The 72,089-nt window shown below is 41.9% G+C and overlaps 1 protein-coding gene across 1 annotated transcript; it reads right to left on the reverse strand.

Annotated features, from left to right (window-relative positions):
- Nucleotides 1-11,537: 11,537 nt before the first annotated feature.
- Nucleotides 11,538-57,340, reverse strand: cabp7a (calcium binding protein 7a). Its single transcript, XM_072664643.1, has 5 exons — nucleotides 56,491-57,340; nucleotides 18,965-19,108; nucleotides 17,842-17,954; nucleotides 15,631-15,781; nucleotides 11,538-14,634 (listed from the first exon to the last, which is right to left on the reverse strand). Exons 1-5 carry the CDS (start codon nucleotides 56,597-56,599, stop codon nucleotides 14,504-14,506), a joined length of 648 nt encoding a protein of 215 aa, XP_072520744.1. The 5' UTR covers nucleotides 56,600-57,340; the 3' UTR covers nucleotides 11,538-14,503.
- Nucleotides 57,341-72,089: the final 14,749 nt, after the last annotated feature.

Below are 72,089 nucleotides of genomic sequence, written 5' to 3' on the forward strand. Positions count from 1 at the left end.
TTCTCCTACCTTTGCAGCCAAACTCAAACACAGTCCTGGTGTTTCACACACTTTTTCATGCATTTCTGCCCTTTCAATGTTTATTAATGACTCGCGAGGAGTTCACTGTGGTACGAGTCGCTGGTTTCGCTGCACAAGCTACAGCATGTGCTGTGGAGAATAATGGAGTGTGTGGTTCATTTGGACTTTTGATTATTATCAGCCCCCAAACTATTCTGGCTACTGATTTATGCTGCGGAGAGGAAAATGTGTGTTTTCTGTAGCCTCCAGGTGAGAGCGGGAGAGTGAGAAAGAGAGCGAGAGCGAGCGAGAGAGAGAGAGAAAGGAGGGGAAGGAAAGTGATTCATGAGCCGTGCCATCAATTTTACACACATTTTTCCCAGATCTCAATAGCCGATATCTTGCTCTCTGGAAGAGGCGATTTCTCAGCGGGCAGAATGGGCCAGACTGAGGGACAGCAGCATAGAGTTTCTATGGCCGTCAGTGGGAATTCTCTGCACAATAGGCTTACAGGTTTAATGTCACATGATAGGATGGTGTATAGCGGCTAACTATGACTGATTGTGACAATAAACGGCTCCTGGGTGTCACAACAGCGTTGGAGAGTGGGAAGAAATACCATTATTCAGCTTCATCAGACGAGCCATTTGCAAGCCATGCAAAAATGCCATATTGGAAAGTGTGTTATTGTAAATCTAATCAATGTAATTTAATTGGATTTCTCATTACGATGTTGTTGTAAGAATATTCGAAGATTAATCAGCTTCTGTCTAGACATTTATGCTTGTTTGTGGGCAGCTTTATCTACTGAAATGTCCTTATTTCTCAGGATAATTAAAAAAAAGATGAAGATCTCCCAAAAGAATGAGGTCATTTATTGCACTGGACAAACTTCTGTACAAAGGCAATATAATAAGTAAAATAATTAGTATCAATAAAATGCCTATTTATTTAATGAAGCCCTGTTTGAGGTTTGAGTGGGTTAAGAGGAGTGGTTGGGCCTGTATTTTTATGATATCAGATTTTAAGTGTGGGGTGACCGTTGACTTCTAGTGTGTGTTGATAACCTTGCAGCTCCAGCGCTTCAAACGATAGAAGCTAAATTTGGACACTAAACTTGCTTTGGCTGATTGAAGGCTGGGGGTTTTACTTCACTGGACATTGCAAAGTTTTTGGCTGGGTGGGTATCATCTCCTGTCTTTTAACCAACAGACAGTTAGACAGTTACTCCACTCTTGACATGTGGAGCCATCTACATTTTTGTGTTAAAAAAGAACAGAAAGGTGAAATGTATTTTCACAGCTCTAGACCGGCCCTACAGTCTAACCGCTGCTAATCAAGAGTGAGGAGATCATCAATTTAAATTCCAACAAGGGCTCAATGCTCTATTGTCAAAAGTCTTCCAGTCTGGGAACGTCATGTGATAGCTCTAACCTTCAGCTCTAACCAGCAGGCCCACTCCCACCACCACCCATGCCAGACCAGCGGCACAGCCTCCTACCACTGCTACCTACCTAATGACCATGTTAAAACCTAAATGGACTATCTACCACTATTAATATCACCACCATTAACTATCAATACTCTCATTACTCTGGCCATCACTGCCATGACTATATTAAGTTATACTACACCATGATTAATATATTATGATGAAATAATTCTAAATAGAGGAGTCTTGGTTCTCTTCCTCCAGCTCTAAGGGGGTTTTTCCTTGCCACTGTCGCCATTGGCTTACTCTCTGGGTGTCTTTTTCTGTCTTTTACTAATTACTAATTATGTAAAGCTGCTTTATGACAACAGCAGTTGTAAAAAGCCCTATACAAAAAAATTGATTTGATTTGATTTGATTTAATAAAAAACATATTTTAAGAGTAAGGAAGCACATGAACTGAGGCAGTAGAGTAATACTACAGGATTTTACACCAATATGACTTGGGTTATGCAGTTTTATATGTATATATGTAAAAAATCTAATTGATATTTGCCTGGTTAGACCAGGAGGATCAGCAGGAATTCAGAGCTCTGCTTTTACAGACGGCTGAACGCTAAAGAGTAGAGAAACTAATGGGTTGCTGCAATTCTAGAAACTGAAAAAAAGGCACTGAAACGTGTGGAAGCTCAGTGGTGAAGTCACACTCTGAAAACAGGTGGGGAAAAATCTAGCCCACTGTAGTTGCAAATTTAGTGACATGCTAAGTTCTCTTAAAAGGGAAAGCAAGCAAACCTGGATGAGCCAGTCTACTAAATGAGCCTGAAAACAGTGGAAAACACTCCTAAGACCATTCACTGGATGCTGGACTAGGTTTTATCCTCTAAACAGGTGTGATTTGAGCCTCAGTGAGGTGCATGTTCCTGGCTACACATGGCTTGTCAATGGACCGTTGGTTCTTTGGTAATTTGGATGAATTGCTGCCTTTAACTTGATCGTTTTCCTTAATCACCGTTGCAGACATGCTGCAGATTGCTTTGCCCCTCAGTCCGACCAAAGGGGGTGAGTCCCAGCGGGAATGTGAGGTCAATGCAGACCCTCTATTGCTGCAGTTCAGTACTGATACAAACCTATTTACAAAATGGGGATTTTCCACCAATGCAAAGAACCTTTTAACCAGACAAAGAGGCATTCAAGAACATTCAAGAACCCTGTTTTAAGACCATCTATGCTAATGTAGTATGTATGTATTTGTATGGCATAATAATAAATACACAATACCAGTAATGGACTGTTTTCAGAAAACAGTGTAAGTGAATGGAGCTTCACAGTGTATTACATAAAGCAGATGAACACTAAGTGGTTATACATTGATGCTGCTTCCTGTCCTCGCTGAAAAAGCATCATCATCATCATCATCATCATCATCAGTGAGGTTCTATTCTCAGCTCACAGCTGGCCCACGCTATCTACATATCTACACAAAGCTCAGCTCCAGTTAAAAGTAAAGCTCTGCTCCGTTGAGAGAGAGAGTGAGTGAGAGTGGGAGGCAAAAGCCAGTGATATGCAGAAGTAGAAGGTTGTAGAGCAGACTGTAGGGATTAAGAATACCCCGCTCTACCGCAGGGAAAGTGTATGATAGATCTGCCTGCTGTTTAGCTACTTTCCGATTTTGACCTACAGCGTAAAAGTGGAGCACTTACAACAATCACTGGACAATTTATTGGAAACACCTACCTTGTAAGCCCACTCACTGGCCACTTCATTAGAAACACCATCCTAGTATGTCCAACCATTATTCACTACTTTATTAATAAAGCAGGCAATGAGTGGACATGATAGGACAGTGTTTCCAATAAAGTGGCCAGTGAGTATAAGCACAAAGTTGTGTGTCAAATAAAGCAGTCAATGAGTGGACATGATAGGACAGTGTTTCCAATAAAGTGGCCAGTGAGTATAAGCACAACTTTGTGCTTATACTCACTGGCCACTTTATTGGAAACACTGTCCTATCATGTCCACTCATTGACTGCTTTATTTGACACACCTACTTTGAACATCCATTAACGGGCCTCTTTATTGGAAACACCTACCTTGTGCTTCCACTCACTGGCCACTTTATTGGAAACACTTACCTTGTACTTTCACTCACTGGCCACTTTTGGAAACACCTACTTTGATGAGCGTCTTTATTAGAAACACCTATCTTGTGCTTATACTTACTGGTCACCCTATTTGAAACACCTGACCCCAACTTTTACCCATTGGCCACTTTGTTAGAAACACAGTCCTAGTATGTCTACTCACTGACTACTTTATGAAGACACCTACTTTGAACATTTGTTAATTGGCCACATTATTGGAAACATCTGTCTTGGAAGTCCACATGGCTTTGTGGGCATAAACTGACCACTGATGAAGAACTAGAGGTTTATAGAGGTCTATTACAGACATGCTTTTTCATGGAACCAAAAGTGGTCCTTCTAGAGCATCATGCAAAGAACCATTTGTCATTTGTAACCCTTTATCAGGCATTGTAACCTCATGGTAGACCTTTTCTGGGTGACAATTGTCTGAAAGCTGAGAAAAAACAGAAGTGTATTGGTGTGACGTGACTCTTCAGACAATCACTTTAAGCTACACAGAAAGTTGAGGTTGCAGAAATGACCAAATGTTCCACAACAATTATATTTCCGTTGAATGGCAGAAATGTGTGACCCTAAAAAGCATGTGTGACCGAACGGTTGAGTTGCCCAATTAGGGTAATCAAAACTGAACTCTAACATTAGCTTAGCATAAAGAGTACACAAGATCATTTCGCCAGTTTCCTTGCTAGACTCAGATGTGTTTTACCTTCAAATTACAGCAATTCACTTTTTACTTAATAACATATAAGCTAGTAGTATTCGTTAGGTCTGCCATAGCCATCATAGCTGAACCTCACTGAGGAACGCTATGCATTGAATAGCTACAGTATAGCTATGGCTGCTGTCTAACACATCATATTTTACTCTAAAATGTTTATGAGGCTGTAATTGAAGAGGTAGCAATGCTAATGCCTTGATAGCAATGCCAATGCTTGGCAAGCCCAGTGGCTGGCGCGCTGCTAATACCACAGAAGCAATGCTGGGGGCGGCGAGCAGCTGGCGAACTGTTGAGTTCACATGCTATCTCTACGTACTTTGACACACTCAATGCCACAGTACATCTTTGCACTGCTTCCTTTTACAATAATATCTCAAACAAGGAGACCCAACCACAGCTTACAGCTCCTGTAGTCCTGTATGTAGTCCTGAGACCATCAGTACCAGAACTTCTGGGCAAACAAGAGGCAGTTCTTGCACATGCATGTTTCCATAAGGTTCTGATCATTCAGTCAGTAAGCAAAATTGCCTGTTCTAGGCTGGTCCACTAGGCGGTTGCTAAACAAAGACCCAGGAACTCAATTTTACCAATAGTTTTCATTGTTGAAGGATTAAGAGTGTAAGCATTTCTAATAAAGTGGCAAGCAGTGAGTGGACATCTCCTAATGTCACATCTGCTTTACAATACAGTGGCCAGTGTGTGTAATATGAATGAACTTTCTGATCTCATGGGATTCTAATACAATTGTATAACACTGCGTCAGGCCAGGCTAGCCTGACCTTCTTTTTATTCTGGTGAGATACAGTATTACAGGAAGACACTCTGTAAACACACTTCACAGGGTGGGCCCAAATGTATGTGTCACATTATATTTAGCCAAGCTCAGAAACAGAGCGTGTCAAGGTGCATCAATAGATATATTTATGGCACGTTGATTTGATTGATTGAAAACACTTAAAAAAAATAGATCATCCCGAACGAAGGTAAACAGAAATCGGATTCGCGCTTCGTTAAATAAAAATGTCAGTGTTAAGAACTGTAAAACTGTGACCTCTGAATAAGGCCAATAAAAAAAGAAGAAAATGCCAGAGAACAACATTCAACACGCCTTGAATCTCAAGTATTTAAAGATTTTACACCTCAGACAAACATTTAGGAGCCTATTTTTGCCAAACGTCCCACAGAACTACACAAAAATGACCCTTACATCCCTTACTTCTTAGGCCTGTTTTATATATTGCCATCTATTGAACAAAAATAATCATTATGGACATATATATATTTATATATCGCCTACAAACGTAAACATTTATATCATACAAAAGCCCATTTAGTGTATATATATATATCTACAGTAAATACTGATCCAGTGACAGTGCTTGTTTAAAAGAAATCAGAAGTTTTTTAAAGTGCTAGATAAAAAGAAACTTTTCCATCAATGAGAAACGATTAGAATCCTCCTTGCACCTTGAAATCTCAAACAGCTCACAGAAATGAAGGCGGTTGTCCACACATACCCTCTGAAAAATAAAGGTGCTATAAACTGCTCGTAGAAAAACACTTTCTAAGAGATCTAAGTGTGAAGAACCTTTAAAAAGGTCTAAAGAAGTTCATGTAAAGATTCTTCAAAATCGCGCCTCTCTTACAAAAATGGTTCTTCTGTGGCAACACTCAAAGAACCCTTTGTAGTACCTTTATTTTTAACGAGTGTATGTGCGCTCCTCGCCTCTGGAGACTCATTTTTGCTGTATTGCTTCAGTGCATATGGGAACACTGTTCCAATGGGACGTATAATGCAAACCATGAAACCTCCTCAGAGAACGCCCATGGGTGTGTTCAAGCAAGGCAGATGGCATTCCAACTAAACACATGTACTCTTCAAATATAAAGGTTCTTTGCCATAGAAGAACCACTTTTGGCTCCATAAAGAACCATGCTTGCGAGTTCGGACCGAACCGTCAGCATAAAGCCCCTTTCAGACCTGTATCTAGAGACGTTTTCTGGACGTCCAGGATGAGCTGTATGTGTGAACGCAAATGTCCACATCAGTTGTACTGGATGTTACCCAAAGATGTGAATAGAGCAGGTAGTTTTCCAAAGAATCCACAGTGGGTCATGCTGTACATCATATGCATGCTACACAGGCACCACCCCTTGGTTAATCCACACAGAAAATTTCCTGTGACACGGAAAATCTCCAGTTGTATGCTAGATGTGTAAAAGGGCAACTGTTGAAAATTGTCCAGACCTGATTCTCTGGACATTTTCTAAAGTTCATACATAAACATTGCTTATTATGATCTGGGAGGAGACTGTAGGAGATGGTGGAGAGCTCGGAGACCTTTCTGCTGGAGTTCTGCTTTGTGGTGGAAGGCCAGACCCCCCTGATAAGTGAAGCTAGGAATGAGAGATTTGGCAAAGCAAAGGGAGGTGATGGGGTGGTGATGGGAACAAAGATTTTGCCAAAGAGTATAAAGAACCCAAAAGTTTGAGAGTTTAGACCATGCCATCACTGTGTATGATAATGTGGGAGGAGACTGTAAGACAGGGGGAGAACTCTGAGAACTCTGAGAGTTTCTGATTTGTGCCAGAAGGCCAGACCCCCTCTAATCATGTGAACAAGAAAAAGATGGAATTTATAGAACATTAGATTGGTAGGAGGAGGAGAGGCCTCAGGCATGTTCCTCCTCCGGTAATTCAGTTATTATTTCAGAACTACATGGGAAGAACCTCCTACAGGTCTAAAGACCTTCACTTGATGTAAAGATTCTCTACAAAAAAGGTTCTCCACACTCACACATCTCTCCATGGTTCTTTAGGAGACCAACAGTGGTTCTTCTATGGTATTGCTTAATGAACCATTTGAAACACCTTCATATTTAGAGGTATAGTGAATGCTTGAACTGTAACAAATTCGGCATTAACTGAACACACCCCAAGCTCTCAATGTAAACACTCATCTTTCAAATCAGTAAAACACTTCTCAGTACATCGAGTCCTTATACAGAATCACATCAACATACAAACACTACTCGGACTGACACAAGAACATTTAGATCCGAACTCAGTTACGCTGCTGTTCCCTTACGTTTACATTACAGCAAAGTGGAGCATTACTCATTTGGCCTTCCACTGATTCCACTGATTTCTGTGGAGGCGGTAGGGGCTTCAGGCATGTTCAGGAACTGTGGGAATGGCCTCAGAGAAGGCAATGAGATGATTCCTGAACTTTATGGAAATGAGAAGTGAATTTTGCCCGCCAGCAGCCGACCAGGGTGTGAATATACACGGCCATATTGGAATATTATGACCACCTACCCAATAGTGGGAAATACCACCCTTGGTTTGGGTGACCCTAGTAAGTCGTTGTGGCATGGACTGTCGTATTAGGTGATGGAAGATGTTCATTATAGAGGTTAGCTGCTCCTCAGTGGCACGTTGATTGCTCTGTACCACTTGCCGGAGTCATTGTTCCCCTCTGGCATCAATGGCCCATGGGGCACCACTGTTATGCCATAGGGAGGCACTCAGTATGCGAGAAGACCATCCTTGGTATACCTTCACTACAGTGGCTCTAGAACATCCAACCAAACAGTTAGTGGTTTCCAAGATGCTACCACCCTACGCCCACTATCACAGTTATATTAGAATATTATGACTACTATACTGGATTGGAATGAACTTTGGGCATGATAAGGGTGGTAGCATCTCGGACAACGCTAACTTTGCAGGATGTTCTAGAGCTGCCGTAGAGAAGGTGTACCGAGAATGGGCTTCTCGCACAATAAGTGCCTCCCAATGGCAAAACAGTGGCGGCCCATGGAGCATTGATTCCAGAGAAGAACGACAACTCCAACTAATGGTACCAAACAATTGACACCACTGTAGACCAGTTAACCTTTATAATGAACACCTTCCATCACCTGATACAGTCCATGCCACAGCATCTCACTAGGGTCACCCGAGCTGAGGGTGGTTATTCCCACTATTAGGTAGTTGGTCATAATAATCTAAAATGACTCTGTATGGTGTGGTACACATTTCATAGTCAAGCTACACACTGAGGGCAGTGCTGAAATGATGGATGAGAAGGTAGCTAAAGATAATTGGTTTATCCGTGCTCCATTCATCGACTCAATTCTTTGTAGTTACTGCTGAGAGGCCGGACAAGCTCTGCAGAACGTTGACACAAATTCCATTCACCCAAATCAGACGCTGTAGCTCTCTATTTAGTCAGAAATATCGTCCCGGTCAAGCAAAAACTTCGTATTTCCATTAAATCTAATTTTATATATTTATTTTTTTTAGGAGCTGTCACTTATTTGTATTTTATCCAAATTCTATGATGAATGAACCAATAGAAATGTTTCTACATTGACTTCCATTGATTGTTCTGAAGATTGTTTTCCATCTCCTGTAAAGTTGCTGTATTGGAGATATGGGGTTTTTGCCTGACAACAACGTTATACAACCTCATGTTGTTTCTAGCATAATCTATTCATGTCTAATAGCTCAATAAATGTGTGTGATAAGGAAAAATGCCAAATAACTGGTTCTAGCTGGACTCAAGTAATGGGGTTGTGTACAGTTCTACACTTTTGGTGAACTTCAACAGTTTGTATTTAATATTTTTCAAGATTCAACTCATTTTCATACTTTTATTCTCCATCAAATTTGGATTTCCTATTGCTTGGATGAAAATAGTCATCTCTAGTAATCAAAATACTTCCCTGAAGAATTTAATATGATAGAGCTCACTTTTTAACTACAGAGTTTGAGGGAGACGAGCTCAGAAAGCATTTAGACCAAAGGGAAATTAAAATTGGATTGCTTAAAAATTGTGTAGTACCAAGCTAGAGTAGTTGTAGCTAATCAAAACTGGGCAGGTTGTAAACAACAGTGGCATAGAATTTGCCAACCTGCTTATGTTAGCTCAAGTCCCAGAGGAGAAAATGAACCTCAATTGTACTTCAGCATTAATGAATGATATTTAATCGAGCAAGCCCCCACAGAAAACGATTTGAGTGGCTGGGGTAGTTCTGACTAATAGTTGTCTAATAGTTCTGACTTTGAGATTATTGTATTAATATTAAAAGGTTAATTAACTGACATCATGTTTATGTTTTATCTGTTTAGATGTACTTAAGTTAATAAATAATATCCTAGACTATGTTAATATCATAATTAACATAGTCAAGAAACAATGCTTGAAACAAGTAAAATTATGTGCCAGTGGACTAAAATACATTCAGTAGATATAATTACCTAAAACCGGGTAGATATAAGTTACTAATATATGGAATTATCTTATAATATTCTTACAACAATGTATTTCACCTGTTTGACATTTTTGTAGTGTAGGCTAGTATTAAGCCTGTTGCCAAATGTGTTAGACCTCAGGACTAGCAACAAACTAAAGGATGCACTTCAGTGTAATGTAAAAGCAGCCTCACTGGACAAGGTTTGAAAATTGGTGATCCTGCCCTTAGGTAGAGCTGTACCTATCTATTGCATATTTCAGGTTTACCAGGCCGTCCAGATTCACAAGTATAATTGTGCCACAATGAGCTTGTAGCTGACTGTAGCTACCAGCTAATTCAGCTCATGACCCAGGTAGGCCTTGACGAACACGGTTTTCCCTAGACACTTAGATCATGCAAAACAGGGAGACAGAGCTACAGCTGTTACATATTTAAATGCCAGCAGGCTTACTTTTAAAACACGACAACAGTTTGGGACGTTTTTCATGTGTGATTTGGACTCCAGTGGTTTTGCACTCTTATATGCCATCAGTGGGTCTCACTGCACGTACAGTACATGTCTTTTACAGGATCATTCAGAACAAGTTCAACAATCAGCTGAACACTACCCTGGTTCATATATACAAAAAATAAAATAAAATTATTACTAAAAGTTATTTTTTTCCAATAAATAAATAAATAAATAGTATATAGCATATATAACTATAGTTATGCTTTCTGGGGATATTTGGTTCAACAGGTTTTGATCATATGTATGCCCATATATATATAAAAATTCAGGGTTCTGCAAATGCTGTTGCATGAGGTTGATCATAGTGAATGCCTCGTTCAATGTGAGGAAAATGGTTTGCAAAGCAGATGTTTATCATCAGCTAAAAGGAGTGATGGCATTTGGGTATGTTAAAGACCATAGTGTAAAGGAAGTAGTTAAATCTGCAGGTGTGTGGAAGCGCACGGGCATACGGGTCTACCAGCAGTGGCAGAAATCCTAGTCTACAGGAAACAGTCCTGTAAAAAGTCAACATATGGAGGCCTTTGCTAACTCAATAAAGCTCCAGAATGACAAGAATTCAGAGAACTGGCTGTAGGCTGGGATTTCTGCCACTGCTGGTAGACCCGTATGACCGTAAGCTTCCATACGCCTGCAGATTCAGCTGCTTCCTTCACACTATGGTCTTTGGCCAGGCCCAAATGCAGCCACTCCTTTTAGCCAATCATTAACTGTATCTGCTTCACGACCCATTTTCTACACATCCAACGAGACACTCATGTTTTATTATGACAATAATGATCCCATCCAATAAATGAGACTTGGACGTTTGAAATGAACTCTGCTTCACCATATAGGAGCACTGTGTAGTTCTATATTTCCAGACTGTATTCAGCTGCTTCTCTGCATGCTTTCTTAGTTAGTCTCCTTTCACCATGTTCTTCAATGTTCAAGACCCTCCAGGATTGACCACCACAGAGCAGGTAGTATTTGTGTGGTGGATCATTCTTGGCACTGTAGTGACACTGATTGACACAGTGGTGTAGGGGTAGTGTGTGTTGCGCTGGTACGAGTGGCTCAGACACAGCAGAGCTGCTGGGGTATTTAAACACAGCAGTTTCACTGCTGGACTGAGATGACCCATCAACCAGAAATATCCAACCAACAGCGTCATGTTGGCAGCAGCATCCCGTGAGCATTGATGAAGGACCAGAGGATGACCAACACAAGCAGTTCATCAACAGATACAGAGCCTCCGTCTCTGACTTTACCTTTATCTACAAGGTGGACCAACTTGGTAGGAGTGTCTAACAGAGTGGACAGTGAGTGGACAGACACACTGTTTAAGCACTCCAGCAGCACTGCTGTGCTCACCACTCGTACCACCAGGGCAACACACACTACTAACACACTCACGGTCACTGCAGTGCTGAGAATGAACCACCTCCCAAATGATACCTGCTTTGTGGTGGTCAGTCCTGTGGAATCCTGACCATTGAAGAACAGGGTGAAAGGAGGCTCATAATAGAACTACAAAGTGCTCCTATATGGGAAGTGGAGTTCATTCCAAACCAGGGGTGGTCTGGGACTGTGTATTTGTACATATAGTTTGAAAAATATGTCCAATCCTTATATAATATATGGCCATATATAAGATTTTTGTATGGGATATAATTATGACATAATATCAGAATATATATATATATATATATATATATATACACACACTATAATTACTGTGGTACTATATAAAATATTAATATAATATATTGCAATGCGTTCTCTGTATATTGCATTTTTTATATTGGGCAACTGTAATTAGTCATTTCCCGAAGTCACAGTATAAAATGTTGCCATGTTGTCTTAGAGCCATTCCTCCCACTGTTCTCCAAACACATACATCAGTGTGGTAACACATCAACAGTGCAAAGGTAAAAGTATGGATAACTATGGAAAAGAGTTACTGTACATTTGGACTGACCAACAGCATTGACCGCTTGAATTAAACCTTAAAATGCATAGTGTTCCAGATGTAAAATCCAATGCTGTTTGTATTCACATGGTTAACAGAGCGTCTCCTGAAGCAGACATGGTTCACTTGTTTTTCCAGAACCTGGGAACCCAAAGTTGACCCCTTGTTTTGTTTGTATCGGTCAGAGAGAGAGAGGGAGAGAGAGAGAGAGAGAGTTGTTGTTGTTCGTATGCTAAATAATAAAGATGTACAATATCTTACAGAAGTTAACATACCACAGCTGTTCAGTCTTGGTCAAAGGTATTGCTGTACATCTAGAATCAAGAAGTCCTGAGTTCAACCCCATTGTTCCTCTTTTCCTGAACCTTCCTTTTCCTTTGTGTTAATTTGACCCTATAAGCACACACCTTAGACACTGATGACCTTCTGTTCACGGCCATGTGAAGCCCTCACCCTACAGAAATGCTCTCCTAACGTGCTCAACCATACATATTGAGTTGAGCTGAAGGAGGCCTTCCTATTCCCCGACTTATTATTGACCATGAAGGACTGTGATGTTGAGGGGATTCAAACTCTAGACTGGCCCTACGGTCTAACTGCTGCTCATTGAGCATGAGGAGGTCATCAGTTCAAATCCCAGTAAGGGCTCTGCGCTCCACTGTCAAAAGCCTCCCAGTCTGGGGATCTCATGATGAGATGAACTGATGAGTTTAATCTGAAAATTAGATTAAACAAACTAAGGGGGAGGAGCCACAAGCTCAACATCCTACATAATATTTAATGAGGTTCAGCTGATGTTTTTGGGGCTCAGCTTGAAATATGAGTATTGTTGACCCACAAACCCACAATGATGCAGAAGAATGTGAGTTAGGAGAACCCTTGACTAAACTAAGTTGAGTTAACTCAAAAAACGCTGCTAATTTGGCGTGATTTTGCTAGAACAAGGAGTCCTGGAACATTTTTGTCTGTTAGAGAGACATCTCATAAGCCAGACTTCTGTCTAACTTCAGAAAGTCTGGTGGGTTCTCTCCTTGAACATGACCAAGAACCACCTACTTTTATAGCAAAGGGCTATTTGATATGCAACACAACCATTCACTCTTCAAAACTGAGAATCTACACCTTAGATAGACCACAAATTCTCCCATAAAGAATCATGTATGAAGAACGTTTTGAAGGTTTGAAGAACCCTCACTTGAGCTAAAGGTCCTTTATGGACCTTTAGGTCCATTCTTTATGGAGCTAAAGTTGTTCTTCCATGGCATCACTCCAAAAACCCTTTCTAGAACCTTTATTTTGAAGCATGTAGGGTATTTTTGTAGTGTGGTGTGTTGGGTCCACAACCAAGACTAACCAGTTGAAGCTATTAAAGGCTTCATAGATATGAAGAAGAGCTTCATGCATCTTCTAAGCCAGCTCCTACATTACTTTGAAAATGGTGCCCAGAGCCAGGATAGGTGCTATTGGATAGGTGGCTTCACTAACAGGTCATCCGCCAGCAGTCTAAGCCTTTAATACTTATATCTATGGCACAAACTCCTTAACTACCTCATACATGCAGGCTACGGATTACATGCATGGTCTTGACAAAGCTTGCAAGAAGGCTCAGGCCTAGGGTCAGACCACAAAGCACGCTAGGCCCATACATGCTCATCTACTCAACAGACCATCAGCTACTGTGTTAAAATTGATCTCGAAAAGGGTCAACTCCGAGTGCCCAGTTCCAGAGAAACAAGGACCTGGAAAAAGATCCCAAAAGTCTCTACTTCCTAATTTATTCCACTTAAACATTACTTTAGGGCTGTTTCGCCCCCCTTTGGCAGTGTGGAGTATTACTATAATCTGCTCAGTGCAACAGGTAAGAACCCACAGTAATCGATAAACAACACAGAACACACTTTTTTCACGACATGAGCATATCCTAAACAGCCCTTGGAGTCATGCAAATGGATCAAAGTACACTGTATGGATACACTTTCACGTCGAAACACCACCCTCGACTCCTCTGCCGGCCTACGGTCCCTTTCTGTAACACGTCGTGTTCGCATGTGGTATACTGATGGATGGATGCACAGCGGAGCTCTACAGGTGCTATTAGACTACTGTAAATCCATGCATCTCTTCATGCACTGAGGAGCAGGAGGATCCTTGAGGTTTCCATGCATCTCCAGAGTCCAAGCTGGACCATGACGGTCCAGCAAGAAGGTAGAGCAGTAGAGTCAATCATTTCAGAACCCACACGCCAAAAACACTGCGTGGATCCAATGAAACCTCTCGTTTCCTTTTGTTCTTTTTTTTTATTCCGGGTTCTTTCTTGCAGGCCTTCACTTGAGTTTAGCTGGTAGAATAAGCAGTCAGTCTGGGTCACAGCACTGCCAGTTGATGTAATTTGGACTCTTGTTTGTCACTTTTCGTGAATGTTTTTTTTTTTTTTTTGCCACTCATTGGTTCGCCATTCTCTGGTCTGTGATTGGACGACACCGTTATTTCATGCCGCTGCGGAGCACCTGATTGGCTGCGATGAGCATAACGCTGATGATAAAAGCGATGGCGAAGGCGCAGATAAGGCTCTTCCTCACGCATGTCTGCTTCACCTGCTGGGTCGGACTTGATGCTGTGGAGTGAGAGAAGGCAAAAGGAATGAAGACAAAGGGTAACGAGTGAAGGGCAGCTTTTATAGCCGTTCATAAAGCGGTCAGTGAGTGGACATACAGGGGCTAATAAAGAGGCCAGTGAGGGAAACTGGAGGCTAGGTGCTTCCAATAAAGGTGTCAGTAAGTAAAAGTATGACGCAGGTGTTTCTAATAAAATGGACAGTGAGTGAAAGTAGAGGGACAGTGTTTCTAGTAAAATGGACAGTAAATGGACATGCAGGGACAGTGTTTCTACTAAAATGGCCAGTGGGTGGAAGTACAAGATAGGAGTTTCTAATAAAATGGCCAGTAAGTGGAAGGACGATGCAGGTGTTTCTAATAAATTGACCAGTAAGTAAAAGTTGAGGCTAGGTGTTTCCACTAAAGTGGCCAGTGAGTGAAAGTAGAGGGACAGTGTTCCTACTAAAATAGCCAGTGAATGGAAGTACAGGGAATGGTGTTTATAATAAAGTGACCACTAAGTTGAAGGATGATGCAGGTGTTTCTATTAAATTGACCAGTAAGTAAAAGTTGAGGCTAGGTGTTTCCACTAAAGTGGCCAGTGAGTGAAAGTAGAGGGACAGTGTTTCTACTAAAATGGCCAGTGAGTGGACATACAGGGATGATGTTTCTACTCAAATGGCCAATGAGTAGAAGTACAGGGGCTGGTGTTTTTAATAAAGTGGTCAGTAAGTAAAAGTATGACACCGGTGTTTCCAGTGACTGGACATACTAGGATGGTGTTTCTAATAAACTGGTCTGTGAATAAAAGTTGAGATTTAGCTGTTTCCAAAAAATTGGCCAGTGGGTGGAAGCATAGGGTAGGTATTTCTCAGACCATGGTCTTACAAGGGTTCTCTAGCGGAGTGTCAATAACAATGATTGACAGTGGTGCTGAGCTAGTCGGGCTCGCTATCAGGAATTCAGTTTGATAATGCAGTCAGAACCACACAGCGACAGCTTTAGTGGAGCCTTACAGTCGATGTCCACTTGGCAGTCCTCGGGGTTCTCGATGTGGTTTTCCTCCGTCATGATGATGTTCTCGATGTCTTTCATGGACAGGTGGTCACAGAACGTGTCGTACAGGAGCCGCTTCAGTTCCTCCACTGTGAGCTTCTGCATGTCACACTGCAGAATGAGAAGGGTGTCATTTTCCATGATTGTGTTTCAGGTTGACGTGTGAAAAAATTAGGACACCCCATTTTTGAACATTTTTAAACACTTGGGACATTTTTTCATTTATTCAATACAGAACTAATACAATATAGAACTAAACACATCCAACTGAAGACATGCCTCGGACAAAGGATTTCTATGGTGTACTTATTTTGTCACATGACTTGTATAGTACAGCAGGCCGTATGTCCATGCTGTCCTATTTGTTTTTTTGGCTTTTATGTATGTATCATTCCTAGAGACTTATAATCACCATATTGGGTTACACATGCAAAACAAGATACATAAGGCCAGCGCACACAAATAACCCCACTAAAGCCACAATTATGAGGCAGGTAGAGGGTTAAGAGAGTAGGACTTGGATCTAGTGTTCAGCAGAAGGACACCACAACACAAGCTGTAATTCAGACATTAAGGGCGTTTTCACACCTGCACTTTTCAGTCCGGTTAAATAGGACTCAGATTATTTCGGGCAGGTGTGAATGCAGTAATTGCACTCTGATGCGGACCAAAACAACCGCACTGAGACCCTTGAGAAGAGGTGGTCTCGGTCCATTCTCAAACAAACTCTGGAGTGGTTTGTTTTGTGATGAGAATGTGATCTGCCCTTGATCCGACCCAACCATCAGGTGTACTTAACAAGGTTGAGCTAAATGGCTCTCATAGCCAGGTGTTAGCCTGGTATGCTGCCCAGATAATTACTACAGCTCTGAGTTGCTCAAGTGCCATCTCTGCTTTTGCTCCATGTTAAACAGCACAGAAATCTGCACTAGTACAGAACATAGGACCTTCTTCCTGCATTTACTTTCTTGCTCTCGCCCCAGATTGGTCTGACCAATTAGCAGAGAGAACATTCACATGCTTTGCTGTGATGCATTTTGGTGCACTTGCATTTGTTTTAGATTTCCTTGTGTGAAAACAAACCAAACCAAGAGGAAAACGCTCCAAGTTCACAAGCTTGATAACTGATTCAGACCAGAGCAAACCAACTGTAGCTGTGAAAACGCCTTAAGACTCCCTGCTTCAACTTATTAATAATAAATGCACTTTCTAAGGCCGGTTTCACTTCTGAACCAAAGCTGATGTATTTCTTGCACTGTTCACATTTAATTTGGTTAGTTTTGGATTCGCATTGCAGTTTGGTTACTAAGTATGCATGATATACCTATGTCCCATTATCACCACCTACGTGGGCTGACATCGATTGGTTTGTAGTGGGGCATGCGTCTTACGCTAGCATGCCGTCAGTTCGACTGGTCGCCTTTCCCAGAAAAAAATGACTGAACAGATTGATTTGAATATTACAGTATTACTAACAGCAGCACCAACCTAAAGCTCAGACTATGAGAAGAGTGCCAGTTCTCCAAATGAATGAACTCGTCCTGCAACAGTTACAGATCATCACCTACAGATATAATCGTCTCCATGTGCTTCGGTTTCACCTTCTGTTGTTTAATCTGAGACAATGGCCTGCCTTAATGTCCTAGAAAGTTTGAACTGAATCCTGAAGAACGTTTTTACACCGCAAATGAACCAAACCATGGTTCAGTTTGATCCAGAGCAGGGCTACTTAATTTAGTCAGACCAAATGTTGGTCATTTGGTTTACACCGTGGTCCAAGGCACCTTTCACACCTGCTATTATGATTCGTACCAAACAAGGTAGGTGTGAAAGCACCTTGAGGCAACACAGCAAAGATTTAAACCAGCTTCTATTAGACAGCTTCTACAGAAATACACCAGAACAAACCAGAACCTAGATCCCCATTTCCACATCAGCTTAAAATACACGACTGGCTGTGGATGCAATTTCCAACAATTTGCCAAGCACCTCTTTATTTGACTGCTTAATGAATGGTAAATTGCAGAGTGAGTGGGAGGGCGTTGAAGTTCCTGATTTGGCCTGTTTGTGTGTGAGAGAGTGTGTATTTGTGTGTGTACATATGAGTGACAGCAGAGGCGCTGCCTGTGCCCGTTGTCAGTTTTAATAAGAGTGAAGTGCCTAATAATCACCTTCCAGAAAACAGAGTCAAAATCTGTTCCATTGAACTTGTCAGGCATCCCAGCAGCAGAGAGCTTCGGCCCCAGCAGTGTTACGAACTCCTCAAAGTCCACCTGACCATCTCCTGATGGAGAGAGAGAGAGATTGAGAGCGAGAGTTATTAGCATAAGCATGGTGTTAATATTCTGCTGGAGGATGGTGCATATACTGCTTCTGACATCTGTTCTACAGCAATGAAGAAGACATTAAATGTGCATTCCATTTTAACATTATCATTATCATCATATGTACATGTGTTTTACGTTATTGTGTGCATTTTCCTAAGTAGATAAACACAAACAAGTTCATAAGAATCTTATTTATTCATTCTTTATTATTAATTTGTGAGAAAATTCATAAATTTAATGGTGCATTTTAAAGAGCAGAATTGTACGCTCTATTGATTTATGTCACGGTCCTCATAAATTGAACAAATCCCAAATAAGTCATAACAGTGAGTGTGAATACATGCATTTAAAAATCCTTCATAATCAGATTTCTGCAGTTATCTGATTTTTCAAGTGGTGATGTAAACGGCGTACTCAGATTTCCTGGATCAGAGTAAGGTCAACATATCTAAATAAAGAAATGTGATGAAGAGCTGGATTTTTGCTCTGTGTGTGCACCCTCTCGTTTTCTCAGTCTGATCATGCATGAAAACAGGCCGCGGTACTGAAAATAAGCAAGCAGAGTTTAACACAGCAGCCGCAAGACGACGTCCAAACACTCAATATTCTTTATCTTCTAGATGACATGTTTTATGTTGTAGCTTGATATGTTTTACATGACGTTTACGCCACGTCTTATTCTGTGAGATTTTTGGCTGGTTGAAAAGCAGAACGTGACTGCATCCAGATTTATTTCCACTGACTATTTCCATCTGATTACTCACACTGCACGTAAACATGCTGATTTCTGACAAAATTTGATTTTCTGCCGTTATCAGATTGTAAAGTGCATGTAAACACACTCATTGTTGAATATCAGAATCTTCTAAAGAAGCATTTCTAAATGTCTTATGTACGTTTCCCATTTTTCTCTGGGGAAAAGAGTAAAAGGTCACATTATACATGTTTTTTTCCTGTTCCTCCTCACCATCCATGTCCAGTCTCTGGATGATAACCTCCAACTCCACTTCGTTGGGCATGTAGCCCAGAGAACGCATGGCCATGCCTAGCTCCTGCTTCGAGATGAACCCATTCCCATCTCGATCAAACACCTTAAATGCCTCACGGATCTCTGAAGGGAGGGGGGGGGGGGTTACACACACACACACACACACACACACACACACACACGTTATTTGGACAACAATTTGGACATTTTGGACAACAGTTTGTTTTGAAACTAAATTATACTTTAACATTATACACAATTTAGTTTAACAAATATTCAAAATTACAATTACATTTCAAATATACTCAAATAATGTATCTACATATTATTATCAATAACATAAACAATGGTTTAACATGTATTAAAAAATATAAATATACATATTTTCAAAACTGAATAAAAGATTAACTATAACTATAATTAGATTTACAAACTACTCAGAACTAAACCTGGGTCCAAAATATACCTAAACTAAAATTTGGGTTGAACATATAAATCAATCAAAATTAACATTAAGTATATATTAAAAAATAAAGCCAAACATAAAAGAAGTGTCAAATATATTCAAAACAATTAAATAATGAAATTTACAAATATTCCAAAAATATTCAATACTTAATAGGGCATAAAATGTACATAAAGCCAAACTTGGATTTAAACAGATGTAACATTATATATATATATATATATATATATATATATATATATATATATATATATATATATATATATATATATTTGGGGGTGGAGGCTTCTATTGTTGAAATATTAACAATAACATGGACATATACTTTACTGAAAATTTAGATAATTATTTCATACATAATCAATTCGGTGCAGTTAAACTGCCGCCTTCAGATCAATGCTTTGTCGGACTGATGCCTCTACACACCTCTAGAAAATATAACTCCCTGAAACATAGAATGTTTAATATGCATGAATGTTAAACAGTGTACGAGTGACATTATCACCAGAGACAGATATTAGAAAGATCACACATTAGTGACTCTGAAAGAGGGATCATCATATTGTTCCAGCTTTTAAAGACCCCCTCTCATGCATCATGATGGCTGCCTGCGTTAAAGACAAAAAGGCGAGCGATGGGATTTCCATAACATCCGTACCGCTCTGTTAAAAGCCTCTAACGTAGCGGAGTGTGTGGTTGACTGAGCCATCTCATTTATATGCATTACCGATCATCATTCAGTCATATGCAATTTTCCACTTGTCAAGTCATAATGTCCAAATCATAATTATGAAATATGTGCCACTCATGGAGCGTGTGGCTGCTGCATTATGCTCTTAATGCATTGAGTTATATATTGGGTATATGAAGTGTGATATTGATGTACTGTAAAGGGCCATTGCTGGTGTAAGTCTGATAAATGACCTTAGGGCTGGGAGCCCAAACAAATCAGCAACACTAAATTTGTTGCACTTGAATAAGTAGACAGATATAATACACTTTATTTAGTGGAAGTTTCATTCTGTTGTATAATACAGGTTATTCTGGAGTGGTAGTATATGCAATCCAGGGCAAAGTTAGAGACTCTGCATTTAAAATGTGCTTTAAAAAATATTTTTAAATATATTTAAAATTAAACTTTTTTATACACAAGTTTAAAGTTAAGGTTACAAACTAAACTGGGGTTTAGATATATTCCAGACTAAAAGTGGACTTAAAATATACTAAAACATAAAATGAATTTAGCAAAATAGGTTTAAAATGTATTCCAAAATAAACCTGGATTTAGAGTATATTATTGAACTTTAGTTCAAAATATCCAATTTAAATTGGATTTAATATGTATTCAAAGTCAAATACAGCTTTATCAAAACTTGGGTTTAAAATATTTATTTAAACTAAAATTAAAAATACGTTTTAAAATATATTTAAAACTATACATGGAATTACAAAAATGTAACATTTGAAACATTTTCAAAATTGAAATGAAAATGTATTCAAAAGTTAGTTTTAGAATATATATTCACAATTAAGCTTGGTTTTAATATTCAATACTCAAAACAAAACCTGTGTGTAAAATATTGAAAAGTAAAATTAGGTTCAAATATGTTCCAAACTAAACTTCTGTTTAAAATGTTCCATAAAAAAAAAAAAAAAAAAAAAAAAAAAAAAAAAAAAAAACACACACCACACACACTAAAGATTTTAAAAAGCTTCTGCAGTTCAGAACTGTTTTGGTGGTACATGGAGCCCCCTCAGCATAGTAGGCATATGGGTCATAATGCTTTAACTCAGTGTGTGCTAAATAATAAATTAATAAAACTTGTTTATTGTTATTGTGCAAAATTACACAATATTAATGTGTAACATTAATGAGTGGTACACTCACTGCATCAGACTAAGCTGCAGCAGTGATTACGCCTAGAGGAGAAACCTGTGGCAGACAGAGCTTCATTAAAATGCAGTAGGACTCTGTGCCTTTGAACAGTGACAGGAAGGTTTTTAATTGCACACAATGAATATTTCAGAAGAACCAGAAACTAATGCAAATAATACACAGATGTAAAACAAGATACATGCCATTTCACTAGTATATATTTATATAAAAATATAAAAATTGATTAACCTTCCTAAGGGTTATAAGTTCCCTAAATAGCATATAGGCCCATATTTAGGGTGTTTTCATACCCGAAAGTGCAGAAAAAACATTGCAGTTTAGCGAGAGCACTAAGGAACGGTTTATGATGATATACCCATGTCCTATAATCACCTACATCAGCTGTGTACCCCTATACCTGGCATTGATTGGTTTGTACAGGGGCAAGTGCATAATGACGTTACAATGTTATCAGTTCAGCGGGGTCACCTTTCCCCAAAAAAATGCCTGAACAGACTGATTGGGTTCCACTAAACTGCTGATATCAGCATTACTACCAGCAGCACCAACTTCAAGCTCAGAACGTGAGAAGAGTACCAATTAACCAAATGAAGGAGCTCATCCTGCAACAGTTATATCATCACCTACACATAGAAATATAAATAATCCCCATATGCTCTGGCCTTTATTTTTACTTATTTTCCTTATTTTATTGTCTTATTATACTTCTGTTGTTTGGTTAGTGACAATAGCAACTTCTAGTAACTGGTCTGAAAGTATGATCCATCCAAAAAAAAAAAAAAAACCAACCCAACCATGGTTTAGTTTGATCCACAAGGAGACCTCCTCTTTTGTGCAGACCCAATTTGGGTCCATTGTACTGAACCATTGTCCAAGTTACAGTGGGGAGAACAAGTATTTGATACACTGCTGATTTTTCAGGTTTTCCCACTTGCAAAGCATGTAGAAGACTGTAATTTGTAATTCAACTGTGAGTGATGGAATCTAAAACAAAAATCCAGAAAAATACATTGTATGATTTTTAAATAATTAATTTCCATTTTATTGTGGGAAATAAGTATTTGATACACCAGAAAAAGAAACTTAATATTTGGTACAGAAACCTTTGTTTGCAATTACAGAGATGAGACGTTTCCTGTAGTTCTTGCACACACTGCAGCAGGGATTTTGGCCCACTCCTCCATACAGATCTCCTCCAGACCCTTCAGGTTTCGTGGCTGTCGCTGGGCCACACAGACTTTAAGCTCCCTCCAAAGATTTTCTATTGGATTCAGGTCTGGAGACTGGCTAGGCCACTCCAGGACCTTAAGATGTTTCCTACGGAGCCACTCTTTAGTTGCCCTGGCTGTGTGTTTTGGGTCGTTATCATGCTGGAAGACCCATCTTCAGTGCTCTTACTGAGGGAAGGAGGTTGTTGGCCAAAATCTCACGATACATGGCCCCATCCATCCTTCCCACAATACGGTGCAGTCGTCCTGTCCCCTTTGCAGAAAAGCATCCCCAAAGAATGATGTTTCCACCGCCATGCTTCACGGTTGGGATGGTGTTCTTGGGGTTGTACTCATCATTCTTCTTCCTCCAAACATGACGAGTGGAGTTTAAACCAAAAAGTTCTATTTTTGTCTCATCAGACCACATGACCTTCTCCCATTCCTCCTCTGGATCATTCAGATGGTCATTTGAAAACTTCAGACGGGCTTTGACATGCGTTGGCTTGAGGAAGGGCACCTTGCGTGCACTGCAGGATTTTAATCCTTGACGGCGTAGAGTGTTACTGATTGTTTTCTTTGAGACTGTGGTCCCAGCTCTATTCAGGTCATTGACCAGGTCCTGCCGTGTAATTCTGGGCTCATTCCTCACCTTCCTCAAGATCATTGATGCTCCACGAGGTGAGATCTTGCATGGCGCCCCAGACCGAGGGAGATTATCCGTTATTTTGCATTTCTTCCATTTTCTAATAATTGCACCAACAGTTGTTGCCTTCTCACCAAGCTGCTTGCCTATTGTCCTGTAGCCCATCCCAGCCTTGTGCAGGTCTACAATTTTATCCCTGATGTCCTTACAAAGCTCTCTGGTCTTGGGCATTGTGGAGATGCTGGAGTCTGACTGATTGAGTGTGTGGACAGGTTTTTTTTTTTTTACAGGTAACGAGTTCAAACAGGTGCAGTTAATACAGGTAATGAGTGGAGAACAGGAGGGCTTCTTAAAGAAGAAGTAACATGTCTGTGAGAGCCAGAATTCTTACTGGTTGATAGATGATCAAAAACTTATTTCCCACAATAAAATGGAAATTAATTATTTAAAAATCATACAATGTATTTTTCTGGATTTTTGTTTTAGATTCCATCACTCACAGTTGAAGAGTACCTATGATAAAAATTACAGTCTTCTACATGCTTTGCAAGTGGGAAAACCTGAAAAATCAGCAGTGTATCAAATACTTGTTCTCCCCACTGTACCTTTCACACCAGCTATTTGGTTTGGATATTTGATATTCAAATATGTGTATATGTGTATATGGCATTATTTTTGGAAAGTCATGGTAGCATAATTGTGTCATTCCTTGGATGTAAATAAATAAATAAATAAATAAATAAATAAATAAATAAACAAATGTAAACCCTAAATAAGCAGTGCCAAATATTTTTGAACATCCCTTCATAATAAACATTGTGACAACATTGGATGTTTGCTGGGAAACCCAGTCATGTAGAGTCAGTTACTCCAACAAAAGGCAGGATAAACTCATTTTTAAACTCGCAGGTGTCCCAATACTTTTGTCCACATAGTTTAAATGGAAACTCAGTCACACAAAAACACTTGTATTGGATGTTTGCTGGAAAACCCAGTCATGCGGCATGGGCCGAATTAAATCCAAACCATGCGCGGTCATAATATTCTGATATGACTGTATCCCAGATTTTTTATTCAGTTTCAGACCCATTATTAATTATAGTGTAATTGCATAATGAGAAATAAACATATGACAAAATGACAACAATAAATAAACCCTTCCAATGGCTAAAAAGAGAAAACAGCCATGTACAGACAGAATCCTCTCTCTCTCTTTTCCCCCCACTCTCTCTTTCTCCCTCACTTGCTATTCCACCTCAGGTGTTTTATTTCTCAGTGATTGTGTTACGGAGTCATTGGTATTGAAATCCTGCAGCGTTTGGCAGAGATCCAGCTGCTTTTCCTGCTGCGTGCGGCATTCACGTCCGCCAGCACTCGAGCTTCACTTCAGCTGCAGTCTTTGTAAACGGCTCTGAGTGAGGAAAGCCCTGCGCTTTCATTCACTCAGCAAACATTTGTGCAGACACCAGCTGAGGCGACCACATACACACAGGTCCACCGCATGCATACTCACATATTACACAGTGACTCCATTGGCATGCTAGTGGACTAGAACTGCAGCTATAGGCCAGATCTTCATGTGATCAATGCTGAGAGATGGAGATGGAGAGATGGATTGAACTAAACTTAAACAACTGAAGAAATGCACTTGATAATTAGTCAAATTAATAGAAACAGAACCAACCCACACATTTATTACTACTTAAAATTAGACCCAGGTGCAGAACATCAGCTGCAGATGATCAGAACATGGTTAAAGAGGATTCTGGAGGAGTCTGGTCTGCTCTTGATGGTTGTGGTGAAGTGAGTGGTGAGGAAGATCACCATGACCAGATCCAAAAAGCTCTCTGAGGCCTTCAGAAAGAAGGTTGTAGATGCAGAGGAATCTGGGAGGGGGTTTGAAAAGATCTCAGACCAGTTACAAGTCAGTCGTTCCACTGCCCACTACATCATGAACAAGTCGAGAACAATCCTCACAGTTTCATCATTAATGAAGGTGGAGCTACAGATGCAGCAGAACTGAATTTTCCGCCACTTGGGGGCACACTAGCCAGGTTCGGCACACTGCTGTATGCAGTATAGCTGCAGCTTGGCCTAAACTTCACAGAACTCTGGCAAAATCTTGTTCAACTTGATGGATTTAGGATGGGGTCGGTACATAATGTTTGGGCTTTGGTTTAAAATGCTGCGGTACCAAAAGTTTGTGGACACCCCTTCTAATGAAAGCATTCCGCTGCTGTAAGCTGCATCCACTGCTGACACAGATGTGCAAATAGACACACAGCTTGTCTAGTCACTGTAGAGAAGAACTGCTAATAGAATAAGACTCTCTGGAGCAGATCAACATCATGAACCTATTGAAACCATTCCTAATGCCAGACGTGGCCAAGAGGGGTATAAAGCCCCCCCAGTATTAAGCTGTGGAGCAGTGAAACTGTGCTCCCTGCAATGATGGATGGTCTTCCATCCAATACTTTTAGGAAACATTGGGGATGTGGTGGGATGGTGATCATCCAACATCCTGACCTCACTAATGCTTTTGTCATGGAATGTGATTTCTCAAATCAGTCACAGCAATGCTCCTCCAGAATCTAGTAGAAAGCCTTCTACCCTGGACAGTAGAGAAATTTACTCCAGCAAAAGCAGGATATACTCGTTTTTAAACTCGTGGGTGTCCCAATACTTTTGTCCATATAGTTTAAATGGATACTAAGCAGGTCTCGGTCACACAAAAACACTTGTATCTTTATATTCGGTCACAACTTTTGACATCTGGCAGTGTGTTTTTTTTTTACATCGTGTTCAAAGTTCAAGAGGAACGGACCAATAGAAATGCTACAGAATGACCTGAAATCAGAGCTTTTTACTTTGACTTCCATTGAAGGTTAAGGTGTTTTTTTTCCTTCTCCTGTAAAGTTGCCATTTACTAGCAACGGTAGTTATGAAATCTCAAATGTGGGTGGAGCTTGGACCACTGAATTCATATTCCCACTGTCATGCACATGCTGTTGTTGGTACGATAAGCCTTCACACAGAACTGTTCATAAGCCTGCGAAATCTATTCACTACAGCCCGAGCCCTCCTGAAACGAACCACGTGAACCTCTTGCTGCTCGGAGTCTTGTTAAGGGCCAAAGTACCAAAATAGACTTTAACCACAGAGTGCATGAACAGAGAACGAGAAGCGCGAGGCGAGAAATGAAGTCTGTTCAAAGAAAACTAATTAATCTTTCTGCAGAATTCCAGTTCTCTTTGTGAGCCCTTCGAGTGGAGATTAAGCCCACGAAGTAATGATAGCTGGTCTTAATCGCTACCCAGAGACAGACGGCATATCCATTTTTCTGTGTCCGCAGTTCTACAGAGAGATAAGAGCTGTGTGGATCCAGGGTTTATACACTTCCACTGTTTCTCTCACATGGCATCGCATGTACCGGTCATTTTATCCCTATCACATATATCAGTGTATGCTGAGAGAAGCCTTGATGGGGCGTATGACCATTAACATGATACACAGCATCCGGCCTTTATACGTTTCTTCATATTCATGCCTTTATGCAATCATTTATTCATTCATTTATTAATCCATCCTTACCTTCATTCATTCCCATTAATTTGTACCTCTATGCACTCATTCATTAATTCATCTATCTATTTCCACTTTCATGCATTAATTGATTCCTTTAAGCAATCATTAAGTTATCTATTGATCTATCCAAATGTTAATCCACCCTTTCATCTATCCATGCTTTCATTCCTTCATTCATTCAATTTATTAATCTATCCATTAATTCATCCTTTCATTTATTCATCTATTCACACTTTTATTTTATCAATTTCAGCCAGTCTCTCCACTGCTGCGTTCTCTTCACTGGCTTCCTGTAGCTGCTGCCTGCATCAGATTCAAAACCTTGACACTGGCCTACAAAGCCAAGACTGGACCAGCCAGCCCCTCCGTACTTGATGGCGATGGTCAAAAGCCGATCCGCACCAAGAGCTCTTCCAGCTTCGAGTACGGCTCGGCTCGACTCGCCATCCCTCAAAATCCACGGAAGTTCTGTCCTGCGCCGAAGTGGTGGAACGAGCTTCACCTGGGTGTCCGGACAGCAGAGTCCAACGCTCGCTGTCTTCAAACCCAGACTGAAGACCCTCCTCTTCTGAGAGTACTTGGGCGAATAGCAGAGTGTCTAAACTTAGAGGTATCTTTGAACTATTAGTCTATTCAAACTAGCTGAGGTTTTTCTTTGGTAAATAGCAAAGCACTCTGGATAAGAGTGTTTGCTAAATGCTTTAAAGGTAAATGTTTTATGCGGTTATTATTAATTTCTTTATGCAATCATTGATTCATTTGATGAATCTATCCAATTCATTCAGTCATTCAATTATCTAGCTACGCTTTCTCATCGTTTATTCATCCTCATTTCATTCATTCCTCAATCATCCTTCATCATCAATTCATTTATTTACCAAAGCATTCATATATTCATATTTTCATTTATTCACTTCCGTTGATTCCTTTATTCATCTATTTTTTCCTTTATGCCCTAATTAACGTTTTTATTCATCATTTAATTCATCATAATTCACCATGTAATCCGTCCTTCCTTCATTAATTTGTTCATTAAGTCAATTATTTATTCATTCATCCATTCATTCATGCCTCCTTGTAATTATTCATTCAGCTTCCCACACATTCATTCATTCGATGTACGCATCCATTCATCTTTCCATTGCTTGACTGATTGATTGATTCATTCATTCATTTTAGCAGCGATTCCTTCTTTTATAAAACATTCAGTCCTTCACTCATCCATCTATTTGTCCATTTATTCATTCATTCCTTCATGTATTGTTAATCCAAGTGTGAATTTGTGTAAACCACATTTCACAGATTCAGAAATCTGCCTTCTGTGAAAACGGTAACAGTGATTCGGCTCCTTCAGCTACACACAGCTCATTTCAGCTCATCGTTCCTGAGCCGTGCATCAGAGATGAGCATTAGGCTCCACTTCCACAATCTCCTCTGAACACACTGCTGACTCTTACTCTGCTGCTGTTAGTTTGTTTTGGTTTTGAAGATTTTGGTCCTTGTTCAATTTAGTCTTCTTTAAAATGTCCCAAGGGTTTCAGAAAAGCCTCCTGCGTGCCTATGTGAGCAACCCGCCCAGCTCTGCTGTCCTGGATACGCACTGACGCAGTGTTTGATATGGAAAAGGTGCAGACACGATTCAAAGCCACAGTGTGTTCAGTGCCTGTAGGAGCAGATCAACAGAATTGACCTTCTGCCAGCATTTGGGGGACCCAGGCCCCCGCTGAACTCCCCTGCAGGGCTTTATCTGACAATGGAGAAAGGGTCAAAGGTCAGCGGGTTCTGAAGTCCTAGATTTTGCTAAAAAGTATCAGACACTATCAGACACAGTGTTTAACTTTTCCCAAAGTGTCACCTGCTAAGGTACGAGCACTGGGGCGTGAATCTCATGAACAGAGAAGGTTCCTTTATCCTTTTAATCCTTAGAAGTACCTTCATAACATCCCATGTCAGATCACAAATGAGGTGGATGGTGCTCTGGATGTTCAGATGTAGGGGATAGCGAACAGGGCACAGTAGCTTTGTCATCTTTATCTATTAGAGCATCTCAGAAGACCCTGAAGTTGGAAAGCAAGCCCAGAGTTTTTGTTTAGAAGCAGTTTAGAAGGCCTGTTTTTTCCCTTTTTTATAGAAAATATTGACAGAAAGGAAACAAGAGTCAATGCATCATTAAGTGAATTAATTACTGTTAAACTACACCAGTGAGAACACACACATCATTATTGCATGCTGTGAAAGGGATCATTATCCACATTCTACATCACTTCTATTGACACTCACTCTCTGATGGAACCCTAATTGTTACGGGACGGGTGGGTGGTGGACCCAAGTGCGAGTTCTCTGTGTTGTTTTTTTTTTATTTATTTAATATTGAATAATGAATATTTACAATAAAGTGAGGAGTCAGCAAGGTAGAAGCACATAAGTGACAGCAAGAGGAATGCTTTACTAAAGTTGCAGGAGCCAGGGCTGACCCGGCAACCACCGGAATTCCCCCAAGTGAGAATGGGAAACCAAGGCGATGCCAAGAAGGGCATGTTTAAACAAAAGGTGGATATTAGTTTTGCTGGAATGACATCAAATTCAAAACCACCCTCACTCTTCAAGGGGGGTGGGTGGGGGGGGGGGGTGGTACATGTTCTACTGAAATGCTTGCGCAAACAGAGCTCAGATTGTGAACTGGGCTTCTATTAGTTCTGCTCACACCGGTCACTAAAATTGGCTTTCAGTTTAGGTCTCAACTTAACATTCTCAGATCTTTTCAGCCCCTTTCACTTCATTTTCCTGTGATGTTTGTCACATGTTTCAGTCACATGATCACTCTTCTTCACTAGCTTTTACACCAAGCTTGCCTAAATCACCATACCAGTTGCCCCTCTACAAAGGTGCAACATTGGGTGGCTGTTTGGAATGAGCTTTTATGCAGAGCTCAGCAGGTGTGAGCAGTCAGCACTGATTAAAGCTGGGGCTTCTGGGAAATGGTGTTTTGGAAGCTGTTCTTTGCAATTCTTCTAGTATTGCGCCCAGTGCTGCCTCTACAGTCTGAGCTCTTACACCAATAGGCTTGCTCTAATTATATTTTGGTATGGATCACAAAAATGCATTGATTGACACAATGTCATTATCTGATTTGGCATCTGTTTACTGCTCAAAATTTTCGAATCTGGACCTGGATTTGCCTAAACTTTAAGCAGCATTTTATTAAACCTGCATTAAAACTGTATGATATCAGAATGATGATCTACTGGAGACCCCAGCAGACACCTCTGGGGAGTCCTTTGGCTGGATGTCTTCTGAATTTGAGTGGTGTACACTCTTAAAAGTACAAAAGTTGAGGAACTTTTTGAGGCTCTTCAGTTTTAAACTGTGGAAGAACCTCTTAAGGTGCTTTGAGGAACACTTAAGGAACCTTTCTTTTAAAAACCTTTTCTTGAAGGTTCGTCAAAGCACCTTAAGAGGTTCCTCAACAGTCTACTGGACGTCCGGCTGCAACCGAATACTTTACTGATATGTCCTCTCTTAGCTCCTGATCCATCCCAGCCAGCATGCTCACATGGGTGGAACATGGGCTAAGTGGGTTCCAGGTGGGCATGGGTACTGAGTGGGTATGTACATGCAATGTTAATGGGACCCAGTTGGGCTTTCCAAATGGGCCCCATCATTACAGCCCACCTTAATCTCACATAGGTCCCATCACTGACCCTGGTGGGCTACCCATACAGGCCCCACATGTTCATAGGTAAGCTGGGATGGTATATACTGAGGTTAAAATGATGAAAATAGACAAGAGAGGAAGTTTCAGAGAGCTATGTGAACATTGCCACCGATATACACCAGCAAACAGAGGGTTAACTAGTGAGGGGAGCTTAAGAGGGATGTAGAGTTTATGGTGAATCTGGAGGTCATGCTTGGAGACGAGTGGAGTTTTAAACACAATTTAAGTGGAAGATTGTCCTGCCAATCAAAAACTGGGATTTAGGCCCACTCCACACTTTTCCAGATATTTTATGGGAAAATGCTCAACAGGGTAAAGAGAAAGGTGACCTTCTTAAGCCCTATTCGGACGGGATTAGTTTTACATGGGGAGGTGGAGTAATGGAATTTTACTAAACTGAAAGAACTGGATAAGAAATCTTGCCACAAATGACTAAGATGGGACTGGCTACTGGATTTACAGTTGTCATCTCCAAAACAATGACCAAAAATGTCCAGCCCATAACATCCAGTGACAACTAATACAAATAATAATCCACTTAATAATATAATAATATAATACAATAAAATCATATATAATAATATAATATAATTCTGTTTGAAAATTAACATGTACAAATTACATGTACATAATGTGTGTAGGCTACAGGCTACGCAACACAATGACTTGTCTAAAGCTGCCAGAAGCGTTGAGCCTCTGGAGAGTCCTTCCCCTAACCGTCTTCTGGATTTGAGTGTTGTGCACTGTTATAAGAATAAGATCTTTGAGGACACTATGCAGGATCTTTGGTTTGAAACTGTGGAGGAACCTCTTAAGGTTGAGGAACCTTCAAGATTTAACCTTTTATTGAAGGTTCCCCAAAGCACCTTAAGAGGTTTTTCCACAGTTTCAAACTGAAGAACCTGCAAAGGTTCCTCAAAGTTATCTTATACTTTTAACAGTGTCATCTTACAACACCTGAGGTTTGCCATAAACTGACATGGCGCATTTGGACGGGACTAAAATCAGAAATGAGAAACTCTGATAACAATTAAATTACCCAAAAATAATAGCGCTTTAAAGCTCGAACCAACAAATAATTGTCTAATTCTAATTCTTTAACTCCTTAGACTTCCATAACTGAGAAATCTGTACATATTTTTCTGGTGCAGGCAGTGCATGGATAATCCAGACAGCAGAAAACATGTATCTGATTTATGTAGTTATTTATTTATTTTATTTATTATATATTATTGTATTTATTATTTATATATGATCAAATACATATTTACAGTTATTGACAGAAAGTCCTGCGCTTACATTTGAAAAAACAAATCTACTCTGTTACACTTGCTGAGAATTCGACACCAAACTGTGTTGGTGTTGGTGCCCCCTGCTGGGTTATCTAACACCGAACATGTGTGAAAAGGGCAGTTCAAAAAAAAATAATTGGTTGCTATGGTATTCCATCTGGTTTCTTAAGTATTGCTAGCTGGTTGCTATGGTCTCCCAGGTGGTTGCTAAATGGGTTTATACTCTTGCGAGGTGATTGCTATTGCTGTTGCTATTTCAGATGTTTGATATGGTGTTGTTTTGTGGTTGTAGGGGGTTACTATAGCAGTACTATAGCAGTTGCTATAGTATCCCAGATGGTTGCTATGGTGTTTCAGCTGTTTGCCATGTTGTTGCCTGGGTGTCACTTTTGATACCATGCTAAATAAATGATAAAAAGGGTGCACAAATGCAAGGGTGCATCCTATTTACTCTTAGGGGCACTGCTTTGCAGTGTGCAACCGTAATACACAAAGTAATGCATTACCTATTAATATATATTAATCTGTTCATTCACCTACAGTCTGAATCCCCACCTCAGATCATCTCCTATTGGTTGAAATATTACCCAAAGATAAGTTTAGCTGTAGTAAATGTTTTCCACCAACAACAGAGTGCAAGATTGTCAGGTCAAATCCTCTGGTAGTATGGAACAGACTACTTCCAAGAAAGAAAGTGCATAAAAATGGTTGTGGTTGGTGTGGCGCAACAGATAACACCAGTACCTGCCACTGAGCTGCCACAACATGTGGGAGACTGGGGTTCAATTCCAGGTCTGGGTGACTATGCTGCGCTACAACAATAAGAGTCCTAACACTGCATTGGTCCACCTCTGTAAAACCAGTAACCTTGTAAGTCGCTCTGGATAAGAGCATCAGCTAAATGCCATAAATGTAAATGTAAAAGGCAGAATAATGATCCAATAACGTGAAATAATGGAGAGTTATGACTAATGTAACATCAAACCAAGGGTTCTGAGAATGGGAGTTAGAAACCGACAGCAAGAGATGCATTTTTGATGGAGCAGCGATCTCTAACACAGAATATCTCCATATCTCCAGCACAGCGAATCCACTCACTCTTTATGTAATGCGCTTAAAAATCAACGCCTTCAAAAACACCCTTAACCCATTGCGTGTGTGTGTGCGTGTGTGTGTTCTCCACACTATTTTTAAACATCTGTGGCAGCCTTAATCCATCTTGTGTGCTGCTAGGGTCTACTGGCATGCCCAACAGTTCTGAATATGGCTGTAAATTTATTTTAACAAGACTCTGGAGTATTCAAATAGGTATTAGGCACAGTGCCGAACTGCTGTTTCAGGGAAATTCTCTTACAGCCTCTAAGGAGGCCGGATCACATGCACTTTTGTGGGGTATTTTGAAAGTAGACAGGTTTTTCTTTGCAGTCGACTCAATGAAGGTGTGTAGGCACTCCGCTAATGCAGCAAACTGCTTGTTAGGGGTCATCTCCACCTCCTCCTCGTCGGGAGATGAGAAATGGAATACCTGTGGAGCGGCATTGCCCCAATCAGGCTCGTGGCACAGAAGAAGAAGACTTGAAAATGGGCTTGTCTACTCACTCTTTCCTTATAATGAGCCCCTTCCCTATAATAATATGCTAGATGGACTAAAGTATTGGGACACCTGCTCATTCTTTTTTTTTTTTTTAAATCAAGGGTATTCAAAAGTTTATCCTGCTTCTGTTGGAGCACCTGTTGACCTCTTCTGTCTACTTCTAGATATTGGAGGAGCACTGCTGTGAGAATTTGATTGCATTTAGCGACAAGAGCGTTTGTGAGGTCAGGTTGATGTTGGATGGATGATCACCACCTCATCCGCATCCACCCCCAATTCATCCTAAAAGTACTGGATGGAGCACCAACCATCATTCCAGAGAATTCCACAGTAGTTCCACTGCTCCACAGCTCAATGCTGGGGGCTTTATACCCTTCTAGCCCACCGCTTGGCATTAGGCATTAGGCATTTTGCCAATAGGCTCACTATGTTTTCAGAGAACCCTTCTCTACAGGGAGTAGACAGTGTGCATTTGCACATCTGTATCAGCAATGGGTGCAACTTCAAGTACCTGAATACATTTTTTAGAAGGGGTGTCCACAAACTTTAAGACATATAGTGTATCTCAGAAAGCGCCCTTCTGGAATATATCCAGCCCTGATGTTTGTTTTGTTTAGATCTTTAACCAAAAGGACCGCCACAAGGTGGTAAGATTAGTGTCAAATAGTACCCATTGCTGACACAAATGTGCAAATGCACAAACACAGCTTCTCCAGGCCCTGTAGAGAAGTACTGCCAATAGAATAGTGCTTGGGTGGTGATCATCCTTGCTGCTGAATGTAATCAAATCCTCCCAGCAATGCATCTCCAAAATCTAGAAGAAAGCCTTCCATGGACAGCGGATATATGAGTTCTTCCAACAGCAGGATGAGCTTGTCAATATCCTTCAATTTGGAAAAATTGGCGTCCCAATACTTTTGTCCATACGATGATGTTATTGTAGAAGAGCACATACTGCACAACTGCATGTAAGAGATGAGAGGCTGGAGGTCAGGGTGATGTTCTCTGGAGTGATCCTTCTTGATGGATGGAGATAGCACTAGGAGTTAGATGGGGAGATGGGGAGCTTGGGTGGTGGTAAGGTGCTGGCGCTGCTTTAGAGCTTTTACATCGTGTAGGCTCTTTAAATCTTAAAAGAATCTACACACACACACACACATTTCATTCACAAAAAAAACACAGCAGTCGTTCTCTAACTGGTCTTCAGGGACCTCCAAATAGCCCGTATTTGCTCTTGTTGCTAGCTGAGTTGGAGCAAAAATCTGGGACATCTTCAGGTCCCTAAGGACCAGTTGAGAACCATCCATTAGAGACGATGTAGATGGACCTTTTTTGTTTATAGCCCTTTGTATTCCATCTGGGCTTCCCTGAGAGCCACCGTTTCCTCCATGATGGCGCTCTGAAGTGTGCTTTTTAGCACCTTGATTTTGAGAAGGCATGAAGTCATGGCCTCCTAAAACCAGCCTTTATTTGCTGGAACTTTGTCTCAGTAATATACGCCACCAGTCCAATGAGACTTCATCACCGCCCTATTGTGCAAGGGGCTTGACTCAGAGTGTACGGCCGCAGGCTTCGGGAATTCGGAGCAGCGAATAAAACCGAAACTCCCTTTGTTAGAGTACATCGCGGGTAATTATAGGATGACAGAAGCCTGACTCGGCATGGAAAGCCGTCGTCTGTCGAACAGCCACAAAGGGAGGCTGAGAAAAAACCCGTCTCTGAACATCTCGCAGGGGTTGACAGACAGAAAGAGAGACAGAGACCGAGAGAAAAGTGAAAGAGTGTGAGATAGGGAATAAAAGCTCTGGCATTGCAGAGATCCCTCTTTATCATTTCTCTCAACTCTGACATCTCATGATTCAGCGCCTTACCAGCATCCAGCACAGTCATGAATCCTGAATCCTGATTGGTTGCATCTTAACGAAGCGGCACATCGGCACTCCTATCTCTCCGTAACTGAACTGTTGGTATTCCGCTCTTCTGTTGAAGCATATGCTGAGAGCGAGCCTCGTTTGACCCCTGCGAACATTCGCCTCCCTCTACGCCTACTTTCTAAGCTCAGTCATGTCTTACTCTACGGAACAACAGATGGCCGGGAAGAATCACAAAAGCACTTCGGATCCTGGAGCGTTAATGGTATTTCGACACCTGGAGATTTCAGGTGGCATGGGAAGTCCAGTTTATGTGGCAGAGTGGCCAGTTTACTGGAAACACCTGCCTGAAGAAGCCCCTCCTCACAACTTACAGGGCAACTTACAGGATCTGTTAGGAAGTGTTGGTGCCCGATACCAACCTTTTTGGTGCCAGGACACCTTCAGAGGTCTTGTGGAGTCGCCCTGCTCAGATTTTAGGCAGGGGGTGCTAATGCCATGGCTGTATATAAAAACATTGAATCTCCAAATTGGCAACTTCACAGGAGGAGGAAAAAAGCATCTTCACTTTCAATGGAAGTCAATGTAAAATTATTTTTTTTGCAAGTCATTCTGGAGCATTTCTGTCGCCCCGTTTGTCATGTAATTTAGACACGATGTAAAGAATAACTGCCAGATTCATGTTATGTTAAAATGTGAAAAACTGCAAAAATATAGTAAAATACAATACACACTGTCCTACAGGTTATTTCATCCAAAACTCAAAAGTCAAAGCTCATCTCCAGACATGGGGCTTAAAGTACAGCGCTGTCTTTTAAATGTCAGATATCTTGTTCCTCCATGCAGAGCCAAATATGTGATTAATGATACTGGTCAGTGTCATTTTCTGGCTTAGAATGACTGGGAATACAAATAGATGATTAAACTGCAAATTACATTTGCATGTGCCCCTCCTTTCAACACACACACTCATACCCCCATGCACAAATGCGCTCACCCACAGTCGGGCTGCAGTACGTGTATCTGGGCTATGGTCATTGTACTCGGTTCCTGAGACACCTAAACACAGTAACCGTTTGCTGCAGTTTTCTGGAAAGCTTTCAAAAGCTCCTCCACTGGAGCACAAAGGCCTTTTCTGTTCCCACCAGTGTATGTGTCAGTAATTGAAAATCATCCTGTGTGTGTGTGTGTGTGTGCACGTGTTTGTATGTATCTTCTCCCTTCTCTCACACACTCAGGGTAAAGCTCAGTTTTCTATATTTGTACACACAGCCTCCATAGTGTCTATTCTTATACACTCCTCGTAGAAATAAGGGTTTTTAAAGGGTTCTTTAAGGGATGCCACAGAAGAACCACTGTTGCTTCAACAGATAGAGAACGATATGAGTGTGAAGAACTATTTAAGGGTCTAAAAGAACCTTCACGTCATGCAAAAGCTCTTCACACTTAATTTCTATTACAAACGTGGTTTGTTTTAATGGAACCTTTATTTTTAAGAGTGTCGCACATCACAAATCCAATTACTTTTTGTGGATTACTACACTGTAAAAATGTAAAGTCAGTTGGTGGCCAGCAGCACAATGGGACTGACGACTGGAGAGAGCACTATTTACCCACCCGGAGAGACCATGGCCTATTGTGCTCTCTCAAGCTCCGGCTGCTGATGGCGAAGCAGCACGGATAGCTTTGTCTTTCTGCCCAGCCAGGTAGTGTAGCCAGTGTTCCTTGAGCCATATGTCTAACATGCAGGCAAACGTCACATACAACAAACCTTCTGTAGCATACCTAATGCCTTTGATTTGCCACCTGGTTTGCAAATCTGAGCTCTTATGAGGGCTTCTGTTGAGGGGGTGAATAATTCTGAGACTGCAGTCGTCATTAAAAGCGGGATTTTGTGTTGAACTTGGAGAAAGCACTGGTTACGTAGTTGTGTTGAGCTATTTCGATGGGTCTTATATGATTGGTTTATTGCAAACAGCCGGAATTTTGCTAAGAAATCTAATTTGCTGTGAGGGGTTGAATAATTTTGACTGCAACCGAACATTAATATGAATATTAATGGTTTTTCCAAATACTTTTGGGTAATTTCTTTGGCTCAGGTGCTCATGAATATTTCACACAATATCAAGGGCAGCTGTTGTTTTATTTAAAGGATTGTGAATTATGAAAAAAGAAACAAATAAAGAATAACAATAACAATAATAAAAATGAAGGGAAACAATAATCAGCTGGCACACACATTGACTCAACTGTCAGCCTGTTTTCTCAAAGGCAGCTTGATGTCAGAGCAGTCTGTGGTGCTTACTGAATTTTATTGGACTCCATGCTTTCACCAACGCATGCTTTGGTGATGAACTCATGCTGGGCCACGTCGGCATTCCCTTTCATTCAGTGCCGATTTATTCATTTCCGAATTTCTGGTTTTGTTATTAAACAATATGAAAACAATTTATTCCATGTTTGCGAGAGCTGGGCTGCTGCTTAAGTCTTGGTGCCAGATACCACAGGACAGCTTCAGAGGTCTTGTAGAGTCCATGTCTGCCTGCAGAGCTGTAACTGTTTTGTTATCCATGATAATTGTGAAGCTTGGGTATATAATTATATATACACACACACACACACACACAGACACACACACACACACACACAGATCAGCCATAATGTACAGCCATAAAACCTAAGCCCAATATTGTGTAGGTCACCTTCATTCCACCGACTCTACAAGATCTCCGAAGGTGTCTTGTACTATCTGGTCCTGTAAGTTTCAATATGGGTCTCCATGGATTGCATCAATGCTCCTAGTTGTGGAGTCCCATGTTGTTCACGCTGTCCCTGCTCTCACACACTTGTTAATTTCTCCTTTAGTTGGATCAGGTGTGTTATTCTGGGGGATATTCTGAAATGTGTAGAACAGTGGTTCTCCAGGACTAAGATTAAGAACCATTGGTACAGTATACACTGATCAGTCCTAACAGCCCTAGCACCGCCCGCCTAATATTGAGAGGGTCCTGATCTTTACCATTTAAGGCACAACACTTCACCAGGTCCACTCTGACCTCAAGCACCACTGACCAGTGAGGTGAAAGCCATTGATTACAGTAGTATCTGTCAAGGGGTGGAAATATTAGGCTACAAGTGAACAGTCCGTTCTTAAAAGGTGACCAGTGAACCGGTGACCGGGTGATGGGGACCTAAGGCTCACTGAAGTGATCCATCACAGAACATAGAACAACCTTATGGACCTTAAAGTGTCTGCTGCGAAAGTTTGGGTGCCAGATACCACAGGACACCTTCAGAGGTCTTGTGGGGTTAATGCCTTGAATGGTCAGGTCTAGACCTTCTCAATACGGGGCAGGTGGTGCTATTGGTATGGCTGATCAGTGTATTTAGTGTTAAAATGGACAGAATATGTTTTATGCACATTAATTTTTCTTCTAATCCACTTTGTCCTGGGTAGAGTCACTGGGCACAAGGCAGGATTACCCCATGGACAGGGCACCAGTCCATCGATGGGTACCACACACACACACACACTCTCATTCATTCACACTCTCAGACCTAAGGGGCAATTTAGCATAGCTAATTCACCTCCCATGTGTTTTGGGGAGATGGGAGGAAACTGAGGTACCTTGAGGAAACCCATATGGATACAGGGAGAACACCCTACACTCCTCATAGACAGCGACCGGAGCAGGATCGGTCCAACAACCCCCATGTGCACACCCAGTCCGTCTCAGGAATGGCTTGTTCATTAGTTCATAGAGTTGGATGCTTGGGAAACACTAAAGCTATGTTCAGACTGCCAGCCCAACTGCAATTTCCGGCATATCTTGATTGCATCCAGATTGATTTTTGATAGTCTGATGATGCTTTCAGGATTGATGAATCCTGTTTTTTGCTAATTAAATCAAAACCGCTTTCAAAAGCGATTACAGTTAGATTTGGACATGGACATTTGGACTCTGCCCGTTCAAATCAGATTTGTAATATTTCTAACAACGCAACAGTGACCACATTAAAACCAGAGCAACCTCCATTTCGCCTGCTTCCGCATATGAAAGCAGCTTATGTCGTTACCACAGCAACCCATGCAGATAGGTTTGCGATGTCTGGACACGCAGATCCGATCTGATTCCTTACAAGTAACAGTGCGGGCAGTCATCTCACCAGGTCTGATATTTGTGAATCTGATTTGCCTGCAGTCAGAACAGTGGCTAAATTCTGCAGGTACTGGGATACTCCAAGAGCAGGATTGACCTTTTGAACGCTAGGCTTGTTATTCCTTTCGTAATCCTGTTAGTAATGCAGATAAACTGTTTGGTAACGGTGTAGCAGTAATTTTGCGGCGTCCCGCAGGGTTCTATTTTAGGGTCCATGAAACTGATGTTGAGGTATGGGAGTAATGCGGTTTTGAGGGTGAGGAACTGAAGTGTAGGCCTACGTACAGCGTTTAAGGAGTTCGGGAACCACTGGTATTGCATTCTTTTAGCAATCTTCTTCTACAAATACTCTGTGTGGATTGAGTTGGAGCAATTTGCCGTCTCTTTGAATATGGTAAGCCACTGACGCAGCTTTCTAAAAAAAAACGTTTAAGAAGAAGTAAATCTCCCTGCAAAATTGCTTTTGTCTCCTCTGGCTATTGTGAGTCATACAATTGAAAGAGAAATCTTTTAAACTTCTCTGATCTCTCCAGCATACAAATTGGTTGTGGGGGACAATTCAAGGAATCTGTGTTTCACAGCAAACGTGAGATACAAACAGGAGATAAGCCTTTCCCCCCCACACACACCCTTTTCTTCCTGTTGGCTATGAAAAGTTTGTGAGGAACACGTCGGGGGGTGAACAGCGGGGTCTTACAGAAGCAGAAGAAACGCTGGACGTGGTGGGGAGAGTGTCGGACTGATACTGTCATCACACACAGCGTCTTTGCCTGTGTGTTTTCGTCTCTGCCTCTGTAGCAGTCAGGAAGCTTCCACTGCATTTCTCTTCTGGAGATGGCCCTGATCTCAAAGTCTCTAAACCTTCTCTTTATTCATGCATAGGTGAAAAAACTGTCTCTAGTCCTGTATTTTCGCTCCACAGTAAATCTCCATTATGAGCTAGTAGCCCACCAATCAATGGCATATTATGGACTAATTGACTTGTCCATGCTCTGCCAAAAAAGACACTGTTTTTCAGCAGTAAGTTCGTCTTTATTGGATGGATGTGAGAGGTCACATTATGAGGATAAATTGGATGTATGCTCGAATACTTAATCATCTCAATGTCCAGCATTAGTGTGTGAAATGATGGTCCATGTCTCTGAGCTAAAACGGGTTCTCTATACACTTTTTTTAAAAGATCCTATGAAGAACCTTCTATAACACCTTCCACAAAAGACGTTCTACCAATTCCAAGAACCCTTTAACCAGGCAAAGAACTGATAAAGCAAGCAAATGGTTCCTTAAATTGACAAAGTTCTTCAATAAAGAACCTCTTTTTAATAGTGTTGTTCCCATAAGAGTGTTTGAGTGTATGGTGGGTAGGTAGATAGGCAGCCAGGTAGGTTGGTTGGTTCAGTCGGTAGGTAGTTAGGTTTGGTTGGGTAGATAGGTAGGGTTGTAGCTGTTTGATTGGGATTGATGGGTATTTAGGTGGTTGGATGGTTGTTTGGGTGGGTGGATAGGCTTGTAGTTGTTTAGTTGGGTAGGTGGATGGATGGTTGGTTGGTTGGGTGAGCAAGTAGGTGGGGGGTTGGTTAAGTAGGTAGGTAGGTGGATAGTTGGGTGTTTAGATAGGTAGGTAAGTGGGTAAGATTCATGGGTAGGAAGGTTAGTGTTTGGGTGTGTAGGTAGGTTTGTGGATGGATGGGTGGGTAGATAGTTTGGTTGGGTAGGTAAGTTAGTGCTGGTGGTATGTAGGTTAGGTTGGTGGGTAGGTAGGTAGGTTGGAAGTAAGGTGGGTGGGTTCAGTTGTGAGGTGAGTTGGTAGAGGCTGATAACTAGGTAGGTGGATGGATTGGTGGGTAGATAGTTTGGTTATGTAGGTAGGTAAGCGTGGTGAGTAGGTAGGTTGGAGGTAGGGTGGTTAGTTAGATAGGTTGATAGTTGTTAGGTTGGATGGGCAGGCAGATATGTAGGTAGGTGGGTGGGTGGTGGGGATGAGTTCAGTTGTGAGGTGAGTTGGTAGAGGCTGATTAAGTAGGTATGTAGGTTGGTAGTTTGGTGTGTAGATAGGTAGGTAAGTGGGTAAGATTAGTGGGTAGGAAGGTTAGTGTTTGGGTGTGTAAGTAGTCAGGTAGGTTGGTGGATGGGTGCGTAGATAGTTTGGTTGGGTAGGTAGGTTAGTGTGGTGAGTAGGTAGGTTGGAGGTAGGGTGAAAATGGGTTCAGTAGTGAGGTGGGACCGCGGGGGGTTGGTTGGAAAGGTAGGTAGGCTGATAGTTGGATGGGTAGATAGATAGGTAGGTAAGTGGATAGCATGTATGGATGGGTTGCTAGGTCAGTGTTTGGCTGGGTAGGTATGTACTTGTATGTACATGTAGATACACACAGCACTAGAGTGTATATACATACAGACACACACAGAGAGCTGCAGTATGTGACAGACTGATGTTTAGCAACTGTCTTGGATGTGATTGAACGACTCGCTTCTCTAATTTGATGGAGAACCACAGAAATCGACTAGATAGGCCAATAAAACAGTGGAAGATGCTAGACTGCTCATTAAGTGATGGAGTGGGGCTGAGGAGTGAAGTAAGTTCAGATGCAGGTTTTTTTTTTACTGTGTAGTCGAGCTAATGACAGCTTGGTGGCACATTCATCACTGCTGTTTCCAGACTCTGTATTTTTTTGTGGAAAAACATTTTGTGCACTTGTGCATTTAAAGGTCCTTTGAGTTGCCATGGTTTACAATTCGAACCAATGCCTTGCAGAACCCCTATTTTAATGGTGCACAAAGTAGAACTACAGTATCTATAGTCTTACTGGTGTAAGACTATAGATACTATGCTTTGCTATTTACCCAAGAAAAACCTCAGCTAGTTTGAATAGACTAAAATTCAGAGATACCTCTAAGTTTAGACTTTACTCAACACAAGTCAGTAAGGTGACCACTCTACCATTCACCCAAGTATTCTCAGAAGAGGAGGGTCTTCAGTCTGGGTTTGAGGACAGTGAGTGTTGGACTCTGCTGTTCGGACACCCAGGGGAAGTTCGTTCCACCACTTCGGTGCAGGACAGAAAAAAGTCTGGACGCTCGTCTTCCGTAGATTTTGAGGGATGACGGTTCGAGCCGAGCCGTACTTAAAGCTCGAAGGGCTCTTGGTGCAGATCGGCTTTTGACCATTGCCATTAGGTACGGAGGGGCTGGCTGGTCTGTTCTTGGCTTTGTAGGCATCAAGGTTTTGAATCTATGTACATGGGATGTACAGCAGCTCGGTCTTGCTATAAAAGTTCCGCTAGTTTAGCAGCCTCTCATTTGCTTACCTGTGGAATATATGAAGATGCAGAGCAGGTGAAGCATCCGCAGTCAGCAAACTACTTCAACTGATGTTGTGCAAGCTCAGCACAGGCTTCTGCCATGCTGATAAAAATCCACATTTGTTTGCTTCATCTGTTTGCATAAATTTACAATTCATAAATGTTAGTCCTAGGATTTGAGGTAAGCTCTATGACGGCTGCAGCACTCATTTTTTCTCTTCCCTCATGCAACATCGGCCATATTTCACTTTCACAAAACTCGTACTAGCTGCAAAACATTCCGTGTGAGGTGAGATTTATCATACAGTACATGCTAATAGCCCAAACTTGTTTTCCGTGATTAAAAAGCCTACATCTCTGGGCTACACTGAAAGTTGTATCAAAATCCTCAGCCTGTTTATTCGTTTCCTTTCGCTTACAGCCATTCATCAAACAGACCTGCACTGCATGCTTTTCTGGCAACAGAAAAAATGTCATGATGAAATGTGTTAAAGCTCTGGCCACAGTAATGTTTACTTTTATGGAAAGAAATGTCCCGTAATGTTGACATTTGGGAGATATATATATATATATATATATATATATATATATTACACACACACACACTCTTATCTGTATATGTATGTATATATATATATATATATATATATATATATATATATATATATATATATATATATATATATGACCCGGGGGTTTCAAAGACTAAGCGACTAGTACATCCACTAGCAGGAGCTTTCTAAACCTAATGCTAAATAGGTAAGGTTTGGGGATTAGGGGTGGAGTTACATTCAATAGACAGTCATTTACATTTAGCTTAGAGTTCAGGTGCATTTTATAGACATTGAGCTAAATGTCCATCTACAATGGCCCATCCAGGTAAAGTGATACAAAAATAAAAATGGCGCCTTCAAGAGTTTCTTTTTGCTTTTGTTAGCGATGTTCCAAACCTGCTGTTAGACTGTGTATATATACACACACACATATATATATATATATATATATATATATATATATATATATATATATATATACATATATATATACACACATACACACATATATATATATATATATATATATACATACACATACACACACACGCACGTCTATGTGTGTCTGTGGTTGTATTATATAAACTGTCATGAAAATCCTTGAATCTTCAAATGGCAATTTTACAGTACAAGGAAAAACTGTAAAAACATAATTAACAGAATTTTGGGAGGGGAAATATGAAGCTGAGGCCCCTTCTCCCAATCAAGCCTCCTATAGGTTCCATCTCTACCCTGTTTACATGTCTATGTCAAAGTCTTTACAACCCACCACCACCACCACCCTATCACCTGCATTTAATCCCTCAAGATCTCTCGTTCCAAGCTCCACTCATCAGACAGAGGTCTGGCCTTCTACCACAAAGCAGAAGCCACCCGATCTCCAGCCCAAAGCTTTCAGAGTTCTCCCCAAGCTCTTAAACTCACCCCCAAACAGATCATATGCTGATGGCACGTCCGAACCCATGAAACTTGTCTCAGCTGACAGTTGGGGTAAGAAAATTTCAGTCTTCATTTCGATAAGGAATCCCTCTACTGTGGCTAATGTGGCTGAACAATGTGAATTGAGCCAAACCCAAGATTACGAGCCCACTAAACTCTCTGAACTCTGTAAAACATCTTTGTCAAGTCAAATATTCAGTGGGAATTCTCTCTCCTAATTTCAGATTTCAGCTTGTGATAACATTGTGCTTAGTGGCTTTTCAATTATTCATTGATTTTATCGGGAATACGAATGATACATCACACAAATGGCTTTTTGAAAGTCTCAAAGACACAGAACTGCAGTTAAAAGCCTTTCAGAAGGATCAGCAGACAAAATGTGGTGAAAAATGAGTTGCACAGCATTTAAAAGCTAATAGAACAGACCATCGACACCATTTCATGCTATTTTACTCACTTCTGACATTACTGTGTTGAGGTAATATATATTATTCATATTTAAATGGTGTACAGTGTAAAGCATTGACAGTGTAGATGAATAATATACTGCAAAACAGCACAGATTCCCCATGAGAACTTATCTCTGAATCTCTGCATGCTTAACATTAGTGTGTGATATAATGGCTGATGTTTCTGTGACACATTATTAGCAAAAACTTTGTAACATTTTATATCGTACCCAAAAAAGGTTCTATGATTTGTACCAAATGCGAAAACTAAAGTTCTACCAGGAGACTCTAATGCAATGTCACCTCTCTGCAGCCAATCACCAGCCTCCACCTGTGTTGAAAGATCTCTAATTACAGGCTTTTTTTTTATTTAGGCCAGTTTGGTCCCGATGGCTGGCCCAGGGTAGGCACGGTCGAGTTGGTTCCAAGTTCAGCAAGATCTATGCCAAAGATGCCAAAGCAAACTATTAAATATTAGTTTAACTGGCTAATATTGTTCCTATCTCAGTATTTGTTAAGAGAATTTATGATTTACTGCCTTCAGGTCTCACGAGTCTTCAGGTAGGTAGATCTTCCTCTGAATCTTTAAATAGTAAATAGTAAAATACAGATTAGCATGTAGGGTGGCAATACGATCTCATACAATTCCTATATCTGTGACTAAAGTGTTTCTCAAGTAATTTGTTATGCATTTGCATGAAGATATCTCATACATATATCACTATTCACAAGGACCTCCCGTCCACTGGTGGCGCTGGTTTGCTGAAAACGATCAACCCACCCTGTCTCGAAGAAGAATTGAGAAAACAGCAGCGACACAGTCCTCTGCTTTTCTCCATTATGAGGAGCTTCTAAACAAGGAATGTTTAGGTTTAGGTTGAGGTATAAGTTTAGAATTAGGTTTAGGTATAGGTTAAGGTTAGAATGAAGGTTAGGTGTAGAAGGTTAAGGTTGAGGTCATCCCCAACTCCCCAACTCATCCCATTTAAAAGTATTGGATGGCGCATCAGCCATCATTCCAGACCACACAGCTCTTCCACTGCTCCACAGCTCAATGGGACTAGACAAGCTATGTGTGTGTGTGTACATTTGCACAAATGTCAGTAACAGGTGCAACTTAAAGCAGCTGAATGTCATTCATAACAAGGGGTGTCCACAAACATTTGGACACCTAGTGTACATATCCCTTTTTGGTGGAGAACCACAAACAGTGACCTGATCTGCCTACAAAACAGTGCAAGATGCTGCACCGTCCATCAAGTGATGGAGTGGGTTGAGAAGTGAGGAAGCTCTGATGATGTCATGGCAACACAATGACTGGATTTAAACACCATTGAGAAGTTGAGGGACTGTGTTGGGAAACATGTGGAGGAGAAACATCCCTCCACTATGGGAGGTGTGTGGACAGCAGTGAAGAATGTGTGGGAGGTAGTTCATTTGGATCATAAGAAAATTGTCTAAAAAAATATATATATATGACAAAGCTGTGAGAGGCAGTGATGAAGGACAGAGGAGGCCGAATACAACACTGATCATCTTATTTCTTACACTATAAGTCCAAATGTTTGTGGACACTTCTTCTAATTAATGCATTCAACTACTTTAAATTGCACTCATTGCTAAAACAGAAACACAGCATGTCCAGCCCCTTTATAGAAGTATTGCCAATAGAATAGGACTATCTGGAGCAGATAAATACAAACCCATCGGCACCATGCTGCCTAATGCCAGGTGTGGGCTAGAGGGGTATAAAGCCCCCCAGCATTGATCTGTGGAGCTGTGAAACTACTGTGTTCCCTGGAATGATGATGGTGCTCCATCCAATACTTCTGGGACGAGTTGAGGAGGTTACATCCAACATCCTGACCTCACTAGTGCGTTTGTTGCTGAATGCAATCAAAACCTCACCGCAATGCTCCTCCAAAATCTAGCAGAATGTATTCTTCCCTGGACAGTAGAGACAGTTACTCCAACAAAAGCAGGATCAACTCTTTTTTTTAATTCCCATGATTTCAGAAGAATTAATGAGCAGGTGTCCCAATACTTTTGTCCATTTAGTGTATTAATAGCTTGCCCTTACTAGAACTCCAGAGGAACCTTTTTTTTTTTTTTTTAGGAGTGCAGATTACAGGGCTCTGGCATTCTCTCAGATGCTGGAGCCTCAGTGCTCCTGTGCTGCGCCAGATTCCATCATGGCTGTATCCACCTCTGCCACCTCTGCCAGGCGCTTTAATCAAGCTGAAAACAACCTCTGCATCTGATATTCATCATGTGGTTCCAGTGGAATACCTTCTGTAGCATGAGGCCAGGCCAGGTGTGAGAAAAACATCTGGGAATTCCCTCAGCTCAGCAAAGGCTGCCTGTCAAGTGTTACTGCCATGGCATAAAGCACTGTCTGTATTGTGGCGCTGTATTGCGCCCGAATGACTAAAATAAGCCGCCGCAGCTCAACCAGACACTCGCTCTGCTGAAGCTCGTAAGCTTCTCCTCTGAGGCTCCAGCAAAGAATACAAGAACACCCCCCAAAATATCTGCAGGCCTTTATTCACACCTCTCTGCCAACTTCATCTTATTAGGAACTGGTAGACCTTTTGATTACAGGAATGTTTTTGCAGAATTCATCAAATACGGGTTCTTCAAAGGTTCCTTAGCAAAGGCAATGACTCTATATAGAACCAGAGTTACTGAAAGGACCCTTTTTAAATTTGCAATTAGTTCTTTTCAATGGAGGTCGTTAATGAATCATGCGATTCTGTGATTCTTTTTTCATTTATGCAAAAGAATCAGCCATAACATTAATACCACCTGCCTAATATTGAGAAGGTCCCCCTTGTGGCACCAAGACTTACATAAGCAGCAGATCTTTTAAGAATTCCTCTTTTAAGAAGTTGTGAGGTGGGGCCTCCATGGGACACATCCCTTGTACACCCGTTCTTGGACTACTTTTGGTAAGTACTGAAACTGCCTACCAGAAGAAAAAAAAAAAAAACAAGAACAAGACCTGCCTAATGTTTTTGGAGATGTTCTGGCCTAGTCGTCAAGCCCTCACAGTTTGTTTCTTGTCAAAGTGGCTCAGATTCTTCTGCATGTCCATTTTTCCTGACACCATTCACACAGTTAATATAACTTGGAGGGGACATCCAAATGCCTCCACCCATACAGCTAATGGATCTTGGTGTAGAAGTTCAACTGCCTCCATCCATGCAGTTAAGAGAGCTTGTAGAAGTCCAAATGCCTCCAAAAATACAGTTAAGAGAGTATGGGCAAGTCCAAATGTCTCCATCTATACAGTTCTTAGAGCTTGAAGGAGACCTCAAACTGCCTCCATCTATACAGTTAAGATGTCTTGTAAAACTCCACTTGCCTCAATCTATAAAGATGAGAGATTCTAGAAGTACAAATGCCTCCAACCATACAGTTAAGAGATCTTCTAGAATTCGAAATGCCTCCATCCATACAGTGAATAGAGACTGGAGGAGACCTCTAAGTGCCTCCATCCATATAGTTAGTACAGCTTGCAGAAGTCCAAATGCCTCCATCTATCCAGTTAAGAGAGTTTTTAGAAGTTGAAATGCCTCCACCCATACAGTTAAGAGATCTTCTAGAATTCGAAGTGCCTCCATCCATATAGTTAGTACAGCTTGCAGGAGAAGTCCAAATGCCTCCATCTATCCAGTTAAGAGAGTTTGTAATTTTGTTGTAAGTTGTAAATTGAAATGCCTACAACCATACAGCTTGGAGGAGATGCTCAAATACCTCCATCAATACAATCATTATAACTAATGGTGTGGATTCCACCTCTTAACAGGTGCCAACAGAACCAGATTGTCAATGTTTTATTTTCACCACTTATCACCACTTATCGTGCTAATGTTATGGCTAATCAGTGTATACAAAGAAATGTATATATATATATATATATATATATATATATATATATATATATATAAAGATTTCATGGCTTTGACTCATTGCAGAACATTGATAGCTATTTTTATATGGTTCTATCTAGAACCATCTAAAAAGGTTTGCCACCACAGACCTTCTTTGAGGTGGTGTTCTACAAAAACACTGCATTTACAGAAAAAAAACATTGGGCACAGAGAATAAAGTGGTTCTTTGCTTGATCCTGTACACACCAACACGTCTGGTCCTAGAGTAAACTGGTCTTTACAATTTTAAAGATAATGGTTTCACAAATGTTTAACAGAAGCAATACTTCTTCTGGTGGTTCCCTTAAAAATCTGTCCAGTCTGGGGTTCTTTAGAGAACTGTTTTTGCAAAGAAGAAAAGGGGCTCTGCTGTTGATACAGAATGTGTGATTGAAAGTAAGGCTAATTAATTTAGTAGCTAATTACATAGAGTCTTTAAAAAATGCAGGGATGCTGAATCATAAGATCAAACCAAACAAAGAAGGAGAAGGGGTGTATGGGCTGTATAGAGCCCCTTTAGAGCCCCTCAGCAACTGTTGGGTTCAGAATATGAGTTTTTAAAAACATTTCAGCTTCAGAAATATCTGGCAAATGTCTGGTATAAGGCATGGAGCCAGTATTTCATGCTCTGTATTTGCTCCAGAGAGTCCTATTCTATTGGCAGTACTTCTCTACAGAGAGGGCTGTGGGCTGGGCAATATGGAAAAAAGGACTAGGGCTGGCTTATGCAGTAAAAATAACTAGGGCTGGGCGATGCAGTAAAAAGGACCATGGCTGAGCGATATGGCAAAAAGGACTAGGGCTGGCCGATGCGGTAAAAAGGACTAGGGCTGGCCGATGCGGTAAAAAGGACCATGGTTGGGCGATGCGGTAAAAAGGACCATGGTTGGGCAATATGGTAAAAAGGACGAGAGCTGGGCGATATGGTAAAAAGGACTAGAGCTGGGCGATATGGTAAAAAGGACTAGAGCTGGGCGATATGGTGAAAAGGACTAGGGCTGGGCGATATGGTGAAAAGGACTAGGGCTGGGCGATGCAGTAAAAAGGACCATGGATGAGCGATATGGCAAAAAGGACTAGAGCTGAGCGATATGGCAAAAAGGACTAGAGCTGGGCGATATGGTAAAAAGGACCATGGCTGGGTGATGCGGTAAAAAGGAAAAGGGCTGGCCGATGCGGTAAAAAGGAAAAGGGCTGGCCGATGCGGTAAAAAGGAAAAGGGCTAGGCAATGCGGTAAAAAGGACCATGGCTGGCCGATGCAGTAAAAAGGAAAAGGGCTGGGCGATGCGGTAAAAAGGAAAAGGGCTGGGCGATGCGGTAAAAAGGACTAGGGCTGGGTGATGCGGTAAAAAGGACTAGGGCTGGGTGATATGGTAAAAAGGACTAGAGCTGGGCGATATGGTAAAAAGGACTAGGGCCGGGCGATGCGGTAAAAAGGACTAGGGCTCGTATCACAATAACAAACATTCACAATTTCCCTAAGGGGTCAGGGTTGAAGCAGGGCCTGTTCCTCTGAATGTCCTGATATCCCTGGGAGAACCTTCAGGTCCCTGTTCATTCCCAACACCTCTTCTATCACAATAAACAGTGCCTATTGTAATGGGCCCAAGAACTGACCCCAATGACCAAGCAAACCATTTGGTGACCAGTGTAAATCTACACTGTAGGAAAACAATTCCTAACAATTCTGAACAGAAGAGCCATGCTCGATTTCCCAAAATCACGTCTATGCTTCTGTAGTGAATAATATGGGCAAAACAACACACCAGAACCTGGTGTTCTGCATGATTCAGAGTGCAAAAGGCCTGCGTTAGTCAAGCGTTCCTGCTGTGTACGCGTGGAGGGTAGCATGTGCTCGCTGTGCAGAGAAACACTGGTTTATTTATGACGTCCCTGTCAGAGTGTTTTACCTCCACTGTCTCTCTGTTATTTCAGACAACGCTAATCTGGGTCTGAGGTGTGTGAACGCGTGTGCCCGTGTGTGTGGCCTTTCTTGACAGTGTTTACAATTTGCCTTGCAAATGTGCGGACGGGCTCCAGCTGTATGGAGCTGAATCCTGATGCAGGTGTTAGAGGCGTGTGTGTATGCATGTGTGTGTGCGCTTGGCTGACAGGATAGTTTCGTACTTCATGCTGCCCACTGTAATAGCCTGTCACCGCATCGCCTCTCGCTCGCCCCGTTCTGGGCCGTGTTGTGCGGTGGTGTCTACCTCTGACACTTATCTCATTAATAGACATGGAGGCTGAGATGAAATCTATAGATATAAAGGGGCACTGAATGAGTTTTCAGAGCCACTTAAAGAAATCCTCGGATGTTTTTCAATCTAGCCCTTGTCCGCTTGACCATGTGTAACTCGTGGTCTATCCACAGGTACTATGAACAATAATTTAGACAGGTTTCGTCTGTCCAGAACATGTTCGTCTGTCTGAAACACACTTATAATAGAAGCCAATAGGCAGATACTTCAGCAGCAGTTTCAGCAGCTGCCCATTAAATTGTGTTATTCAAATAAACAGGGTTAATAAAGAGGCAAACCTGGCTAAATGATTCAGACTCATCAAGTGCAACTAAATACATACATGTACTCGTGGGCTCAAAATACACAAATAATAGAACCATATTACCACAGATAATTGTACTCATATATTTGATAATATATCTAATAAAGAAAAAAAAAAAAAAAAAAATATATATATATATATATATATATATATATATAAATAATTTGTGTGTATGTGTGTGTGTTTAGGGAAAAGCTGTTGGACCCATGGACCCCCAACCCCCCAGACTATATGTCCAAATGTTTGTGGACACCTCTTTTAATGAATACATTCAGCTACTACATGTTGCACCCATTGCTGACACAGATGTGCCCTACCCCACTAAGGCTCTTGTTGCTGAATGCAACAAATCATCGCAGCACTGCTCCAAAATTAAAGCACAAGGCCTTCTCTGGACAATAGAGACACTACCTTCAACAAATACCCTTGATTTCAGATGAAACAATAAACACGTCCAAATACTTTTGTCCATATCGTGTATGAACTGTAGATGCATTGAATGAGAGTAGCATGTGGTCAGATACCATGGACAGCAACTTTGCCAGGTTTGACTAAAGACTAGAAACACGGTTTATATAGAAAACACATAGAACAAAAGGCAATGGGCGGCAGCTTCAGCTACTGGAGCCTGTGCTGATTGGCTCTTCTTATAAAGATGTTTAGACAAACCTGTTTTGCCCCAAAATAAAATAAAAAGTGGACAAACAAACCTGTTGCCTGGAAACACCACTTCAGCATCTGTCCATTGGCTTCTAGAATAAGTATGTTTATATCAGCAAAGTCAACAGATTTATCTGTCCTTTTCTAAAAACCTTAAGAAGGGAAATTAAAATGACAGTATTGTCAGTGATATCTGAAACAGATGTAGCTCCAGGGAATTCCTTGAAGTTTCCATCTAACCTCCCTCTGTTGAACATACTTAGGGAATTATCATGGACATTAATTTATATAGTGTTTGTCTCCACTTTTGTTTAAACTAACAAAACACATTTACACTAGACGTCAATTGGCAATGGGCCAATGGCTATTGTACACTCCTAAAATGCTATAATTTGTTGCCATAATTGCTATAATTAGTAATTAGTTATAATTAGTAAGATGCTATAATTAGTTTTTTAATGATACCATAGAATAATCACTTTTGGTTCCCTAAAGAATCATGTTTATGCTCCAAATGGTCCAGCGATGCCACTATGACCAAAAGGATCCAAATGGTCGAGTCATGCTGTCTGCCATCAGCAGCCGGAGCCTGAGGGAGCACAACTAGCCTTGTGGGTAGCTGGCTCTCTTTCTCCCTACACACCCCCTTAATGTGATGCTGGGTACCTGGCACTGTCCTCTTAGCGTGTTGGTTGCCCAGTGACGTTGCATCAGAGGCAGTTTGAAAAGAGGCGGTGGCTAGTTGTGCATATGTCAGTCCTCACCCTCCCAGTGTCGGGAGCACTAAGGTACTAAGGAGTGGGTTGAGTAATTAGCTATCTAACAATATTAGCTATCTAAAAATATTTTTTAGGAAACCAAAAGTGGTTCTTGTATGGCATTGTTTAAGAAAAGAAACAATTGTAGCACCTTAATTTATAAGAGTTTTAAGAGTGTATGTGTATTTTTAAGTCAATGAGTTTATCCATTCTTGGCTAAACACACTGAAACATGTCTCAATCATCATCTATGTAAATTGATGCTGCACTACAGATGCAGAAGACTGAGATTCACTGCACTGACACTGCAGTCTTCCCTTAACCACTGGTGGAGATTCAACTTTGTCCTAAGTAGAATTAATGTAAGAACGGGTTAAAAGGCTGAGCTTTAGAGTCAACCACAGCATTAGTCAGAGTCAGGGTTAAATTAGAGGACACGTCATGGCTAATGTTTATCACTTAAGCTCATCCCTGAACAGATTCGGCGGTTTGCGGCCTCAGCAGGCGACAACAATGCAGCAATGCGTGAAGGCATAACGTGTATCAAACGGTCCTGCTCTGATAGGCGTTCTATTGACTCAATAACCAGTCAAATTATTACTATAACCTGAGAAGAGCAATCAATATACTACAGCTGAAAATGGAATTGAAATTGATTTCTGTGTGTGTATGAGTGTATGTGTGTATGTGTGTGTGTGTGTGTGTGGTGGAGGGATTAGCGTGTAGATCTGGGCCTTCCACTGTATCAGCAGATAAATGGATTTTCTTCTCGATTCAAACACAGAAACATTTTCGAAAATTGAGATCAGTGGGTTTGATCTTTTGCGTCGTGTCAGAAAACACAGACTTACAGCCTTATGGACACTGTGGAGCTGTATAGCATACGACAATTGCCCCATGCTTCAAATACATTGCTGCGAAAAAGCCTGAGTGCTCATAAAACACTGCAAAAAAGCATTTGGCTGAAGTAAACATCACCAGACTGGTTGCTTAGCCTATATGCCCCAACGTACACCAATGGGAATACAGTCTGAACAGGGTAATGGCAATTAACAACTGCTTCTCATAGACATTTAATGAGGCTGCATTCAATTAGTCATTATGTGTGTTTTAGTCATTAATTACTGAGTATCTAATTAATTACTGACCCTGAATTTTAATGTGAGATCATTCATAAAAACCATAAAATCCCAAAGGACATTTCTAAATGCGTGCCTTCAACTGTTACAGGGCTCATTTTGAACCGGCGCTGTCCGTGGTGCTGAAACTCACAGCTTCAAATCCAAGACAAAAAAGGTGTCAGTAAAAAAGCCAGTTGGCGACAATCTTGCCATTTGTACAGGTAAGCTAAGGCCGTACTACAGCACCGGCTCATTCACAGAGGTAAAAACAGGCTAGGCTCATCCTTCAGATAACAGGTGTCCTACATTTTAAGTGCTTATGCAGAGACTGGAGCAGTGATTGGAGCTTTGCCTCAGTTATTTGGCAAGCAAGCATAACTGATCGATTACCAATAGGCCAGGTCCTTAAGCCCAGTGTTGGTGGACCCTCTCTCATGTAATAGCTCTCTGTGAGGTAGCTGGCACCACCTCAGATGTCCAGTTCCTGACCACCAGTTCCTGTGAGCTTCTCTAGAACGGCTCATTCTACATCAACCCACTCTGAATGACTTTCTTTACCTCTTTACCACAATTTCGGAATATTGGAGAACCTCTTTAATTCCAGGACGTTTAATAGGGATAGGCTTGGTTAACAAGATTTGAAGCAAAATAAATAAATAAATGAATGAATAAATTTGGCTGAACTTTAGACTGTACAGATTCAGCTGTGCACTAATGAAACTGCCTGTGTTTAAACTACGCAGTTTGGTAGTGCTGCCCCATAGGAGGGAATTCTACATGGTGTGTGTGTGGTAATTCAGCACTGTAGGTGTAGATTTATTCTACAGTGTGTAAAAATTCAGCACTATTTCTATATTAATTCTAAACAGTGTGTGATAGTTCAGAAGAATGTGTTCAGAAGAAAGTTCAGAAGAAATAAGAAATTTCTACACTGCTAATTCTATGTTTGTTCTGCACTGTATGCATATTAATTCTATGCTGTGTTAACTCCTCACTATATGCATATCAATTCTGTGATAATTCAGCAATCTAGATAATCTGCATATTAATTCTACACTGTTAATTCAGTTTTATATGCATATTAATTCTATGCAGTGGGTTAATTTAGCACTATCTGCAAAGTAATTCTACACTATGTTAATTCAGCAATATAGGCATATTAATTCTACACTATGTTATTTCAGTAATATAGGCATATTAATTCTACACTGTTAATTCAGCAATATAGGCATATTCATTCTATGCTGTGTTAATTCAGCAATATAGGCATTAATTCTATGCTGTGTGATAATTCAGCAATATCTGCATATTAATTCTACACTGTGTTAATTCAGCAATATATGCATATTAATTCTACACTATGTTAATTCAGCAATATATGCATATTAATTCTACACTATGTTAATTCAGCAATATAGACATAACATAGTGTAGAATTAATATGCCTATATTGCTGAATTAACATAGTGTAGAATTAATATGTCTATATTGCTGAATTAACATAGTGTAGAATTAATATGCATATATTGCTGAATTAACACAGTGTAGAATTAATATGCAGATATTGCTGAATTATTAATTCTACACTATGTTAATTCAGTAATATAGGCATATTAATTCTACACTGTTAATTCAGCAATATAGGCATATTGATTCTACACTGTTAATTCAGCAATATAGGCATATTGATTCTACACTATGTTAATTCAGTAATATAGGCATATTAATTCTACACTGTTAATTCAGCAATATAGGCATATTAATTCTACGCTGTGTTAATTTAGCACCATCTGCATATTAATTCTACACTGTTAATTCAGCAATATAGGCATATTGATTCTACACTATGTTAATTCAGCAATATAGGCATATTGATTCTACACTATGTTAATTCAGCAATATAGGCATATTAATTCTACACTATGTTATTTCAGTAATATAGGCATATTAATTCTACACTGTTAATTCAGCAATATAGGCATATTCATTCTATGCTGTGTTAATTCAGCAATATAGGCATTAATTCTATGCTGTGTGATAATTCAGCAATATCTGCATATTAATTCTACACTGTGTTAATTCAGCAATATAGACATTAATTCTATGCTGTGTGATAATTCAGCACTATCTGCATAGTAATTATATGGTGTGTGATAGGTTAGCACTACATGTCTATTAATTCTACACTGTGTTGTGTCAGCCCTATAGGCATATTAATTCTATATTATGTTCTATGCTGCTGTATGTATGCACACACACACACATACATATATAATATTTCCATTTTATATTAATTTAGCATGCATATTAATTCTATAGTGTGCTAGTTTTGCACTATGCATATATATTCTACACTGCTTGCATATTAATTCTATAATGTGTGTTTTAATACAGTAATTCAACACTCATTTCTAGTACACTGATTATTAATTCTACTTATTTTCTTCTGCATGCGGGTTATGCCATGCATTCAGTTTCTATTCATCCAGCACAGTCACTGTTAATTCTACACTGTATCTGTTAATTCTACACTTTGGTTGGCTCCCCTGACGGAGATTAAGTCTAGTCGTGGACTGTATATGTTCCATTTCCATTCCATACGCTGCACAGTCCAGGACTAGGCTTGATTCCTGCCTGGAGAACTAAGCTCTGTGTTCTTCTGTATTCTATCTAATTCTACACAGTAGGTTCATTCCACACTCTATGCACTACTCCAGCACTGTGGGTGTCAGTTCTGCACGGTGCTCGGTGTAGGTGTAGGTGTGATTGCACCCAGGGTCCCCCGCTTTGACTCACCCTCCACTTCGTCTTCAGGCAGGTTGACCGGAGCCCGGTAGGACAGGATGTCCGGGATGGTGCAGATTCCCCGGTACATCAGCGTGGAGGTGACTGGGTGCATAGGCATGACTGCGGGCTGCGGCCGGCGGTGCCCGGCTGACGATCCTCATAAATGATCCAAAACTGGACTCTGGACACTGGGCTCTCCTCCCTCAGAGCGGCCGCACCGCGGGCACGCGCGGCTCTCTCATCAGAGGAAGAGGAGGAAAAGGAGGAGGAGGAGGATGAAGACAACGAGCGCGAACGGCGCGATGGAGCTCCAGCGCTGCACCCTCCGCGCGCGCAAACCGGAGTCCACACCTGTAGCTCTGAAGAAAACTGGCCGGCCAACCGGCGCGCGAGGTCAGCTCGTGGTCAGTCGGTGGTCAGTCTCGAGCTGACCGAGGCGCCGCGCGGGCGCGAGCGGAAGATCTCGTGCCCATGTCTCGTTCCTATTGTTGGGCGACGCTACTTTACGCTGGGAGAGTGCGCATGCAAGCGCGCGACTCTCTCTCTCTCTCTCTCCTTCTCTCTCCCTCGCGCTCGCTCTCTCTCTCTCTTACTCTCACACTCTGTTTGTCTCTCTCTCTCTCTCTCTCTCTCTCTCTCTCTCACCGTGAAGAAACTTCCCACTTTGCAACCACTGTGCTGGGTGCGCGCGCTGCTGATGAGCCCCACCACCCCACCCCTTCCTTTCCTTTCTGTTAAACACCCCTCAGGTACTTCGCGCGTGCTCTCCTGCTGCCGGTAAGGTTACTCGCTCCGGTGCGGCGCGTGCAGTCCTGCTGCTGCTGCTGCTGCTGCTGTTGCTGCTGTTGCTCTCACTCAGGTCGTTCTCGTTCCTCGCTCTCTAGCGCGCGCTCTCGTCTCGATCTGCGCGGGCTGCAGTGACGCGCAAACGCACAGACACACGCGCGCACTCACACACACACACCGACACACGCGCACATTCACATAAACGCACTGTGCTCGCGCACTGTGTATGTGAGGGGTTCGTCGAGGGTTCTATGGGTTCTATGTGGAACCAGGACAAGTCAGCTCAACTCAGTGATGGGAAAGAACCTGTAGATGGTATTGTCTGTGCACTGTATGTCCAAATGTTTGTGGACACCCCTTCTAATGAATGCATGCAGCTATTTTAGGTTGCACCCATTGCTGGCACAGATGTGCAAATACACACGCACACACACACACACACACACACACACACACTGTGCACAACTGATGCCGATGTATCTGAGGGCTCGTTGATGCTGTTGTTGACTCCCAGCTGTGGCTGCTGTGGACGCAGGTGCAGTCAATCAGCTCCTGATGGACTCTGATGATGGGAGCTGAGTGTCCATCTCTCCTGTGTGTCCCTCCATCGCTCTGTCCCTCCTTCTCTCTGTCTCTGTGTCCATCTGTCTGTCTTTTTGTCTGTCTGTCTCTCTCTCTCTCTCTGGCTTGGTCTCTTGGTCACTCCGTTCCTCTCCCAATGTCTCTCTGTTCCTCTGGCCCTCTATCGCGGTCCTCCTGTCGCTCTGTCCCTCCATCTTTCTGACTTGGTCTCTCTCTCTCCGTCTCCGTTGCCGTTATCAGGGAAAGAGTGAGGGAGGCCTATGGAGCTCATGATGCTGATGGTGTACACTGGCCAGTTTGGCCATAGAAAAACATAAGAGCATCACTATCACACACACACACACACACACACACACACTACAGTGAAGCCTCTGCTAAGAATGAGCTCCAAGGTTGACAGAGAGGAGATATTCCATCAGTCAATCATCTCTATCTCTGTCCAGCACTCGCGCTCTCTCGCGCTCACTCCCTCTTTCCATTTTCTACATTCCTGTGTCTGTCTCCTGCTTGTCTTTGTCTGTCTCTCTATCTATCTTTCACTGATAAATATGATATTATATATTTATTTATTTATCATATTCACCATTAGTGTTGGGCACACATGGAATTTGGCGTCCGCTTTTAACCCATCCGTGCAGCGACACCGATACCACACATTGTGTTGGTGTGCCAGTAGTGTGTGTTGGACTGGTACGAGTGGATCAGATTGTTGAAACCCTTCTGCATCACTGCTGGACTGAGAACAGTCCACCAACCTGAGAAATCCGGCCAACAGTGACCTGTGGGCAGCGTCCTGTGAGCAACGTCTTGTTGGCATTAGTGAGGGACCAAAGGATGACCAACACAAACAGTGCAGTAACACTTTCTCTCATCTCACGCCCTCTTTCGCTCAGTTCTCTCCCTCTCCTCTCTCTCATGCCATCTCCCTCTCGCGTTTCTCTGTCTGGTCTTCTTTATTCTCCCTCTCTCTCTCCCCCTCAGTCCCAGTTTCACTTCTCTCTCTGCTGTCTCACTTACTATTTCCCTCTCATTTCTCCCCCCTCTCTCTCTCTCTTTCCCCTTATTCACTCCCTCTTTACTCCCTCACATTCTCTCGCTTTCCCTTTTGTCTCTGTGGACCACATTTTCTTTCCCACCTTCCTTCTCTCGCTCTCTCGCTCTTCTTATTCTGACAGCGGGTAGTCTCTCTTGGCTGCTCTTGGTGCTCTCGAAGGAGCGCGCCCCTCCTTGACCGTAAGATAAGGGCAGAGGTTTGATGGAAAGGATGACGAGAGATAGAGGGATATAGGGGGAGAGAGAGAGAGAGAGAGAGAGAGAGAGAGAGAGCAAGAGAGAGAGAGCAGGGAGTAAAGAGGAAACCCCCTCCTCTCTCAGACAGCAGCAGCAGGTGTCGGCTCTAAGCTGCTAATGGCTTTCTATTACCTTTCCTTTTGTTCTGTGTGATTGTGTTCAATAAGCCTGGTGTAAATGATGCTGTGCTACCTGACACCTCACTGAGAGCCTCACTGAAAACGAATGCTGGCTTATTCACACTAAGACAGACTAAGCCTGGCATGAATGATGCCCAGCCCTGCTCTACTCTACCTAGACCAGTTAGATGGAATGCTACTGTTGTCAGGTTGTTCTGCTAAGAGCCTCAACAAACTCCCAGGCCTGTTTAGCAGCCTTTATAAAGAACTAGACAGTTTGATCGGCTCAGTCTGATAGAATAAACTGATTGGCTGCCGGTCAAACTCAGTGTTGATTACAAAGCTCTGCTGGTGACATAAAAACCCTTTAGCAGCTCAGTGACCATATCTAATGTTGTGAACCATCATACCTGCTAAGATCACTGCTAAGATGCTGGCTTCTTATTAGGGCCTAGAGCTATAAAAGAGCTATAAAAGCTAGTCCTGGGCAAATAGCGTGTTTGTAAAAAAGCCCCCCAGCTTTGGAAAAATCCCCACAGTCTCAGTCTTTAAGTCTAGGCTGAAACTAACTTGTTTAGTAAAGCTTTTGGCAACTAGAAAAAAGATTCATGTCTGTGCTTCCGTCTGGCTCTCCATTTTAAGCTTGGTCCGCCGGAGTCTCAGACTGTATGCATTCGGTCTGCGCTATCCTATCTTGCATATCATGTCTAGTCAACCCAAAAACGATAGAACTGTCCGTGTGTTTCTTTCCGTCGAGCTGAACCAGCCCTCTGTCGGGTTTGATGCTGGTGTAGGATCAGTGTCAGATGGGTGTCCCTGCTGCTGCCGGGTCTTCAGACCAACTCCACTTCCACTGAGCCATCACCTGCATGTGCCTTTCCACCTTCGTCCGAACCTCACCAGGAAACCTCACCAGCATGCTCTAAAAACAACCAAAAAAAAAGACTGACCCCTGCATACTCTTACTAAATCCTAAGATAGCCAAAGATAAATTAATGTAGAGTTTAATTAATTAAGGCCCATTTTTATTGATCTTTGTCATGACATTTGTGCAGAGGTTTTAGATTATGTAAATAAATGAAAAAAAAGACCAAAAATGACATACACACACACACACACACACACACACACACACACACACACACACAAGATCCAACAGAATCCCAAACCATCATATTTGGAAGAAACAAAAAGGAAAAAGATCATTTCAATGGGAATAACACAGAACTAAAAGAAAAAAAAATCAAGAATCTCTCTCTATTAAAAGACAAGCTGTTCAAGACCCAACAAAGCTCCGCCCACTTCCCCAGTATTCTCTGCAAAAAGCTTAATCTATCTTCCATAATATAAAATTTTCCAGCAATCTGCACTCTTCAAGGGTTCTGCGGGGCCCCGAGTGATCCAAGCGAAATAAGACGCTGTCACTATGACCAGAGGTTCGAATCCTAGAGAGAGCGCAATTCGTCTTGCCCTCTCTTGGATGGGTAGATGATGCTTCGGCTGCTGGCCAGAAGTTCAGAAAAAGAGACGATGGCTGGCTGGGCATGTGTTAGAGGAGGTGTGTGTTGGTCTTCACCCTACCAGGGTCGGGAGCATTGCATGTGAAATGGGAGATAGGTATGGGTTGGGTAACTGGCAGTCCAAATTGGGAAGAAAATGAAGAACCATTTAAGGAGCCAAATGGTTCTTTGAGTTCTATAGTGGTTCTACATAAAATCACTGTCTTTACTAAAGGGCCATCGAAGACCCCTTTTCCAGAAGATTGAGCTGTAGAGGACTGTAGGATTTCTGCTGTAATTTTACAGCAATTCTTTTCACAGGTTGCACATGCACTTCCACATCCTCTCTGCCATTGGGCATCTATTCTAGCTTTCCAGCTCCACAGCTAACAATTCCTTAATAGAGCAACCAAAACCCCACAAAGGAGCCTCTGAAATAAGCCTGTCTAAGTAAGCGTGGAACACTCCACAACACCCCTCCGCTCTCCCTGCGTGGCGTCCCTCTCATTGTGCTGCTTATTGATTCCCAGGCTGGCACTGTCCTGCCACGACAAACCTGCAGAACAAAAACCTGCCTCTTAGACGTGTAGCTGATGAAGCTGTAACCTTCTCCTCCATTCACGTGCGGCACAAAGCCCCCTCACCACGGGGCCCTCATTCAAAAGGTCAGCCAGCACCAGGCTGTCGATAGCTCCTGACTGACTCAGAGTCTGGACGGAGACACACGCTGAGTAACGAAGTGCCCACAGAAAGCCATCTCTCACTAGCTTGGCCAAGAGCCTTGAGAGATGCTCGATATCACTTGGTCGTCATGCTGGGGTCATATGCTGTCCGTCTGTCACTAGAGGGCACTGTTGAGCACACAGTCTGATGCTGGGAACTCCAACACCAGCCCTAATTGTCTCACAGTGTCCACCTTTGTGAGATTGTCTGAGAGAATGCTGTGTGTGTGAGAGAGCTTTACCATTTACAGGACTCTCCTGGAGGAAGACCAGTACTGGAAGCCCCCATCAACATCCAGTTTATCTAAGAGAGTCCAAAAGAGTAAATACAGGGCCTTTAGTTTTTGTGCACTGAAGACCGCTGCATAATATACCTACATCCCGTCATCATCATCATCATCATCATCCTCTACATGGGCTGCATCTTCCTATACTTGACTCTGATTGGTTTGTAGATAGGATTGTGTCCCATATCAGCACCTTTTAAGGCGGGTTTTTACAGAATGGATTGATTCATTGCATTGCTACCAGCAGCACCAACTTTAAGCTCAGAACTCTAGACTAGATCCAGTTCACCAATTGAGATGAAAAATGGGCGGTTTTGTCCTTGAAACACATCAGGATGGGCGGAGCTACACCTTACATTGCAACCAGCCAGAAAACGCGCTAGACAGAGTGTCAATCTTTAAGTCCAGGCTGAAAGCTTGAGAACTAGATAAATGGTGCAGATCTGGGGGTTCATGTCAGTGCTGTTGTCCCGACACTCTCTCTCATTCATGAAAGTTTGTTGACAGTGCGGTAAAGGGGTGCTGATTTCTCAGGAAAGCATGTCTGTGCTTCCGTCTGGCTCCCCCTTTTTGGCTAGACTGTTATAGAGTCAGTCAAACAGATCAGAGCCAGTGATTGTTTTTGCTGAGCTAAACCACCTTCCTGTCTGGTTTGATGCTGGTGTAGATCAACGTGACTTGACTTGGGAAAGATACATAAATAGACCAAAGAATGATTCCAATTCCCCAAAAGAACCAGCTTGTCCTTCAACAGTTTTATCAGGGCTGACAGATACTATGCATTAGCCCATGTTCTACCGCAGATAATTTTTTACTTCTTTATTTCTGGTTCTTTTTCTTCTTCTATTGCTTAATGGGTGATGATGGCCTGCCTCAGCTTCCTGTAATTGGCCCGAAAGTCCAAACCATCCAAAAAAATTCACTGTCAGTTTATCACACTGCAAATAAACCCAACAGTAGTTCAATATGATCCAGACTGATCTTTACCTCTCTTGGTCCTTTGGTCCAGATTGTGGTCCAAAGCACCTTGTACACCTGCCCTGAAGTCTGAAGGTCCGGCCCAAACAAGGTAGGTGTGAAGGCACCCCAAGACTTCTGTGCATCAAGCAGCCCACACTTAGCTTGTCATCAAGTGCGCCTGATTAGTCCTAATTACCAAATGGCTCCCAATAGACTTTTTCAGAATGACCTTCTGAAAACCCCCCTTGTGCTGCCAAAACAGCTCTTACCCATTGAAGCATGGATTCCACAAGACCTCTGAAGATGTCCTGTGGTGCACCATTTACATTTAAATTTAAGGCATTTAGCAGATGCTTTTATCCAGAGCGACTTACAAAAGTGCTTTGCTATTTACTCCTCAGCTAGTTTGAATAGACTAATATTTCAAAGATCCTCCAAGTTTAGACTCTACTAAACACAAGTCAGCAAGGAGACCACTCTGCTATTCGCCCAAGTACTCTCAGAAGAGGAGGGTCTTCAGTCTGGGTTTGAAGACAGTGAGCGTTGGACACCCAGGGGAAGCTCATTCCACCACTTCGGTGCAGGACAGAAAAAAGTCTGGACACTTATCTTCCATGGATTTTGAGGGATGGCGGGTCGAGCCGAGCCGTACTTGAAGCTCGGAGGGCTCTTTGTGCGGATCGGCTTTTGACCATTGCCATCAAGTATGGAGGGACTGGTCTGTTCTTGGCTTTGTAGGCCAGCGTCAGGGTTTTGAATCTGAGGCAGACAGCTACAGGAAGCCAGTGAAGAGAACGCTGCAGTGGAGTGACACCAAGACATTAGCAGCAGATCCTGTAAGTATTGTAAGTTGTAAGGTGGGAGCCTTGTGCCCAGTTCATAGGTTGTCCTTCCTTGGAGCACTTTTGCTAGGAACTGAGCACTGCAGGACCTGCCCTTTTAGAGATGCTCTGACCCAGACTTCTAACAATCACAGCCCTGCTCTTGCCAAAGTATCTCAGATTCCTAGACATGCCCATTTTTCCTGCTTCCAACACACTGACTGTTCACTTGCTGCCTACTCAAGTGTATATATGCCAGCCACTGATGGGTGCCACTGAAACCAGATAAATCAAATGTTATTCACTGACCACCTGTCAGTGGTTTTAACGTTATGGCTGACTTATGAGATTTAAGAGATGCCTAACTATGATGCCCATCCTTGAAGTAAGACAGCACCATCATCAGCTCAGAGGTGAAGACTTTCTGTGCCAGGACGTCGACCAGTTTCTTTAAGCAAAGCTTGAACACACCATTATTGGAAATCAACAGCAGAGATCAGATCTCAATCACTGGTGGATTAATTAGATATTTCCTCAAAGAAGGAAGCGGCCTGTAGTGGTTTGCTAACCACCTGTATGTCAGAGTGTTCAGGAGGCTAAGGATTCTTGGTAGGTTCTGATTTTTGACTGACCTATTGCCCTGTTTAATGAGTAAACTCCCTTTCCTTCCCAGTTCCATGCATCACACTCAAAATCACACAGGACTGTGTGTGCTAAAAACCTCTTCAGCTTTTTAACTGGCCATCTGGGGATTGCTCACCCACCGACCACCAGCTACCATGCAACACTGTCAAGTGCATCAGTGAGTTCGGAGGTCCACACAGGCTGCTGCATGCCCAGTTTATAGTCCAGCCACATACAGACACTTCTGCCTGTCGACTTGTGCGGTCCACTTCACTGGTTCAGGAGATCGGTTGTGTCAGAGATGGGACACAGTACATTTCATTGCAAAACCCAACAGACTTACAATTATTCAAAAAAAAAAAAAAAAAAAAAAATCTAGGAGAAATACCTTCTGGTGAAGGGGCAATATTCTACATTTTGTATACTCCCCTAAATCTGACTGATTTTTATAAATTAATGTATTTATTTATTTAATTTATTTATTTAGTTTGTTAAGTTTTTTATTTTACCCCCTTAAAATTAAAGCAGCTTTAAGTGATAATTGGTATTTTTGCTCCTGGGCTCCCCCTATAGTCACAAAGTGGAAATCTGGCTTTACGCTCCCTCTTAAGGACACACTTCATGCATGGACTGCGTCCCAATAGTGTACTACACACTTGCATCGCTACCCGCCATTTTTTCTAATGATTGTTCCAGACGTCCTCCCTTTGTGCTTTAAATTACTTATCTATACTACATGCGTTAGCATTAGTAATTAGTACGTAATTGGGACACACCCATGCATTTCTGGACAAGCTGAAAGGTAGAGAAATATGCCTGGAGTGGGAAAGGTAGAGATGCTATCATCCTGTTATTGTCAGTGGAGCATCAACATGATTTTAAGCTAAAATTGCTGCATAATGTTGCTTTAAACAGGCCTGATTGGCTGCCCTGTATTGTTGTATCCTAGCTGATACAAACTAGCTAAGGATATTTTGTAAGTCATTCTGGATGAGAGCGTCTGCTAAATGTCTTCAATCTTAAATGTTAATATTTAAAAAATTATTCAATCCCTTCAACCTAAACAAAAAAAAAAAAAAAACACTGTACATAAGTATTTGGACAGTGACAATGTCAACAATTTTCAGTACACCACCTCAAAGGATTTGAAATGAAGCATTCAAGATCTGAAGTGTACAGATGATATAAAAGCTTTATTTAAGGGGTTTAACAAAAATATTGCATCAGCTGACCTTTATGAGAATCCCTCAGTTTTTACATGCCCAAAAGTAATTGGACCATTGACTGAGTAGCATTGTCTGGGGCAGGTATGGCCTGTTCCCTCATTATTTTCTGATGAATTAAGCAAAGAAGAGATGTGGAGTTGATTCCAGGAGTTAAATTTGCATTTGGTCGCTGTTCATGAGAACCCTTATTCATAATGGTGTCAACGGAAGAGAATGAGGTCATTAAGATGCTGATAAAACAAAACACCTAGGAGTGGCCAAAAAGGAGGGATGCACTAGTGAGCTCAGCAATACCAAAAACCTGGAGGACCACAGAAGATGACTAAAGCTGGTGTTGCAGTCTGTGCTGATTGACTCTAGTCTACATGTTTTTATTATTTGGAGAGAAGTAGAGTAATGTGTGAAGGGTGCAGACTCCCGATCATGTTTAAGAGCAGGTGGAGCATTTAAAACATGTTTTTGACCTGATTCCAAGAGTGTAATCTAGTGGTGTGTACTGGTCAGCAACTGACCGGGTCCCAGCTGAACGTGTCCCATCAATGAGCACGAAAAGTGCTTATAGGCAGCTTTACATTCCATCTTAAATGATGCAGCAGTTTCATTCTAGTGCTTGTACATGTCTGACAGTGCAACACCATTTAAGGTGGATCGGAAACCAACTTCTCGTACCTTAAGTAACGTCCCATATGTGCGATGCTACTCACCCCCAACTCTCTCTTACTTTATGGACAAGAGTATTGGGACATCTACAGGCACTTTGGGTAGTACACAGCCTACGGGCCTAGATGGGATCCATATTAGACTTAAGGTGGGCTGTAATGATTTGGGAAGCCCAACTGGGTGCCAGTAAAAATGCATGTTCAAAGCCACTCAGAGCCCATCCCCACCTGAAACCCACCTAGCCCCCCAAATATGACTTCCTAACAAATGAATTTCTCAGAAATCAAAAAAAAAAAGATCTTTACAATAGCAAAGGAACCTGGCCACAGATCACTCAGGAGGGCCGGCAGCTGTTTTATTAGCAGCACAGTTCTCAGAGTGCCGCATTGGAATAGGCAGGAGGGTAAATGCAGTGACCCGTTCTTCGAGAACTGAATTAAAGTGTGAAACCACTGAAATGTGACCTTAAATGATGTAGCAGTTGCATTCTAGTGCTAGTACATGTCCGACAGTGCAGCACTATTTAAGGCGGAACGGAAACCAACTTCTCGTACCTTGAGTAACATCCAATATGTGCTGTGCTACTCACCTCCAACTCTCACTGCAGTCTGTACAGACCATGCTGACTCCGTGCTCCCTACCAAAGACCTCACCCCAAGGTGCTTTCACTTTTATTTCATTTTGGGTCAGAACAAATGGCGAGGTGAATCCGCATCTCCTTGGTAATGCAGTACGGTTTGGTTTGGTCCAGCAGATGGTTGAAGACATGTAGTGTATGAACCTTAGTAGTAACCCTCAATGGCCCAAGCTTTGTATAATCTGCTATGATTCAAGTCCTGTAGTGTTCCCAAGGCTTAAAAGGAGTGTAGATGACTGCAGAATTCCTTCATTGGTCAAGAAGGTAGGCGTATCACAGTCAAAGCCTCCATGAATTTAAATCCTGAAGGTTTTCTTGAACATGCAAAGCACTGGTAACACTCAAGACTGATGGAAACCATCAGAGCAGCCTGCCCAGTCCTGGAACAAGATTCTTTACACAGATGAAACCAAGATTAAATTGAGTACAGCATGGGCATGTATGGCTGCCATTGGAAGTGGGTCAATAGTGTTTATGGATGATGTGCGCACTGATAGAAGTAGTAGGATGGATTCTGAAGTGCATTGAGCTCTATTTTCTGCTCAGATTCAGTCAAATGCTGAAAAACTGATTGGATGGTGTTTCACAGTACAGATGGAAAATGGCCCGCACCGCGAAAAGCAGCCTGAGAGCTTCTTAAGGCAAGGAAATGCAATGTTCTCAAAATGTCAGAGTCAGTCATCTGACCTCAACCCAGTCGATAAACTGAAGCCGAAGGACCCACAAACAAGCAGTTAGTATAAGCGGTGTCAGGAAAGGCATGGCAAAGCATCACAAGGGAGGAGACTCAGCATTTGGTGATGTCCATGGGGTTCCAGACTTCAGCCAGTCATTGACTGCAAAGAATTTGCATCAGGGTATAAAATAAAAATGGAGGGACAATAACAATGGCTGTTTAATGTAATTACTTAAGAAGGTTATCCGGCAAAATAGGCCCTTATAACCTTTCATTTTAACCTAAAACCAAGGCACCTGGGTCCTAGTAATTACCAGCCAAACCACAATAGAGAGACAAGTAGAATATCATGAAGACTTCCCAACTACCAGAATCTAGCTAAAAGTACTACAAGCTAAAAGCCTTGTGGCTGTGAGGTGGCGGGAGTGAGCCGTAGGACCACCGACAGTCATCCTACACTGTCCTGATGCCATTCAGTCTACCAAGCTTAGCTGAACGGCATAAAAGGGCCTGCACGAGAAAGAGACCACGGAAAGCAAGGGATGACTGAGCAGCCAGACACTAGACTGAATTGTGCAGGTGTGTAGAGACTGTTCGAATCCCTACTGTGGCCATTAGGGTCTTTTGAGTTTCGTTTGGGTGTGGTGGAGGATCAAAAATAAAAGGCATGTGAGTCAAGCTAGTTTTTCCAGGGGCTCGCAACAGCCTACATCAAGAGCAGACCACTGAGTACAAAGGTTTAGAGTACTGAGTTAAGGTACACTATATGGACGAGTATTTGGGACATCTACAAGCGCTTTGGGTTGTACACAGCCCACAGGCCTAGATGGTACTAGATGGGACCCATAGGAGGTTTAAGGTGGGCTGTAATAATGGGGCCCATTTGAAAAGCCCAACTGGGTGCCAGTAAAAATGCATGTTCAAAGCCACGCAGAGCCCATGCCCACCTGAAACCCACCTAGCCCCCCCAATTTTGACTTCCTAACAAATTAATCTCTCAGAAATAAAATAAAAACATCCTTACAATAGCAAAGGAACCTGGCCACAGATCACTCAAGAGGGCTGACAGCTGTTTTATTTGCAGCACAGTTCTCAGAGTGCCGCATTGGAAAGGGCAGGAGGGTAAACGCAGTGACCCGTTCTTCGAGAACTGAATTAAAGTGTGAAACCACTGAAATGTGAGCCATGGGACTCTGGGCAAAGTTTATAGAGGAAGTGTGGAAAAAACAACTATGGATTTGTTCTTGGAACAATGGAAAAGGCAAGTTCTACATTTTATTTGCCAAGAGATCAATGGGACGTAGAGTGGGTCAGGTCCAGGAGAGCTGCAGGATTGTCCTTGGGGGATTGTTCTCTAGCTTGTTTTGAAAACAGCTGAGCCCAGTCAAGCAGACTGTAATCCTCCCTCACCCCCCTTCCTCCACCTTCAGCTGACAGGGCCGGACGCTGGAGGGATACGAGAGGGAGAAACGTATCAAAGACGAGTGCAGTGGAGCTGCCAAGAGGAGCGGAGCTGGAGCGCAGGCCGAATACTCTGACTTGCCCAAGCATCCGGTTTATCCATCCCTCCCGGTTTACTGGAGGCCTTTGCAAGATATTTGCACTGGAAAGGTCAATGTGTTTGTGTAGAGAGTCAGAGAAGTGGTTTACGGGTAATGCTACACCAGTAATGTAGTCCAGTCAGAAGTAGTATGGCCTGTGTGGCTGTAAGTAAAAATGGCATAGCTAGCATACTGCTACATAGCTAGCTAACTACTGTAATGCCTAATCACCCATTAATGTTATATTCAAGGGTATATCTGACACCCCTGCTGGAAAAAACTGCCTGGCCAGCTGAAGCTTGGCTGACTAGCCTTGTTCTTGACCAGCACATGGGAAGGTTTTCATTTGAGCTTGATGATAAAGGACTAACCTGACCAGTCAACCTGCATGACCAACATGATAAACTTGACCACGCTGGCCAATCAGCATGGCAAAGCTGGTTGACTGACATGACTACCCTGACCAGGCTGATCCACCAGTATGACCATCTTAACCAAACTAGTTGAACAGTTGGTGATGTTTGTAGATCCACTAACCTAACACACCCCAAGAAGGTCAACCCTAAGCTTCAAGAACTGACCAGCTTTCCAACCACCCTGATGATCCAAAACCATCTACCAGCAGATCTTGAGCTAGATTTTTCAGCAGCGCCTTTAAATACAATTCCGAACGCAATTCATTTAGTATGTGTCCAGTGTCCAGTAAGATTTCAGGGAAGTAGCCAGACTTGCTAAGATTAGTGAGCCAAGTTAGCCACATACTTTGGAGTGGATGTAAGTTACTGTACAGTGTTTGCACTTTCACACTGTTTAATCCAGGTCATACACATCTAAAACAAAGGCTCTACAAAAGATTGTTTGAGCAAGGCCATAGAAGAACCACTTTAGGTTCTATAAAGAACCATTTGTGTTATAGAGATGTGACCAATAAATTGCCAAAGAACTTTTACATCATGGTTCTTCTTGGAACCAAAAGTGGTTCTTCTATGGCATCCCTCAAAGAACCATTTGAAGCACCTTTATTTTTAAAGGAGCACATGGTAAGGGGTTCTAATGAAATGGATTTTAAGTGGGAGGACAAGGTGGGCGTTTCTAATAAATACAGCGTTTGTTCGATCAATATTTAGGGGCGGGGAAAAGCCACGGTCTCGTCTGTAGAGCATTTTAGATTTTTGATTTGTTTTCAGGGAGGTTGACATATTAAGAATGAAGTTTCAGTGGTATCACACCAAGTTTTTATTTATTTAATATAAAAGATTAATTAATTCTCAGCATGTCCTTCTGGGATTCTCTTACCAGTAAAGGTCAGGCTTTGAGAAATGTACACATTTAGCCCTTAAATGTCCCTAAAAATCTGAAAAAGCACCACAGGAATGTTTAACGTTCCTGTCTTGGCTGTAATATACACACACAACTGTTCATGCAAGAGCCCGTCTATTAACCCCTTAATCAGCCTATGGACGCCTGCAGGCCGAAAGGGCTCATACCAAAGAATAGTCCCACCAGTTTGTATAGAAGTCCCTGTAGTTACACGCAAGTAATACACCCAAGTGTGAAATAGGCATTTCTGCGGAAACAGGTTAATTACCCAAGTACTGTACTGGGTCTCAATTCAACCTTTCTGGGATTTCTGGGAACCTTTCTGGGCTTCAGCTTTGCAGCTTTGACTCCACCAGGATTTTCCTTCACTGTTTAGAGTGGTTTGTCAATTTAACCTGAAGAAATGCTTAATTCAATTCAATTGCTTGGTTTTTTTAGGCTGAATGCAGAAATTTACCAACGTATGTTAGTGAAATGCAGCTGCAACTCCAGGTAAAGTCTTGCATTGTAGTTGAGAGAGAATGGATAGAATGCAATGGAGGAGCTATTTTAGTTTTTTTGCTAGGTCTCAATTTGGGTATTTGGGTTTGTCCCAATCCCAGTGCAACCTCCCTGCTCAACTAATTAGCGCTGTATTGACACACTTGAGGAAGCCACAGTTACCCAATAACCCGTTCTCTGCAGGTCTATGCAAAGTACTTGCATGTGGATCTTCACAGAAAAAGGCAGAAATCAGCCCCCCCCCCACCTCTCTCCCCAAAGTAGGAGGTTGCTGCAGGACGTCCGGCACCGTTTGAAGTTCCGCTGGGCTGTATTCAGGGACTCTGGGGATCCAGAGGCAAAGGCCTGGATCTTGGACAAGGAAGTAAGCGGAACCTTCTTTCAGATGTGGAGAGAAGTAAATAAATAATAATAATAAAAAAGAAGCAGCGTTCCTGCCACGGTGCCAACAAACAAGCGAGCGAAAGCGAGGGAAGCGAGCGACTTCCCCTGTGTGATGGAGGCCAGATCCGCTGATTTAAAATAACAAGCCATCTGTGTTGAAGTTTAGCCTTTGAAGCTATTCGGGGCAAACGCTTAGGAACCGCGGTGTTGATTCTTTCAGACAGAGCAGACAAAGAAAGGTACACACCAGCAGCTTACTCACTGGGAGAGACGGAAATAGACGCGCTCCGAAATGCTGCCTATAAAAAGCAACCTTCCTTCCTCAGCGCATGACTAACCTATTCCGCCTCACCGGGCCTATTATCTAAGACTGAGCGGACGACTATATTCCCGACGAGGAATAAATCTGGTAATGAACTGGTAATGCTGTTTTACGATGCAACAGTTGTCAGATTTGATGGCAGGCTTGGCTTTGATCGCCTTGACGACGTGATTCGGGAAAAATCCGCAAAGATGTCGGAGGATTAATCAAAACAGTAAACAATCCGTCCACCTCTGGAGCAACTAACAACCACCTCCAGCCATCAATCATCGATTTTATCCCTTATGAATTTATTCACAGCTCATCAGACCGCAAACCCACTGGCAAGTTAACGATCAATAAACTAGCGGCAGCTCCGGCTTTACGACGCAGGCAGCAGTAATGTGAATATGATGGTGGAGATCGCGCTCATTTTCCCCCTCGTAGTTCATTAGCAATCATCTCCCCTTATTGTGCATTCAGGCCCAGCCCCGTCTCATCCTGGCGTTCACCTGCAGGCAACGCTCCACTCTGCCTCGACATCCATCAGCCCGGGAGATGATGTGTGGGAGCATTAGTGTTTATGCTGGCGGGCTCTCTCTCTCGCTCTCTCTCTCGCTCGCTCTGTAATGACAGAGACAGCCTGTGAGCTTTTTAAACAGCTATTATACA

Source organism: Salminus brasiliensis, chromosome 20 (genome assembly GCF_030463535.1).
Source record: "Salminus brasiliensis chromosome 20, fSalBra1.hap2, whole genome shotgun sequence".
Lineage (NCBI taxonomy): Eukaryota > Metazoa > Chordata > Actinopteri > Characiformes > Bryconidae > Salminus > Salminus brasiliensis.

Excerpts from the sequence above, each read along its gene's own strand:
- cabp7a (XM_072664643.1), bottom strand. The coding sequence starts at position 56,599 with ATGCCTATGCACCCAGTCACCTCCACGCTGATGTACCGGGGAATCTGC. Across the intron at positions 19,109-56,490 it reads GCCTGAAGACGAAGTGGAGG|AGATCCGTGAGGCATTTAAG; the intron begins GTGAGTCAAAGC and ends CCCTCCCTTCAG. Across the intron at positions 15,782-17,841 it reads TTGACTCTGTTTTCTGGAAG|TGTGACATGCAGAAGCTCAC; the intron begins GTGATTATTAGG and ends CTCATTCTGCAG.